The 70,737-nt window shown below is 43.5% G+C and overlaps 2 protein-coding genes and 1 long non-coding RNA gene across 5 annotated transcripts in view; 2 read left to right on the top strand and 1 right to left on the bottom strand.

Moving 5' to 3' along the window:
* GTSF1 (gametocyte specific factor 1) overlaps positions 1-1,716 on the bottom strand; it is a 16,365-nt gene extending 14,649 nt beyond the window's left edge. The window contains exon 1 of one of the 2 annotated variants that reach the window (XM_061415798.1): positions 1,627-1,716. The gene's annotated coding sequence lies outside the window, so the exon portion shown is untranslated. Of the gene's footprint in view, positions 1-751; positions 808-1,626 lie in introns of those variants that run through there. The other variant, XM_061415799.1, reaches the window with a different exon arrangement.
* Positions 1,717-1,753: 37 nt separating this feature from the next.
* On the top strand, positions 1,754-7,143 carry LOC133247260 (uncharacterized). Of its 2 annotated transcripts, XR_009736346.1 has the most exons (3): positions 1,822-1,972; positions 4,378-5,923; positions 6,511-7,143. It is a non-coding gene; the product is annotated as an uncharacterized LOC133247260 (long non-coding RNA). The 2 variants fall into 2 exon arrangements; XR_009736345.1 differs by lacking the exon at positions 6,511-7,143 and having other exon boundaries at positions 1,754-1,972; positions 4,378-4,642.
* Positions 7,144-21,395: 14,252 nt separating this feature from the next.
* NCKAP1L (NCK associated protein 1 like) lies at positions 21,396-66,722 on the top strand. The gene is made up of 31 exons (XM_061415791.1): positions 21,396-21,569; positions 22,639-22,749; positions 23,429-23,521; positions 28,284-28,340; positions 28,971-29,113; positions 30,030-30,120; positions 30,211-30,348; positions 31,126-31,174; positions 31,275-31,431; positions 37,324-37,380; positions 37,664-37,760; positions 38,295-38,404; positions 38,580-38,712; positions 39,089-39,170; positions 39,346-39,404; positions 39,934-40,079; positions 41,199-41,331; positions 41,645-41,764; positions 44,298-44,443; positions 44,751-44,882; positions 47,651-47,869; positions 49,315-49,445; positions 52,028-52,125; positions 52,254-52,347; positions 52,501-52,583; positions 52,883-52,963; positions 57,314-57,407; positions 58,270-58,386; positions 58,705-58,814; positions 60,754-60,843; positions 65,288-66,722. The coding sequence occupies exons 1-31, from the start codon at positions 21,468-21,470 to the stop codon at positions 65,417-65,419; spliced, it is 3,405 nt and encodes a 1,134-aa protein (XP_061271775.1). The 5' UTR covers positions 21,396-21,467; the 3' UTR covers positions 65,420-66,722.
* The last annotated feature ends 4,015 nt before the right edge of the window (positions 66,723-70,737 follow it).

The raw sequence follows: 70,737 nt of genomic DNA, 5'->3' as shown, positions 1-70,737 counted from the left end.
CACTCTTAGAATAGATTCTAGGGCTCACAGTTAAGAAAAACCAAACATGACTACTACTAAAACTGTATTCAGGTGAGAGGATGTCAGTCAATTCTAAGTGCCATTACAACACCTTATCACTTTACCATCCTTTAGGGTTTGATGCTATTTAACATTAGAAGGGGCAAGTCAAGCCCACAAGAATGTTATTTAAACTGCAGGATAAACAAAGGAATAGGGTACTATTTTAAAGTTCTCAAGTCCTTAAAAATACAGGATGATCGGGCTGCCAGTCTTGCTTCCCCCTGCCCCTGAGGACTTGGGAACGCTGGAAGCCTATGTCAGACTGTACAGTCAATCCATTCAGTATGCCCAGAGACACGCCAGTTTACTATTTCTATGATTTTTCTTAAACATGATTAGGAAGTATCACACTTTTCCCAGTGATGCTTTATTTCCTCCCCCGCCTCCACGCTAAACCAGACAGATCTGGTTATTTAAATTTCTCAAGGTAATACTCATTTCCTCTGTGCACTGAGGAAACATTTCTGAATGTCAGTACTCAAGAACTGTCCATTTTATAGCTGCAGAATCATAAAAGAATAAGTCTGTAACAGAAATATGGAAGATTAAAAGACAATTTTTAGTTTGAACCCTCTTCCACCTGACTCTCCCCTATTGAGCTCTGTGATTAAACAAACTTATCATTACAAAAAAGACTAAATTTATATAAAACCATCCCCATAGTAAACTTAAAACTGGCTAGATTTACAGTTATTGCCCCTAGAGCCAGCTCTCCTCATACAATTCCACACCCCTTCCCCCCATTCTATGACATAAGCAGTCTTGGAACCTATGATAGGAAATACAAGTGATCAGCTGGAACTTGTTTAGTAATTTGCTGCAGAGCCTATTTGTAAATGACAATCACTGGTGAAACTGCCATGAAAAAATAATTTTCATGTCTGAGTTAAGAAATTTTGACCTTCCTTTTGATATGTTATAGTTACTCTATACTTTTTCAACAAAAATAAAAAGAGAACTGGAAGAGCCAAACACTATGTTCCTTGATTTTAAGGCATTTAAAGGCACAATCAGTGCCAGATTCAGCAACTTGCAGGAAGCCCCCCTATCCTCTGGGGGCAAAAAGACTAAATTACAGTAGATTAAGGGCACTGGAAACTACAGCCTCATCATTCAGCCTTGTCCATGTAAGTGTCCTATCACTATCAAACTGTTACCAACTTTTCACGTTTTTCCTAGTACTAGACCGCGGTGAAATGCGCACTCAGCAGTCAAGCCTGGGAGCTGGTTGTAGCCTGAAGCAACGGGTTACACGTAACCGAGCTGGGGTCTCAGTAAAACCAACATTTTTCCTCCTTTAAACAAAAGTCAAGAGTCTATTTAAAAATGGGGCTAAATAGAAGAAGGTGGGGAAGGTGCCTAACTTAAAAAACTAAGACTAAGGAGCTAGGGAGGCCCTCGACGGGACGAAGCAGTGGCAGACCCACCGGTTGCCTAAACACCTTTGCTGAGGACCCACAAGGCGGGCAGAAGAGGGAATATACTAGAAGGTCAAAGTATCCTAGTCCACTAACGGTGAGATTTTTGGAGGTCCCCAAGCCAGGACCTGGGCTTCTTTCCTACCTCGGCGGAGACACGCTCTCCTCGCCCCACGGTCGCCTTCGCTCACACCCGTGCCCCAGCAACGCTCCCTTCCGGCCTCTGACGTTAGTGGGTGGGGCCCCCACTTCCTGTGACGCAGGGGGTGCGGGCCGCTCGGATGACTGCCTTCTTGGCACTCCCTTCTTGGTTTCCGCCCATCCTCCTCTCGGGAGGTGGTCCTCCGGCACCTGGAATGACAGTGGCTTTGCGTGCCTGAAACTTGCGCTGCCTTCCCGGCCTCTGTGGGGGCCATCTTAGAAACTAGAATGAGCGCTGAGACATAGCGCTCGAGGAGGGGATGGGACACCTTAGAGGTCAACTGATGCTGGTGAGAAGGAAGCCATGTTAGTGCAAGTTGTCCAGTTCAGTTCAGTAGCTCAGTCTTGTCTGACTCTTGGCGACCCCATGAATCGCAGCACGCCAGGCCTCCCTATCCATCACCAACTCCCGGAGTTCACTCAAACTCAACGTCCAACAAGTCGGTGATGCCATCCAGCCATCTCATCCTCTGTCGTCCCCTTCTCCTCTTGCCCCAAGTCGCTCCCAGCATCAGGGTCTTTTCCAATGAGTCAACTCTTCACATGAAGTAGCCAAAGTATTGGAGTTTCAGCTTTAGCATCAGTCCTTCCAAATGAACACCCAGGACTGATCTCCTTTAGAATGGATTGGTTGAATCTCCTTGCAGTTCAAGGGACTCTCAAGAGTCTTCTTCAACACCACAGTTCAAAAGCATCAATTCTTCAGTGCTCAGCTTTCTTCACAGTCCAACTCTCACATCCCTACATGACCACTGGAAAAACCATAGCCTTGACTAGACGGACCTTTGTTGGCAAAGTAATGTCTCTGCTTTTTAATATGCTAAGTTGGTCATAACTTTCCTTCCAAGGAGTAAGCGTCTTTTAATTTCATGGATGCAAGAGAAAGATAATTTAGGTTTTTGAGGGGAGGGAAGACGAAAATTGAAAAAGAGATAAACAGAAGAGGTCCCCTCCTCCCACCCCCCAGTTCCCCCCAAAACCAACCACTAAGGACAGGAATCTAGTTTTTGTTTAGCATGCCATGTAGGTAGAGTTTCAAAATTCAAAAATCGATAATGGTTTATCGGAGAATGTTTGGTAGGATGTATGCCCTAGTCCGGAGAAGGTGATGGCACCCCACTCCAGTACTCTTGCCTGGAAAATCCCATGGACAGAGGAGCCTGGTATGCTGCAGTCCATGGGGTCGAGAAGAGTTGGACATGACTGAGCAACTTCACTTTCCCTTTTCACTTTCATGCATTGGAGAAGGAAATGGCAACCCACTCCAGTGTTCTTGCCTGGAGAATCCCAGGGACTTTGGAGCCTGATGGGCTGCCGTCTATGGGCTCGCCCAGAGTCGGACACGACTGAAACGATTTAGCAGCAGCAGCAGCAGCATGCCCTAGTCATCTCCATTAAAGGAGATTTTTGAGGAGAGAGCTGGAGATAGAAGGGGCCAGAAAGTTATAAATTGATAGTAGAAAATGAAACATATATTGTGAGCCTTTGTTCTGGAAACCCTGATACCAAGAAGAAAAAAAAAAAGTGTAATTGGTGGTTCTTGTGTTAAAGTTGTTAGGAAAACAGGCCCCAGAGTGGGTGAAAGATTAGAAGAAAAACACTGGGGCCCAAAGTGACCTGGGGAGAACTTTGAGAAAAAGGACTTGTGGCATTTGTAGACAAAAAAGGGAAGGAATTGATACTACAGGTAGATCTGGTAATAATATTTTTTTAAAAGCAAGAAGTAAAAGGCGTGATACGACAAATTTTTGTATTGTTCAGAGTAGGAGGCAGACTGGATGGTCAGTTTGGGTGTTGAAGTATTGGGGGTTTTAGGCCATTTCAGTGGTTTATGTAGTCTAAATGTTATTTAGGAGAACTTATTCTAACAGCATAAACTAAATGTGGCCTTAGTGAAAAGGGTCATGTGATGTTTTTACATGAATAATATGTAAACATTATCGGATTTTTATTTTTGGCCATGCTGCTTGCTTTGTGGTATCTTAGTTCCCTGACCAGGGATAGGTCCTGTGCCCCATGCATTTGAAGCTGAAAGTCTTAACCACTGGACCTCCAGGGAAGTCCTGTTTTTTAAATTTTTAAAGTTATCATTCCTTGAGCTGAAGAGAGTATGCTTCACAGCCTTTGGTTCATGTTAAGACCCTAAAAATAAAAGTATTTGTGGAAGCAGGACCCAAGACTTCTTAATTGTGTCTGCACTTCAGAACCATTTGAGGAGATTTAAAACATATCATGTCATGTCTCCTTCCCAGGCAAATTAATCAGAAAGGGTTAGTTTTAAAAGCTACCCAGATGATTCTAATGTGCAGTCAGGATTTAGAACCACTGAGATAGGCACTGTTTTGAATTTACAAAAGCTATTCTTTCACCTGGGTGGCCTGGATGATTTCTATGAAAGAGGGGGCAAGCTGTTAAAGTGCTTCTTGAAAGATGATTGCTGAGAATGAAAGCTTCATTACAAGTTCAGCACAAACAATTTTAGAAAAGCTGTTGTTTTGCAAATCAGTTTCAGATTGTTAGGGATATCTTAAATAATCTACGAAATCCTAAACCTCTGGATTTACCAAATCATTCATGCAGAATTAGCAGGGCCAGTGTGATTTAAAGTGAAATGTGATTTTTCAGGGTTTAAACTTCAGTAATCTGATGAAATTGTTGACCCTGTTACTGTGACACATCTGTTCTTTTCATTCAGATACCTGCAGGTTGAAATTTCTGGAGAAGGAAGAGCTAAGAGCTTGAGAGGACGAGGAGTGGGTACCAAACCAGAATCCAAAGTCAGACTTCACTGCATTCAGTAATACCTTGTCAAGGTGACAGGATCCTCAACTGATAAAGCTGTTCCATTTAGCACCAGTGAATGAGCCCACCAACTTTTAAACAAACTAAAGAACCAAACATGTCTTTCAGTGGTGGAGATATTAAAATAAAAATGCACCCCATGTCTTTCTCTTCTTAAATGCTTTTTTTCATTCCTTTCCAACCCAGAAAGTTCCTGCTTTATCTGAGATCCCTGCTGAGTTTTCTTTCAGACTGATTTTCCAGCCAGGTTGAATATATTTGAAAAGGAAGAAAAAAAAAAGAGAGAGAGAGCCTAAGGCATTTACACAGGGTCATTCTGAGGGCTAGCTGGGATTAATACCCTAAACTGAATCTGATCCATGCTGGTTCTATCTCTGAATATGCTTGCATTTAACCCTAAATTATAAATTATATTTTTAGAGTTATTAGTTAAAAATAAAGACTCTGAACTAATGAGTAGACAGATCTGTATGCCAATGATTAAAAAAAAAACCAACTTTGTTCAAAGATGAGTTTTTCTCAGCTTTTAGGATTGGAGTCCCAGTTATTCCTTAAGATTCTTTAGAGATTTTCAGTTTTCATAAAGCCTGATAAAACTTAAACTTTTGCCCATCAGAAAGCTAAAACATTAAATTTCTTTGTTTTGGGCTTAGGTTTTATCCACTAAGTCTTATTTCTCTCATCTAATAATGATTTCTGATTGGTTGTAAAGTGTATAACTTAGAATAGGAAAATTATTGAAGAAGTGCAGTTGTAAAATATTTCAAAAAGATCTTTGGGGGAACATAATAGATGTTATTATTAGTGAGGGTAGATTTTGGGAAGTATTGCTGTTGAGAATGAAAAGTTGGGACTGGTTACAATTTTTCAGGCAAAGTAACAGGGCGAGGTGTTCTCACTAGGGAACCATTGAAAATATATTTATGTTTAAAAAAGTCATTAATGAGAGTTTGCAAAGAATAGCTAACACCCCTGTCTGCAAATACAGGATGATACAGGATAAATGAAAAACCAGTCGCGACTTTTTTTGGTCTTTAAATTCATTCTGTGTCCTAATACATAAATATTATATAATTGTGTAATCCACATTGCTGTAATAGTTGCTGAGTAGTCTGTTTTCTGTTTTTTTTCTTTGACTTCTAAATAATTTCTTTCACTAGGAGTCAGCAACAGTGCTTCCCTGGTGGTTCAGATTGTCGAGTCTGCCTGCAGTGCAGGAGACCTAGGTTTGATCTCTGGGTCAAGAAGATCTCCTGGAGAAGGAAATGGCAATCCACTCCAGTATCCTTGCCTGGAAAATTCCATGGATGGAGGAGCTTGGCAGGCTTCAGTCCATGGGGTTGCAAAGAATGGGACACGACTGAGCAACTTCACTTTTTTTCTTTCAGCAACAGTAGCCCGTTATGCCTTTTCTGATGCTGGCATCTGAGATGTAAATTGTAAGTCAAAGTTTGCAAACTGTTGTTAGCATTGCTTTTGGCGATGAATTTGTTACTGTGTAATGAATAGGTAGGCAAGAAAATGGAAACCTCTTAAAAGAAAAGATTGTTGAAAAGATGGTAGAAGGGCAAAATTATGCTGAAGAAATTTCACCTTCTAAAAATTGTGTAAAGGGCTAGTCTTGAGTGGAACAGTTCTATAATTCCAATTCTACTATTCTTCTGATGTTATTTTAAGGAATGTCCAATGCTTAAAACTGAGGGTCATTTTCTCTTTGAAGCCTTCTCCTAACCTCTGCCTGGAATTAAGCGCTAATGTTTTCTTATTCCCTGCTTTCCTCCCAGCACTTAAACTGTGTCATACCAGTTGTTCTCAGAGTGTGGTCTCTAGACCAGCATGATTAGCATCACTTAGGAACTTGAGAAAAACGCAAATTCTTGGGCTTTACTACAGACCTACTTACTGAATCAGAAGCTTAGGGGTGAGGTGCCCTACAATCTTTGTTTTAATAAGCCCGCCAAGAGGTTGAGAGGGAGGGGACATATGTATATTTATGGCTGATTATTGTTGATGTATGGCTCCCCAGGTGGCACAGTGGGGAAGAATCCACTTGTTAATGCAGGAGATACCCTGGGTCAGGAAGATCCCTGAAGAAGGAAGTGGCAACTCACTCCAGTATTCTTGCTTGAAAGATTCCATGGACAGAAGAGCCTGGCAGGGTCACAGAGCCATGGACTGGGGTCACAAGAGAGTCAAGACTCGACTGAACAGCAGCAGCATGGCAGAACCTAACACAAGGATAATTGTGAAGCAATTATCCTCCAATTAAAAGTAAATAAATAAAAAGGAAAGCCCTCCAATTGATTTTGATTTTGAAGATTGAGAACCGTTGCCATATATTAACTATAGTTCTCAACCTTGTTCCCTCATGGCCACTGTAATTCCTAACATAGTGTCCCAAACTTAGTAGATACTTGATTATTTGACTTGAGAGCACAGGTATACTTTGTCAGGGCCTGCAGCACCTGTAAGACATCATCCATCTGGTAAGAGACTACGTGGGAAGAAGAGACTAAAATGTTTGAGATTCTTTTCTTTCCCTCTTTTATAACACAGCTGCTTGGAAAGTCTGAACAAAAAGGCCCATAAAGAATGGGCCAACAAAAGAATAAAGATGTGGAACCAAGGAGATATGTTTTGGTACTTATCTAGGACATGAGTAATGGGCCTTAACAGTTTTTTCCCCATAGTTCATGCTGTGAATGTAAGAGTAGAAACCCTAAAACCAGATTTTAGGGAAGAAACTTTATAGCCAGAAAGTCTTCTTGCTGTTACATAAACATAATTTAAATTGACTTGATGGGACTTTTCTGTGAAGATGAGTGAACCTGATTACCAAGTTTTTTGAAAAGTTGATTTATTCAGTATAAATATTTGGCCCAGAGTATTGAATCTCTTTATTCCACCATGCGTATAAAGTATAGATTCTCCACATTCATCACCTTTGATTTTGTGTGGGCATATGACTAGTGCATAGTCAGATCATCCCTCTCCTAAAGCATATTATAGCTTAATAGTAATAAATCAGAATGAAAGGAGGTTAAATGGAGATGTAAGCCACCTGTTAGGGGAGCTTGAGAGAATAGTTAAGACTTTGGGGAATCTAGGCAAGCTTTGAGGCAATTATTTTTAAAACTTTGCTTTTTTTAAAGTATTTTTTCTTAATTTAGTTTGGTTTTTTTGGTTTGACCAAATGTTATGTTAGAAGCCAAACATGTGATGTATTTATCAGCTTATATTGTACCTTCTTCCAAGTGGCTCAAACTTCTTAAATGTGAGATTTGAGTAGATCTGGCACCCATGTTTTGAATGACACAACTGCCTAATAAGTGATGTTTTATCTTTTTAGATTAGTGTAGTCGACTTGATTTGTCTGGTTGTTATCTCAGGAGAATTATTGTTCCCTCTTTTAATTTCAAGAGTATACTATTTTGGAGGAAAAATTGTGTGGTCCCCCAGTTGAGACCACCTGATGTGAAGAGCCGACTCAGAAAAGACCCTGATGCTGGGAAAGATTGAAGGCAGGAGGAGAAGGGGACGACAGAGGACAAGATGGGTGGATGGCGTCTCTGACTCAATGCACATGAGTTTGAGCAAGCTCTGGGACATGGTGAAGGACAGGGAAGCCTGGTGTGCTACAGTCCATGGGGTCCCAAAGAGTCGGACACGACTGAGCGACTAAACAACAACCATTTAAGACTGCATGGTCTTTTAGGGGAAGATTTCATATACCTAAAATATGGTAAAGGAAAACAGTTTTATCTTTTAAGTCCATTTTCCTGGGGAACAGTCTTTTGTTTTTATATGGTCTGGTGTTAATATACCAAAATATAATTTAAAAAATTCAAAACATGTAGGGTCTTAGTCAAGAGACAAGAGTAAATCTTGCTTATATTGTGTAAAGCTCAGAGAGAAAGTCAGTAGCCCCCCCAACCCCTTCACTTTGTACAAAATATACTGGAATGTGCTAAATGCTAAAAGTGTCTACTTGTCCTCCTATTCTAACTGAAGGAAAAAAAAGATCATTTGAAAAAGATCTAGAAAATACGTAGGGATAAGACTCCTAAGGGCAGAAAATACTCATTTGACTAAAACTTCTTTTAATTGAAAGTCTAAATTTACCTGAACTAGTCAGTAAACTAGCAAAATCCCAAACTCATTGTTTTAAAAGGATTAGCTGGCTGCAATAAAAATTACATCTTAAGAGGAACTAATTCTGGCTTGTTTTAAATTGGGTGTTGGTTCAGTTTAAGCACCAAGTGAAGGGCTATAAACTGAAGGGCTCCAAAATCACTGCCGATAAAGTGACTGCAGCCATGAAATCAGAAAACATTTGCTTCTTGGCAGGAAAGCTGTGGCAAACCTAGACACTGTCTTGAAAAGCAGAGACATTACTCTGCTGACAAAGGTCTGTATGCTTGAGGCTATGGTCTTACTAGTGTTCACGTACCTGGACTGTAAAGAAGGTGGAGTACTGAAGAACTGATGCCTTCGAACTGTGGTGCTGGAGAAGACTCCTGAGAGTCCTTTGGACAGCAAGGAGATTAAACCAGTCAATCTTAAAGGAAATCAACCCTTCATACTTGTTGGAAGTACTGATGCTGAAACTGAAACTCCAGTATTTTGGTCATCCAGTGAGAATAGCTGACTCATTGGAAAAGTCCCTGATGCTGGGAAAGATTGAGGGTAGAAGAAGAGGGCATCAGAGGATGAGATGGCTGGATGGCATCACCAAAGCAATGGACATGAACTTGGGCAAACTTCGGGAGATGGTGAGGGATACGCAAAGGAGGCCTGGCATGCTGCAGTCCATGGGATCATGGAGTGTCAGACACGACTGGGCAACTGAACAACAGCAAAGCACCAAGTATTTGAGTGTCTTCTAGATAAAACAGCCCTAGACTAGTGGTATAGCCAGTATGTGATTCTGCCTTTCTTCATGAAGGTATGGTTTGGTTGAGGTAGGAGACAGGGAAGGTTTAAATGAGGTGAGGATTAAGAATTAGACTTTAAAAAAACTAGAACAGGGATTTGAATAGTTGAAGGGCAAGGGGTGACATTTTAATTTGTTAATTTTGTTACTTTTGGCTGTGCTGGGTCTTCATTGCTGAGCGTGGGCTTCCTCTATTGTGGTGAGTAGGGGCTATTCTTCATTGTGGTGCATGGGCTTCTCATTGCGATGGCTTCTCTTATTGTGGGGCATAGGCTCTAGGGTGTGCAGGCTCGGTAGTTATGGCGCATGCGCTTTGTTGTCCCGAGACATGTGGGATCTTCCCGGATGGGGGGATTGAACCTGCGTGCCCTGCATTCGCAGGTGGATTCTTAATCACTGGGCCACCAGGGAGGTCCAGGGAGTTACATTTTGAATTTAACAGAGTGCTGCTGCTGCTAAGTCACTTCAGTTGTGTCTGACTATGTGCAGCCCCATAGACGGCAGCCCACCAGGCTCCCCGGTCCCTGGGATTCTCCAGGCAAGAACACTGGAGTGGGTTGCCATTTCCTTCTCCAATGCATGAAAGGGAAAAGTGAAAGTGAAGTTGCTCAGTTGTGTCTGACTCTTAGCGACCCCGTGGACTGCAGTCTACCAGGCTCCTATGTCCATGGGATTTTCCAGGCAAGAGCACTGGAATGGGGTGCCATTGTCTTCTCCATTAACAGAGTGAGAAAGAATAAAACAGATTTAACATGGGAGTACACTGACTTCTGCAGAGTTAGAAAGGTGGCTTTGGAGGCAAGTTCCAAACTCAGCTTGTCATGAAAACTATCCTTTAAGTATGGAAGATTTATATGGAGAAGTGATTGAAGAGGGTCGATATGATGGTCATATAGTAAATGACTTGGAGATAGGAGAAAAAGCTGGGGATAAAGAATCCAACTGCGCAATAGCATTATGGACCACATGGTGACTATAGTTGCCCTACTAAGAGAAGTAGGCAAATGAGCCGTCCAGCCCTTTGGTTGAAAAATGAGGATATGAAAACAAGGAAGAATAAAAAACCAAATGAAGCTTGTCATAGGAAAAATACTCTTTATTTAAATAAATAAAAACATGTTAGTTCAGTTCAGTTGCTCAGTCATGGCATCTTGAAAACATATTAAGATGCCAGCAATGCCAGCAAGAGTTGTTACCTAAAACTTGACTGTTAAGATTTCCCCAAAGTTAAAAAAAAAAACAATAAATCTTCCATCTGCTGGCTCTTTTAATTTACAACTTCTCCATCAGTTTTTCTGACCTAAGGGTAGAAGGAAAACACTGAGATAGTGTCAGTTTGATAACAAGTGTTTTTATGGAAGATCTAAGCTTGATGTGTGTTAATAGCATTTCAAATAGAGTTCTAGATAGCTCTTTCAACAAAGTCTTATTAAAGCCATTAGGTCTTTCATTAGGGGAGGAGGATTTTGAAGAGAAAACACTTTTTTTTTTTTTTTTTCATGGCTGTGCTGCGAGGCACGTGGGCATCCTAGTTCCTGACCAGGGATTAAACCCATGCTTACTGCAGTGGAAGCTCAGAGTCTTAACCACTAGACTGCCTGGGAAGTCCCTGGTTTGTTTATTCTTAAAGAAGAAAAGCTTGTCTAAGAATCTTTGAAGATTTAGAATATAATGTTAGTAATATTAATTAAAAATTTTATTATTGTTTAGTTAATCAGTCATGTCTGACTCTTTTGAGATCACATGGGCTGTAGCCCACCGGACTCCCCTGTCCATGGGATTTCCCTGGCAAGAATACTGGAGTGAGTTGCCATTTCCTCCTTCAGGGGATCTTCCTGACCCAGGGGGTGAACCCCTGTCTTCTTGTTTCTCTGTTGCAGGCAGATTCTTTGCCGCTGAGCCACCAGGGAAGCCCACTAGTTAAAACTGTGTTAATGTATGTTAAAACTATGATGTTAAAAAACTTACTCTATGTTTTTTCCAAGACTTATGGTTGTTAGGATGTTTATCATCCAGTCTCCTTTTTTATGTTTCTTGAGTCATTGTAGAATATGACCAAAAGAGGAAAGTTAGCTGGAAATTAGAACTAGAGAATTAGTCTAAATAACCAGTTCTAGGAGATTAAAGTTACTTTAACAAAAATAGTTGATGCTACTATCCATGAGGGTAGGAATTACTGGTTTTGTGTTAGTTTCTGTTTTACATAATTCCTTTCCACCTTCCCTTCCCCATGTGTATCTAGTGAGTAACTCCATCGATAGCTCCTCTAACTCTGGGCTGTGCCCTTTGAGTTTGTGTGGCTGGCGATCCTGATCTGGTTCATGTATAGTATGCTAGTTCCTTCCCCTTCATAGCTTTAGGAACTGATTTTTCATACCTCGAAAATCTTACACAGAATTGAGAACCTTGTGTAATCAAGTCCTTGATGGATTAAAGTCCTAAGTGGAGCTTTAGGAAAGTAATGCTCAAAATTCTCCAAGTCAGGCTTCAACAGTACGTGAACTGTGAACTTCCAGATGTTCAAGCTGGATTTAGAAAAGGCAGAGGAACCAGAGATCACATTACCAACATCCACTGGAAGCAGGGGAGTTACAGAAAAACATCTACTTCTGCTATATTGACTACACCAAAGCCTTCGACTGTGTGGATCACAACAAACTGTGGGAAATTTCTAAAGAGATGGGGATACCAGACCACCTGACCTGCCTCCTGAGAAACCTATATGCAGGTCAGGAAGCAACAGTTAGAACTGGACATGGAACAACATACTGGTTCCAAATTGGGAAAGGAGTATGTCAAGGCTGTGTGTTGTCACCCTGCTTATTTAACTTCTATGCAGAGTACATCATTCTGCTGGGAGAAATATCAATAACCTCAGATATGCAGATGACACCACCCTTATGGCAGAAAATGAAGAAGAACTAAAGAGCCTCTTAATAAAAGTGAAAGAAGAGAGTGAAAAAGTTGGCTTAAAACTCAACATTCAGAAAATTAAGATTATGGCATCTGGTCCCATTATTTCATGGCAAATAGATGGAGAAACAGTGGAAACAGTGACAGACTTTATTTTTTGGGCTCCAAAATCACTGCAGATGGTGACTTCAGCCATGAAATTAAAAGACGATTGCTCCTTGGAAGAAAAGCTATGACCAACCTAGACAGCATATTGAAAAGCAGAGATATTACTTTGCCAACAAAGGTCTGTCTTAGTCAAAGTTAGGTTTTTCCAGTAGTCATGTATGGATGTTAGAGTTGGACTATAAAGAAAGCTGAGCACCAAAGAATTGATACTTTTGAACTGTGGTGCTGGTGAAGACTCTTGAGAGTCCCTTGGACTGCGAGGAGATCCAACCAGTCCATCCTAAAGGAAATCAGTCCTGAATATTCACTGGAAGGACTGATGCTGAAGCTGAAACTCCAATACTTTGGCCACCTGATGCGAAGAACAGACTTATTGGAAAAGACCCTGATGCTGGGAAAGATTGAAGGTGGGAGTAGAAGGAGATGTCAGAGGATGGGATGGTTGGATGGCAACACCGACTCAATGGACATGAGTTTGAGTAGGCTCCGGGAGTTGGTGATGGACAGGGAAGCCTGGCATGCTGCAGTCCATGGGGTTGCAAAGAGTTGGACACAACTGAGCAACTGAACTGAACTGGAGCCTTAGGAAAGGAATGGAAGTACTCAGAGCCCGTGACTCTGAGCTCTTTTAAAATTTGTAATTGAAGCTTAGGTATCTGCCATGATCTAGTGGCCATCTCATTCAAAGATATTCTATTAGAATAGAGCTATTCTATATTTCAATAGCTTCTATAAGATGATTTATCTTTTACAAACCAGCATTTTTGGAGTAAATGTCTTAAGGACAAATGAAGAAGAATGATGTGCGTTATCTAGAAAGAAGGAAAGCAGGAAGAAGTAACACAAGTACCAGGCATTTTTATATTATTGCAGAGAAGGCTAACTGGCAGGAGATTTGAGTCTCCCTTCCATAGTTGTTGCTGGAAAATGCTAGAGACTACATTGCTAACTCCCTGACATAGGTCTGGTCATGTGACTTGTTTTTGCCAATGGGATGTGAATAGAAATAGTCTCTTCTGGGCTGAGATGGTTAAGAGGCAGCTATACTTTCTCTGTTTTCTTTTTGTGGCAGCTTGGGAAGCCAGGTGTGAAAGGTGACAGTTAAAAGATGAAGAGCCTGTGTTCTTGAATCACCACTCCTACTGAATACTTGCACTGGATTGTACATAAGGAAATTTCTGTTGTGTTAAATCATGACATTAACACTATTTGGACTTTCTCTTAAAAGGGCTTGCATTGCTCTAACACACATCTTAATTTAATTTAATTTATTTAATAACACATCTTTATTTAATATTAGTCTATTGTACCTTATGGGGGCTTCCCAGGTGGCGCTAGTGGTAAAGAATTCACCTTCAATGCAGAAGACGCAGGAGATGTGTGTTTGATCCCTGGGTCAGGAAGATCCCTTGGAGGAGAGCATAGCAGCCCACTCCAGTATTCTTGCCTGGAGAATTCCATGGATAGAGGAGCTTGGCGGGCTGCAGTCCAAGAGTCGGACACGACTGAAGCGACTGAACAAGCACAAATTGTACCTTATGAGGTAGATATTATTCCTTTTATAGATGAGGAAGATGTGTTTGAGCAGCAACTTTCCTTAAGGTCAGAGCAGATAGATGAACCTAGGTCTGACTTGAAAAGCTAGTGAGTTCTCCAATATAACATGCTGCATCTTAGAGAAAAGATATCCTTCGAGTTAGGATAAATCCTAATCTTTTAGATTACAAGTTTCAGTTTTTACCAGTAATTTTTTTCTATGGAAAGTGACTTGGTATAGGTAAGAATCTGTTAATTCCTGTATGTGAATATAATTATTAGATTTAATTAGACTCCTTTTTACTGGGTTGCCTCTCTAGAGACAGATGAAATTCTCAAATTTACTCTTTTGATTGCTTTGGTGAAGGATTTTGTGGGAGGAGTATTAAGACTTAATTACTGCAAGGCTGCTGTACTTATTGGCTACAGAGGACTTAGAGTCCAAGCCTTTACTTTGTGCTCACTGTCTCACTTTGCTTACTTGTGTTCCAGACATCAGGGTCAGGAATCTGATTGGCAACTTTAGAAATTTTTCATTTGTTTCTGAACTTGGAGAAATAATAACCTTTGGAAGATTAAAAGGCTGTCTGAAATATAGCGGACAGAAGTTACAGAAGCAGAGTGGAAACTTCTGTTTTTCATTCCTCATTTGCCTAAGGTTTCCATAGCTATGAAATATGGAGGGTTGGGGGAAGGATAATAGAACTCAACTCCACCTCCACTTAAAAAATAGAAAACTCCACTCCAAATAGAAAATTTAACATCATCTGTAGCAGTCCTATTGACACAGTTAGCCTCATGTTCTTTGAGCCTTTTGGTTGGAACCACATGACAAGCATTATATTTTCAGTTAGCCATCTTTTTAGCTATCTTTGGATTTTTCTAAAAGGAAGAAGTTCTTATTAAATGGCATTAAGGTTTTGCCTGAATTCCACCCTCCATTCTTTTCTGAAAATGCTGAAGATGTATCATGTTCCAACGTTAAGAACTTTCAGGTAAGTTTGTTCTTTAAAAAAAAAACAACAAAGTCTTTAATCTTTTATATTCTGAGTTTATTTTTCTCCCTGCATTGACTTAATGGTTATCAGGGAAACTTACCTTTCTGCATGATGCCAGGTGCCACTGTAACCTGCTGGCTGACACCCTGTGGTTTGGGTCATAAGGACATACTTTCAAGGCTTCTGACTCCGTGACGCCTGAAGAGCAGGAAGCATGGGTTGGTAAAGAAAATACTGATATTTAAGATCAGGTAATCTTGACATAAGTCTATTTTCTGTTCTCAGAAAAAGAGTGGTGTAAATGAAATGAGTATCTCAAGTCTTACCTATGACAGTTTTGGATAACATAAGCCCTAGCCTAGCTAGTTAGATAACAGGATTACAGGACAAATTCACTTCTTATATGCCTTGAAAGGCCAAAATTTAATATTTGTACACATATTATATAACTTGTTTTAAATAATTTTTCTTTTTACCTTTCAATAGAGTATTAACTAAACTGGCAGGATTCTTAGAAAACTCACAGTATTGGGTAAAATGAAGTTTAACACCGTAAGCTAGAAAGTCCTGGAGAAAGCAGGGCTGGGGCAGCTGGTTCCTTTACCGTTCAGCACTGCTCTGTTCCATCTCTCCACCAAATCTGTCTGAATGAAGCTCTTTTCCAGACATAGATACTACTTGTCAGATAGGTTAGCCTAACCACTTTTGGGGAGCAGGATTTGGAAGAAAGAACATTACCATGTTTAGGTTCAGGCTACTTTATATGAGAAACGCCAGTGTGAAATCTCTAAAGTCGTAGGTATTAACACATGAAGACTCCTAGAAGCGAACTAAGAATACACTGTCTCAAATCTGGTGCATTTTACTGCCAATAGGAGGCCTACTTTCCCTTATGGCTAGCTGTCTTTAGCAACTCAGACATGCACTTCAAGGACTCCCAAGTTTCCAGGCAACAGCTACAGCTGAGATTTCTGCAAAGCAGAAACAGCATAGTCTGATTAGGGGGGCTGGTGCGGAGAAAGATCAAGGCAGACTGGTATAGGCAGTAGGGATAGAAAAGTGCCTAGAATAGCCCATTTCATTTCTACTTTGCATCATGCCTAGGGCATAGGTAAAGAGCACAGAGCTAGACTGTTAAATGTCAGATTTTCCTGAGAGCATTTAGGTGATTAAGTCTAGGGATTTAAACTCAGGTTAAACTCAGGTACCTTTCAGGAACCCAAGGCAAGGTTGTTTTTTTAATTTTTTTTTTAAAGCTTACAGTGCATATTAATGATTATATTAGAGCCATGAAAACTAACTGTGAGGTGCATTGGCTCCCTGAGTGTAAAGGCTGCAGTATATATAGTCCAGTATTATATAGCTGTCTTTAGATTCTTCAAGAATATGGAAAAGGAGCTTTAATACTTGAATGTAGTTGTCAGATAACCCAAACCCTTATTTTTTAAATTAATTTATTTTTAATAGAAGGATAACTTCTTTACAGAATTTTGTTGTTTTCTGTCAAACCTCAACATGACTCAGCCATAGGTATATATATATCCCCTCCCTTTTGAACCTCCCTCCCATCTCCGTCCCCATCCCACCCCTCTAGGTTGATACAGAGGCCCTGCCAAACCGTTATTTTTAGCAGCCGAGAAAAGTTTGAAGTTTAACTGGACTGATAAGGCTGGTCTTAATGAACAAAGAGTGCTTCAGAATGGGCCTGGAGAATTGGTGGCCTGGGAAAGGAAAGGAAAGTGAAGTTGCTCAGTCGTGTCTGACTCTTTGCAACCCCATGGACTGTAGCCTACCACGCTCCTCTGTCCATGGGATTCTCCAGGCAAGAATACTGAAGTGGGCTGCCATTTATGGCTCACCTAATTATTGATAGCTGAATATCCCACAGAGAGAGACCAACACTATGATGGAGGCCATTTGATTTAGCGCATGTCAGACTCAGCAAACATTCCAATCTTGATGCTAGCTTGACACTTAAACGTAGTCTAAAGGCTCTGTAGACCTACCTCATTCTTAAAACAGTGTCTCTCAAAAATCCAAAGGACAGCGTGACTTGAAGAGGAAAACCCTTCTGTAAGGCAAAACAAGGCAGATAGCTGAAGTTTGACAAGAGGGAAAGCACAGGCCCCTTCAGTCAGGTGATGTGAAGCAAATTTCTGTTCGAGCTGCCCAATTCCTCTTCTCCCTCTGAGAAACTCCCACTGTGGTTTCTCAGAGGTTTCAAAGTTTTTGATGTCATAGTTAAATCTTGAGAAGTGATTCTCCATCCCAGTCATGTGTGCATGAGAATCACTGAGTGGTTTTAAAGTGACAGAGCTTTTGACCCCACCCCAGAACTATTGGATTGGAATCTTCATGAATGGGATCTGGCTAACTGTGGCTTTAAAAGAGTTCCACGGGGAATTCTGATTTGTAACCAGGGTTACTAGGCTGTGCTCTGGGGTAATTAAACTACCCTTCAAAGTGTGCCACCAGTTTCCAGCAGAAACTGCCACATAATGTTTCCAGTGAGTTGCATTAAAGATTACCTGTTGGCATGATTAGTCTCACCTTTAAACCTGGCCTTTTTCTTTAGTGGGTGCAAAATAGAATTCTGAAGACAGCAACATAAGCTCACTCCATGTTAAAAACATTTATATTTGGTCTTCCTAATCCAGCTACCAGGTTTTGAGCCAAATATGCACATATGCCATGTTGTACAATTACTTGTGCAGTTGTATGAGGGGCTGCTGCCATTGTACAGATTAGGAAACCAACTCAGTGGTGACAGATAGCCCAAAGTTACAAAACCAGTGTTTGAGTATCATTATTAATATTATTTGATGTAATACTTGTCAAGCACTTGAAGGACCTGATACATAGTAAATAACCAAGTCATCACTTTACATGCACTAACTTATTTAATACACACAATACACCCAAGAAGTAGGAACTATTATCAATATCATCTCCATTTTGCACTCAGGGACCCTGGATCAGAGCTGCTAAGTGATAGAGTTGGAACGTGAACTCAAATTACCTGGCTCCAGAACCTGGGATCCTAGTCCTAAGGCTCGGTCCACTGTACTCAGTTACTTTGAGCTCAAATTTCTGTCTGATGCCACAGTGTAGACTCTTCCCATATGTCAAGTACAGTCATGTAAGTGTCTCCAGGGTCTAACAGTCTTACAGTTCATCCGAGGTGGCAGTATAATACAAAATAGGCAATTAAAAGGTGAAAACTAATTTAGGTGTAAAATATGTGATGTAGGCCAAGTGCTGTAGGAGTTCAACAAGGGCTGGACTTTGGATTGTTTGTGTTAGCTCCAGAAGACTGACTAGGAATTCAGTTTAGCAAGAGGGAAAGCATAGATAAACAGGAAAGGCAGAAATGAAAAATGAGCATAGGACACTGAAATAGACTGAGAACTCGGTCTCCATTAAGTTAGGACATACTAGGGGACAGCAGAATACAAGATTAGCTTGGCATGGAGGGTCTTCAATAACATTTTTAGATGAGGATAAGAAATGCAAGTGCGAGGACTTCCCCGGTGGTACAGTAAACGAGACTCTGCCTGCCAGTACAGGGGACACCCGATGGATCCCTGGTCTGGGAAGATTCCACACGCCGCAAAGCAGCTAAGCCCGTGCACCACAATTGAGCCTGTGCTCTAGATACCGAGTCACAACCACTGAGGCCCACACACCTAAAGCCTATATTTGGCAGCCAGAGGAACCACTGCCATGGGAAGTCTGTGCACTGCAGTAAAGAGTAGACTCCGCTCGCTGCAACTAGGGAAAGCCTGTGTGCAGCAGTGAAGACCCAGTGCAGCCAAAATGAATACATTAAAAAAAAAAAGAAATGCAAGTGAGAAAGATCCAATAGGAACTATATTAACCTATAGGGAGGCTGGGGCTGTTATACTGCTGTTCAGCTCCCTAGGTATTGGTGTCTTTCTGCCTGCCCTTTATTCTCCTCCATCAGGGTGAAAGACCAATAGAAACCTCACGGATCTCTTTAGAGAAACTGAGTTTCTTTGGTAACAGCAAGTGATTCAGATACCTGGGGCCACTATCACCTTCCTCTAGGCCCATAGCCTTCTAGGGACTCAATTGCAGTAAATAAACTAGAAGGCAGATTCTACATTCTGAAAATGCAAAGCCTACCTTAGAGATACTTGAAATTTTATTCCGTCTTCTTGTTTCTTTGAAAAGGTTTTGGAAAGGAGGTAGATATGAAGACAATTCTGTTTGATTTAGAATTTTCTGAGGACATTCTGCTTTCTGCTATGAAAGAAACTTGAAAGGGAGCTGATTTTCTTGATAAGGCCTAACTTGGAATGGCAAGAATATCTTAGTGCTAAAATTTATCTAGTCTTCTAAGATTTAAAGTCTGTCATTAATTTTCCCTCATTAATCTCAGTTAATTTCATTCTTCTTCAGGGGACCTGTTTCCCAGTTTAGTCTTTTTTCATGACATTTATTGCATTATTATTTTTTTAATAAAATAGATTTTATTTTTTGGCAGCACTGGGTCTTTGTTGCTGCGTGCGGGCGTTTCTAGTTGTGGCAAGTGGGGGCTACTACTTACTCTAGTTGCGGTGCTCAGGCTTCTGTGTCTTAGTGACTTCTCTTGTTGCGGAGCACTGGTTCTAGGCCCTTGGGCTCAGTAGTCGTGGCGCATGGGCTTAGTCGCTTTGCATCACACTGAATCTGGATCAGGGATCGAATGGGTGTCCCGTGCACTGCAAGGTGGATTCTCAACTGTGGAACTGCCAGGGAAGCCCCTAATTTAGTCTTAATAATTCAGCAAATAAATCAGCATATTTATTGAATGGCTACTGTGTCTAAGAGGTGGTCTAGATCAGTGTTTCTTAACATGTGTCCAATGGACCATTTGCACCAGAACCTCCTAGGGTACTTGTCAACTCAGACTTCTAGACCCCACTGTAGACCTACCAATCCTGAATCTCAGGAGACAGGGATTGATCTTTCTTAAGTACTCTTAAGAATCATTGTACTTAAGTGGTGATTCTCAAACCTGAGAGAGCATTGAAGTTAACCTGGAGGGCTTGTTAAAACAGAGTGCTGGACCCTACCCCTGCTTTGGATTTAGTAGGTCTGGGGTGGGTGTGTTAGTTGCTCAGTCGTGTCTGACTCTCTGTGACCCCCATAGACTGTAGTCTGCCAGGTTCCCCTGTCCATGGAATTCTCCAGGCAAGAATACTGGACTGGGTTGCCATTGCCTTCTCCAAGGTCTGGGTTAGGACCTGAGAATTTGCATGTCTGATAAGTTTTTAGGTGATGCTAATGTGACCACCCTTTGAGAATCACTATGCTAGAGCATTATGAGGGATGTGAAGGAGTATCAGATGGAATTCCTGTCATTAAGGAACTTATGATGTAGTTGGGGAGGTAAGACATACACTTAACAATAAAACAAGGAATACATGTTATATATAATGTTTGATATTGAATAGGGTAGTTTGGAGGAGTTGGGATTTAATCTGGGCCCTGACAGGTGGATAGTCCTAAGGTTCAGGAGAGAATAACAGGCATTCTTGCGTGTGTGTATGTGTGCTAAGTCACTTCAGTGGTGTCTGACTCTTTGCGACCCTGTAGACTGTAGCCCACCAGGTTCCTCTGTCCATGGGATTTCCCAGGCAAGAATACTAGAGCGGGTTGCCATTCCTTTCTCTGAGGGATCTTCCCAACCCAGGAATCGAAACTGCATTTCTTATGTCTCTTGCATTGGGATGCTGGGTCTTTACCACTAGTGCCGCTTGGGAAGCCCAGGCATTCTTGATGGGGATATAGAAGAGGGAAAGTATAAAGGTGGATGGGACTCGGGTAGTTGCTACTTGTCTGCTGCTGTTTATATAGGACATTGTTGTTGTGTAGTTGCTAAGTGATATCCGACTCTTTTTCGACCCCATGGACTATAGCTCACTGGGCTCCTCTGTCTGTGGGATGTCCCAGGCAAGAATACTGGAGTGGGTTGCCATTTCCTTCTCTAGGGGATCTTCCCAACCCAGGAATTGAATCCGAGTCTCCTGCATTGGCAGGCAGATTCTTTACCATTGAGCCACCTGGGAAGCCCCTTATAGGACACTAGTGGAAGGCTAAGGCCCAAAAGGTTGGTGCCAGACTATGAAGAGCCTTGAAAGCCTGCCCCTCTCCCCCACCCCACTCATTTCACAGTCTTACCAAAAATACTGCAGAGCTAGAAAGAGGAAGTCTCCCCTGCTGAGTGTGCAAGAGGAAGTACAGAAGATTCTGAGGGCCTATGAGGCGTAATGACTACTTTCAGCCCCGAGCCAATTGTAGAGGTAACAGGAAGACCAGCGCACCAACCAGGCTGGGTGCCTCCGCCCAGAGGGTGTCACCACCCTAGCTGAAAGTGTTTGGGGAGGTCAGGCATTGCTGTCTGGATGCTCCTGTCTCTCAGTGGCCATCATGTCTTTGACTTCTGCATACCAGCATAAATTAGCAGAGAAGCTCACTATCCTGAATGATCGAGGTCAGGGGGTCCTCATCCGGATGTATAACATCAAGAAGGTAAGTGTGGGCAACTGGACTAGCACTAACTATTCCAGCAGCAGTAGGGCGGGGACCCCTGAGACCGGCAGGTCCAGCTGTTAGACTCCCTTCTCTTTTCTCTGGCCTTCAGTCCCTCAGATTATATAGGACAGCTGGTGCTGGGAGGCAGAAGGGGAGGCTTGTCTTCAGGGCTTCCGCCTTTTTGAGTATGATTCTCACCCCAAAGAGAACGTCTGCCTTCTGCTGGGGGTAATGGTGGGATGGGAAATAATTGTGTTCCGAGTCGCCTGGATAAAAGTCTGGGTCTAGAATTCTGGGTCTTATTGTTTAGTGCTGGCCCCACACTCTGAAGAAATCGAGTTGGCTGTCTGGCAAAAGTTTTTAAATGGAAATACTTTCCCTGAAAGGAAAAAAATAGATAAGACATTTGGGTTAAAAAAAAAAGAGTAACTACCTTTGAGTTACTTCGAGTCTGAGACAGGTCTCACTGTGGTCTTATATATGTGTGTTTAGGATAGGAACTGTGGAATTGGGAGAAGCTGGTGACAGGAGGTGGGCTAGTGCTGGGCCTAGTGAAGTTAAGAAATAAAGATGGGTGGGAGTGGGGTTTCTGGGACAGAAATTGGGGGATTTGGGGGGGGACCTCGGTGCATTTCATAATCAAACAAATCACTGGGACACAGTTTCATCTCCATGCCTACTATAAATGCCCTTGGGATGAGATGCTTATATAATGGACATAATTATGACACTAATTCTCCCACGAAGTCTAACTCCTGAGCAGCTAGCTGCTTTTCTCACTCCTTCCGGCTTCGGCTGAGGGGTGGAGAGAGCTTCCTCTTTGTGTCAGGCCCAAGCAGACGTTAAGCTTTATCCAGCAAGATGAGATGCCCAGGTTATTTAGCTCTTCTGATGGTTGGCTTAATGTCCTGGAACTTTTTCCTGACCTACTCTTATTCTTTTATAATTAGTACTCAGATCCCCTTTCCCTAAGAGAGATTGTGTAAGAATGCACAATGTGGGAAGAGGTATGTTTCCGAGGAACAGAAGAAAGGATTGATAACCATAATGTTATTTATCTGTGCAGACTTGTTCAGACCCCAAATCCAAGCCCCCTTTCTTACTGGAAAAGTCCATGGAATCATCTCTCAAGTACATCAACAAGAAATTTCCCAACATAGATGTCCGAAACAGCACGGTAAGACGTGTCCCTCTTCTGTCCTTTCTCCAAAATAACTGTGCTTGAATGGTTCAAGCTGTCTTCTGATGGCCTCTCTTTGAACTTGCCAGAGGATGGAGTGGCCTTTTTTTTTAGTTTTCCTAAGCTAAACCACAGGGCTTCAGATTGTGGTAGTCTTGAGATTTCTGAGATAAGATGAGATTCCCCTAAGGGTAAGCTGGAGCAAAACACTGACCCTATTCACAAGAACACTTTGCTCTTACTGAGGACAGCTCTATTGATGCAGCAGTTGCATATATTTTATTGTTGCTCCCGTTTCCCACTCAGTGTTTTCTTGTTTATTGCCTTAGAGTTATGCATCTAGTGGCATATGCCTTACTTCTCCCTTATTACCTGTTACCCCTAGATTTCTTACCATCTTACTTACGACATCTTCTCATTCAGCTACTTTTGACTTAGATATGAATAGTAAACCATTTGGCTGAAAGAGACCTTGAAATTTCCTCTCATTTAGACTCTATATCTAGTCAGGATTACATGCAACCATCCTGCCTAGATAGGGAATATTCTCTCCGAAACTTCAGAATTTGGAGATTTTCCAACTTCCCCTGTCTGCATATTTTAACCCTCTTTAAGGGTGTTTTAACCCCTATTCTCTTGTGTTGCTTTGATCACTTGTCTTCTTTGTTTCTTTCAGCAACATTTAGGACCAGTGCATCGGGAAAAATCTGAGATAATTCGATACCTTACCAACTACTACCAGTCATTTGTGGATGTTATGGAATTTCGGGTGAGCTCTCTCTAGCCCAAGTACCCAGTGTTTGGATGTTCATGTATGTTCCTTATTATTGTTTCTTTAAAATATCAGATGTATTGATATGGAAGGATGTCTAAGTTGTATTGTTAAGCGAAAGTGAGTTATAGAATACTGTATGATACAGTTTTATTTTTGTTTTAAAAGATACATAAATTTATATACACATAGTGTTATTATATATGTAGGAGAGATTTGGGATATTATACACTAAGCTGTTAAAAATACCTGACTTTGGAGCTGGATTATTATGATTGGCTTTAATTTATTACATTATATATTTTTGTATTCTTTGAGTTAAAATTTTAAGTATTTTTTCCCCCAAATTTTATTACAAATCTACTAAAAAATTTCAAGAACAGTACAATGAATATTGTCTATATTCCCCCTGGATCGCCTGATTTTTAATATTTTGCCATGTTTGCTTATCTTTTTTTTTCCCTTGAACCATTTGAGTTGCAGGCACCATGACATTTCTCTCCATAAATACTTTAGCATACATCTGCTAAGAACAAGAATATTTTCTTACATAACCTTAATGCAGCTATTGTACTCAGGAAATGTAAAATTGCTACAATGTTATAGTTAGAGCCCATAATCACATTCCTCTACTTTTCTCAAGGATCATACATTGAATTCATGATGTTATATCTCAGTTGTCATGTCTCTTTAGTCTTTAATCTAGAATAATTCCCAGTCTTATTTTGTCTTTTCTGCCACTGACTTTTCTGAAGGGTTCAGACTAATTATTTTTCAGAATTTCTCTCAATTTGAGCTTATCTAATTATTAATAATGTTTGATAGCATAATATATGGATGATATTTTATTTGAGTTCTAAACAATGAATATGTACTATTTTGTAGCCATAAACTGTAAAAAAATATTTAGTGGTTTGTTTTTGAAGGGCAACCTGATATGATGTTTTAAAAGTCTTAGAAAATATATTAAAAAATATATATATATATTTTTAAATGTAATAATTCTAGTTCTAGAAATTTATCTCAAGGAGACAATCAGAAGTGCTAAGGTATATGTATAAGAATGTACTCTCTTGCATTTCTATTGCATTATTTATGATAATGACAACTTGATGATTGATATGTTCAATAACTAGAGGCTTAATTAAAAGCCCAGAGTATGTGTCTATAAGTGAATATTATACAGCTGCTAAAGATGATACATATTTATATTACTTAGCATGGGAAAAATGCTCTTCACATGTTCTTTAGTGTAAAAGCAAATTACAATGTAGCTTAACAGAGGAGATATCCCTAAAATGTATATTTACATAGACAAAAATGCATATGAAGAAGGTTAGAACTTCTTTGTATGGTGAGATTATGAGTGGTTTTAAAAATGAGTTAAAGTTATGTTTGTATTTTCTGATTTTTCTGCAATGAACACATTATTTATATATTCAAGAAATAATACAAATTTTAGTCATTTGAGCCATGTAAGTTTTTAATGGTATTACAGTATTTTTTCAGCTAGTACAAGAGTATGGAGCCCTGCCTTGGGTGTCCTAGGGAGCTAATCCAGGCTGGTCCTCAGATCATGCAATGAAGATAGAAGGGGGCACACAGAAGATCGTAAGTTCTGAAGAAGGGTCAGATCAGAGGTTATTCATTTGGAATTGAGAGTAATGGTTAGGAAGAAGGTAGGCACTGGTGGAGACAGTAGAAGAATGCTGGAAGCATATAAAAACATTTTTCACTAGGAGTCCAAAAGATACCTTCTGGTTGCTGCAGTGGTAAACTTCTGAGCCCAAGGAGTTTAGTACCGCTCATTCAGGGCTGGTAGGGAAATAGAGATACAGGTATTGTGTGTTGTGAAGTAGGTAGGCTCTGAATCAGACAGACCTGGTTTCAGCTCTCAGCTTTATCACTTATAAACTATATGACTTTGGTAAGAAACTTTTTGAATCCCAGTTTCTTTATCTGTAAAATGGGAAGTAAGATTTACTACATGGGGTATTTGTAAAAATTAAATTAGACAACACACTGAAAACACTTAACACAGTGTTTAGTGTATAATAGGGTAATAGGCCAACAGATGGTAAATCTATTCCTTTCTGATTCTATCTTTACAGTATAAAATCTGGGTAGTGACATTGGTTGTGTGAGTGGCTGGAAGCAAACCTCGGTTATATTATCCCTTGGGAATTTGGTTGCAGCAAGGAGTTGTAGACTGGCCCTCCCAGCAAAGGAGGCAGCATAGACCTGACAGAGGTCTTGAGGTCACGTAGTACAGACAGAATATCGTGGGCTCTGGATTCTAATTCTGGTCCTTACTAGCTTTGTGATCTGTGGTGAGTTTCTTAACTGCTCTCAGCCTCAGTTTCCCTGTATGTAAATTTAGATACAGCCTTTTGGGGAAGTTCTCATACATTTAATAAATTTGACAAATGTATACACCTGTGTAACAGCCAACATAAAATATGGATAATTTTCATCAACACAAAGCTTCCCTGCACCTTTTTATCCTTAGTCAATCCTAATTTATCCTGTCCCCAGGCAACCACTGATCTACATTCCAGATTAGATTTTTCTTTTTTAGAGGTTCATACATGTAATTAGGATCTATACACCATGTTTTCCTTTGTGTCTGGCTTCTTTCACTCAGCATAATATTTTTAAGATTTGTTTATGTTTTACATACCTCCAATTCATTTCCTATTTTTGCTGAGTACTATTTCATTGTATGGATACAATGTGTTTATCCATTTCCCTGTTGATGGACTTCTGGATTGTCTCCAGTTTTTGGCCAGTATGCATAAGTTGCCATAAACATTTGAGTACAAATAATTGTGGGGACATATTTTTCATTTCACTTGGATAAATAACCTAGAAGTTGAATTGCTAAATCACATGGTATGTTTATGTTTAGTTTTATAAGAAACTGCCAAACTCTTCTCCAAAGTCATTGTTCCATTTTCTCTTACCATCCACAATATATCGTGTTCCTGTTGCTCCACATTCTCATCAAACTTGCTTTCAGTTATTTATGTCATTCATGGCCATGTGCTGTGTGGCATGTAGGCTCTTAGTTCCCTGACCAGGAATTGAACTCATGCTCCTTGCATTAGGAGCGAAGTCTTAACCACTGAACTTCCAGCGAAGTCCCTAGTCATTCTTTGTTTCTTTGGCTGTGCTGAGTGGCTTTCAGAATCTCAGTTCCTTGACCAGGATTGAAGCTGGGGCACTGCAATTAAAGTTCCAAGTCCTAACCACTGGACCTCCAGGGGACTCCTGAATTTTAGTCATTCTAATGGGTGTGTGAATCTACCTGCCAATGCAGGAGATGCAGGTTCAATCCCTGGGCCAGGAAGATCCCCTGGAGGAGGAAATGGCAATCCACTCCAGTATTTCTTGCCTGGAAAATTCCATGGACAGAGGAGCCTGGCAGGTTGTAGTCCATGGGGTTGCAAAGAGTCAGACATGACTGAGCACTGCACTGCACTGGGTATGTAGTGGTATCTTCTTGTGATTTTAATTTGCATTTTCCTGATGATTAGTATTATTGGACATCTTTTCATGTTCTTATTGGTCATTTATATGTATATATTTAAACGTTTAATTTTGTGTTGGGGTATAGCAGGCTAACAATGTTATGAGTTTCAGGTAACAGTGAAGGGACTGAGCCATACCATTTTTATATTTTTAATTGTAAACAGCCTATCCAAATCTTTTGGCATTGTGTTTTAAAAATAAAAATATATATACTCTTTGATCTAGTAGTTCAACTTGAGTAGAATTGACAGTATCTATGTGCAGTGACTAGGGCATCAGTTGGGAAAAGACGGAATGAACTGGCCGTATCATGGACTACTATGCAGCCATTAAAAAGAAGTGCATTAGGGCTCTACCAGAGACTTGAGGACTTTTAGTAGGTATGATTGAATAAAAAAAGTAAAATGGTAATAAGAGTGTGACATTATCTCAAGTTTTTAACACAAATGATTTTCAAAAAAACCCTCTCTCTTGTTTCTCCTTGCCTGCACAGGATTATATAAATAGGGTGAAAATTAACAAAGGACACACTAGGTTGTTAAACTTGTCTACCTGAAGGTTGGACAGGATGTAGAGTGGGTGCTGATGTGAGGGAGGAGAGAAGTATCCATAGTAAAACTGCTTATTATTTAGGCAAAATTAGGTATGAAAAGAAAAGAATCCCTCTCACACTGGAATGAGGGTTAAATGAAGTATATGCAAATAACCTAGTAAGTACTTAGCACATATTGTGGTAGGTGATCAGTAAGTAGAAACATGTAGAAAGTTTGGTAGTATTCCCATTTGTTAAAGAGAATAGGAGATAGAATCAAAGAACAGACTGATTTTGAGATTGATCAATTAAAAAAAAGGGGGGGTCCTGATTTTCGGTATTTTAGAAACAAATGATCAGATAACCTGCATTTTGTAACCTTTTGTGCGTGCGCGCGCGCGTGTGTGTGTGTGTGTGTGTGGAGAAAGAGGGCACTGGGACAATAAGATGAGGGAAGGTGTGCACAGTGTAACAGGGACCTGTGCCTGTGGCGACATGAGCATCCGGTAGGGTAGCCTGCCAGGGGCCCACCAACAGCTTATGGAGGAGGAACTTCCCGAACTCAGGAAGCCTCCTGTATGTTATTCGGTGGCTCCTTAGGATCTCCAAGGAAGAGAGCCTTTCCCTCAGATTCCGATAGTACACGTCATCTTCTCTTTCTTCTTCACTGATTCTCATCTCCAATTCTACCCCCAGGATCATGTGTATGAACTTCTCAACACCATTGATGCCTGCCAGTGCCATTTTGATATCGTAAGATTCTTTGCAATTCTCTTCTATCCTAGAGCCATGGAAATGGTCTCTGTTGGAACAGTGTCGGGTGAGATGGGACTAGAGGAATGGCTGTTCTTCCAGGACTATAATATAATATATACTGTATAATGAATGAATGGCTGTTAATTCAGGACTATACTTCTGTAAAAATGTGGAAGTTAAAGTGCATTTACATGTTAAGCAGATCAGTATTGTGATTTTTTTAAATATAAAATTCACGTAAAAATCCAACACCTAATTAGGTCAGCTCTAATTTCCTGGCCTTCTTATATTTTGAGTTCATTTTTAGCCCCTGAACTTGTTCCCATTTTCTTCTGAATTTGCAGTCTTGTCCATTTCTTCTTTTTTTCCTAATACATATATATTTATTTATGTGACTATACCAGGTCTTAGTTGTGGCATGTGGGGTCTAGTTCTCTGACCAGGGATCGAACTCAGACCCCCTGCACTGGGAGCTCAGAGTCTTAGCCACTGGGCCGCAAGGGAAGTCCCCAATTTCTTCTTCTAAATAGACCTTTCCAGAGTCTGGTTAGCACTGTCTGGAATGATTGGGGAAATCGAGTTTAACAGGCCTTGCCGTTTTTGGGTTTCTATGTATTTTCCTTGTAGAATCTCAACTTTGACTTCACTCGGAGTTACCTGGACTTGATAGTGACTTACACCTCAGTTATTTTACTTCTGTCACGGATTGAGGATCGACGGGTACTCATTGGCATGTTCAACTGTGCCCATGAGATGCTGCATGGACACAGGTGAGTTAAGGAGATGTATACAAGATGATGAATCTCATACATGGTGCTATGACGTAGAAGTGGATACAAAGGAAGTAGATGGCATGCTTTTTCATGTGAGAATCTATAATCTACATGATGACACAGGCAAAATAAAACAAGTTAGAATACTTATAAGGGCATACACTAAGACGTGCACTTTTATATACAGTTAACTCTTGAATATCTGCTAGTGGGCTATCCAGTCTGCATTATCTCTAGTGAGTTTTTAATCCTGGGCTGGCTGCTGCCACTCTCCTTTTCAGGTTATTGCAGAAAGCAAAGAAAACATTTTTTAATATTAGTAGGAATAATATTAGTAAAGTTAAAGCCTTTAGAGGTAAGTAATGTATGATAATACATTTGAAGCCAAATATAAATGGATTTTGGATTATGTACAGTTCTTTGCCTTTCTGTTAGTGCAAATAAAAGCATTTAAAGGCTGAAAAAAGTGAAGACCAGAGAGATCAGAGTGGGCTGTTGAACATTGTGCTATGTATGATGTATATTCCTACGTGCCTGCATGAGTACCTAGGCACGTGACTTACATTTGCTTTGAATGTGTGTGTGCGTATAAATATACTTTTGGTCTGTATACAGATTTGGGTCCAGCAATAACTAATCAACACAAATTTGTAGAGTATCTATCGTGTGTTCAACCCTATTTCAGTTTCTTGTAAGGAAGAAACTTTCATGCACCAGCCCCAAATCATGTGATTCTGTCTTAGTATTCCAGGGCCTAGAGTGGGTTATCTTCATATGGAATTTACAGTTTAGTATCTTTGTAGGTGGTGGAGAGTACCAGCTTATGTACACACCTTTAACCTATATGCAAACATGAGAGTTTACATCATGCTTAGTGGAGGGCTGTAAGCATTTTCCCTGTGCTTTCTTCAAGTGACTCCAGTTTTGCCCGTCTGGGTCAGATGGTCTTGGAGTATGACCACCCTCTGAAGAAGCTGACAGAGGAGTTTGGGCCTCACACAAAGGCAAGTTTCTTGAGAGACTGGAGGATTTCTCAGGCAGAAGTAAGTTGTCCCCATCATTGACTTTAAGGATTCGTTTGTTTCCCCTCACAGGCTGTGAGTGAAGCCCTCCTCTCTTTGCATTGCCTCTTTGTCCGAAGGAACCAAGGAGCTGAGCAGTGGCGCAGTGTCCAGCTTCTGAGTCTTATTGGCACAGCCTCAGCCATGATTAACCCTGCTAATTCAGATACCGTGAGTTCTCTTTTCCTCTTGTCAGTGGAAGCGTGCTCTTTCCAAGGTCATTTCTGTAGAGACTTCTTCCTTTCAGGAAATATCAGCCCTAAGAGTGCTTTAGCCCTCTGCTAGGATATGCTTCTGTGTTGATCATCTTATGTGACTAAAAAAATCATGGTTAGGTTGAAGCTTTTCTTTGGATCAGGATTAGGATGTGCCTGCCCATAGAAGGAAGTTAATAAATATTCACAGAATGAATTAATGGATGAAACTGAGTCATTAGGCACCTATTTAGCCCAGTAGGCACTTTAACATAGATGTCAATTAATTAACAAATGTTTTTATTCAGTTACTATCGGCCCAACGTCCTTGCTGCAAAGAATTTCTCGTCTAGTAGGAAGATAGGCCATGTGGTCATAAAAATAGAACTGATGGCACAAGATGTATGAGAAGCACCAGACAAGTGATTTATATTTTACATGGTGAAAGAATCCAAGGGAGGGGGAAATCATAAGATTTTGAGTATTACTCTCCTGAACTGTTGAAGAGAAGTTATGTCAAACCATTTGTCCTGACTTCTAGCTTAAGTTCCTTTCCCCCTCTCAAATATATTTTCCCCTCAATCCACTTCTAGTTTTCCCAGGTATTGGCTTATCAAAGTATCCTGATCCAGTCTGGTAAGATAAGAGTTGTGTTTGATACTCAAATTCTCGCTTGATTGCCTTTGTCTTGACCGCCTTAGTCTTTAGACCAAGTTAAATAGCTGTTAAAGCATCTCTGCCTCCCTTCTCATAGATGGCCTGTGAGTACCTGTCCGTGGAAGTGATGGAGCGTTGGATTGTCAGTAAGTTTTTTGTGGATTGAGGTGGGACTAGACCCAGCAGCATGTCACATGGAGATCAAGCCCTAAAAGTCCTCCTTTGCACTGTTTTACACACCTGCAGTTGGGTTTCTTCTTTGTCATGGGTGCCTCAACTCCAATGCTGACTGCCAGAAGCTGTGGAAGCTGTGTCTGCAGGGCTCCCTGTACATCACCCTCATCCGGGAGGATGCGCTCCAGGTGCACAAAGTCACCGAGGACCTCTTTAGCAGTTTGAAAGGGTGAGACCTGAGAGCCAAGCTAATCTTTGGGGATTTTTAGCCCGTCCTAACATCCTTTTCTAGTCTCCATGAGTGTCCCGAGTATAGGTATTAAGACATAGTTCTAATTATCAAAGAAATATTTATTGAATACATACTATTTACTAAGTACTTCACTCGATAGAGTAACTAATAAGTTAGCATAGAGGTTAAGATCATGGACCCTGAAACAAGATTACCTGACTTTGAATTCCAGCTCTGCCCTGACTGACTATGTGATCTTGGGCAAGTTACTTAGCTTCTCTATGCCAGGGCTGTTTATCTATAAATGATAGTACTTCCCTATGACCTACCTCCTAGGGTTGTTAGGAGGAATGAAAGAGTAACTACTTATAAAGCATGTAGAAAAGTGCTTGGTATGTTGTAATGCAGTCTATGTGCTTTTTAAACAAAGACAGAATCTCTGCTCTCACAGAGCTTGCAAATTAGTGAAAAATAGATAAACTGTTGTGATATCATAAGGGATTAGGATGTATAAACACAAACTGCTTTAGACTGGCTTTGGAGGATCCAGCAAAACCTGGGGACAGACCTGAAGAGTTAAACAAGTGAATTGTGTATGTGTGTGTGTGTAGGAGTTGTGGGGGCATGGATGGAGAGGCAGGGAAGTTGCTTAAGGCAGAGAAAGATACTTTAGGCAGAGAAACTGTCAAGGTTTCAAGGCAAGAGGGAGCATAGCATTTTCTAAGAAATTCATGTAGCTCTGGTTACAGAAATGAAGAAGTTGTCAAGACAAACTTGGAGAGGTAAGTTGGGGCCTCGGATGCCCTGGCATCTATTCTATTTGAGCCTATTCTAAAAGGGATAGGGAGTCATTGAATGATTTTTAAACAGGGCAGTGACACAACCATATTTACATTTTAGAAAAAGTCACTCTGGCTGCAGGGAAGAAAAGAAGTCAGATGGAAAAAACTAGAGGCAGAGGTTAATGAAGTGAATTAGGAGAAACTGAGGATGAAGTCAAAGTTTCTGGAATGGATTCTTGGCATTCCTTAAGATAGAGAATACATGATAAAAGCTATTTTGTGGGAAAAGGTTGTGAATTCAGTTTTGAGCAGCTTGAATTTGAAGTATTTGTAGAACACTGAAGATAAATGTATGTTAGACCTTTTACCTTTTGGTTGTGGAATTTAGGAGAGATATTTGGATTCAGATTAAGTTTGGCAAAATGGTGATCAAAGCCTCGGGCGTAGGTGAGATTACTCACAGAGAATGTGTGAAGTGAGAAAACACTGGGATAGAACCTCTGAGACATTGAAATCTAAGGGCCAGCAGAGGCAGAGAAATCAATGAGAGGAATAACCGAGGCAAGGGAAGAAGACATGTCAAGAAGAAAGGACTGATTATCTATGTTTGAGAGGTCAAATGAGAACTGGAAAATGTTTATTTAATATATTTGTAAAGATGGTCTTAGTCCCCTTCTTGTTCAGTTCAGTTCAGTCCAGTCACTCAGTCATGTCTGACTCTTTGCAGCCTCATGGACTGCAGCACGCCAGGCCTCCCTGTACATTACCAACTCCCGGAGCCTACTCAAACTCATGTCCATCGCATTGGTGATGTCATCCAACCATCTCATCCTCTGTCATCCCCTTCTACTCCCACCTTCAATCTTTCCCAGCATCAGGGTGTTTTCCAGTGAGTTGGCTCTTCTCATCAGGTGGCCAAAATATTGGAGTTTCAGCTTCAGCATCAGTCCTTCCAATGAATATTCAGGGCTGATTTCCTTTAGGGTGGACTGGTTGGATCTCCTTGCAGTCCAAGGGACTCTCAAGAGTATCCTCCAACACCACAGTTCAAAAGCATCAATTCTTGGGTGCTCAGCTTTCTTTATAGTCCAACTCTCACATCCATACATGGCTACTAGAAAAACCATAGCTTTGACAAGGTGGACTTTTGCTGGCAAAGTAATGTCTCTGCTTTTTAATATGCTGTCTAGGTTGGTCATAACTTTCCTTCCAAGGAGCAAGTGTCTTTTAATTTCATGGCTGCAGTCACCATCTGCAGTGATTTTGGAGCCCCCCAAAATAAAGTCTGTCATTGTTTCCACCGTTTCTCCATCTATTTGCCATGAAGTGATGGGACCAGATGCCATGATCTTAGTTTTTGAATGTTGAGTTTTAAGCCAACTTTTTCACTCTCTTTTTTCACTTTCAAGAGGCTCCAGTTCTTCGCTTTCTGCCATAAAGGTCGTGTCATCTGCATATCTGAGGTTATTGATATTTCTCCCGGCAATCTGGATTCCAGCTTGTGCTTCATTCAGCCCAGCATTTCTTATGATGTACTCTGCATATAAGTTAAATAAGCAGGGTGACAACATACAGCCTTGACGTAGTCCTTTCCCGATTTGGAACCAATCTGTTGTTCCATGTCCAGTTCTCTGTTGCTTCCTGACCTGCATATGGATAACTTCAATTGAGTATTGAGATCAAAACCTGGATTGCAGTGAGTTTAAGACCAAATAGGAGATGAGCAATTTAGTAAGTAACTCTTTTAAGAAGTTTGACCTTGAAGGGAAGAATAGAGACAGGGTTATAATGAGAAGAAGGTAAGGGATTAAGGAAGGGGTCAAATACCTTTATTATCTTTGTAGTTGCAAAACTAACACCAGAAATGTAAAAAATACCAAGAGGGAGTTGACTACAATCTCATGTCCCCAAATATTTTGGTGCATGTCCTCTAGATGCTTGTGAATATATATGAACATATAGAGGGGTGTGTTTATTTTTAGCCTTATATAAGCAATTGATAAAAAGCAATGGATCCATATTCTACATTATATTGTGAAGTTTTTTAAAAAAACTTACTGTATTTTGTATATCTTTGCATATCAGTCTATAGACATTTATTCTTTTTAAGAGTCAAATAGTATTTCCTTATGTGGTTGTAACATAATTTATTAATCCAATCCACTATTGATGGACATTTGAACTATACCTCTCCCCCACTTTTGAAAAAGCCTTTACAGATACTGTTGTAATGCGTATCTTTAGACATGTATCTTTGTGAACATTTCTATAGGGTAAATTCTTAGAAGTGGATTTTCTTGGTTAAAGGATGTGCATATTTCAAATTTTAATACCTCTTGCCAAATTGTCCTCCAAATAGATGTATTATCAACAGTCTATGAGAATACTTATTCCTCATACTTTCAACAACTGAGTATTATCATTAAAACTCATTGCAAGGTTTGAGAGAGTAAATCTAAGATTAATAATTAGGAGTTACAGGAGGTAAATTGATACTGACATGCAGAAAAACTTTCTAATGATTCCTGCTTCTAGGGATTGGAAGGGATGTTTGAAGGGTATTTAGTTTCCCATCATTCAGAACAACAGTAACATGTAAGACTTATTGTTTAGGGAGTTCTTTGACATATATGATCTAATTTGATCTGCACATTACTTATACTCAGGCATATATATTAATATTGTCTTTCTTTTTTTCTGGCCATGGCACACAGCATACGGGATCTTAGTTCCCTGACCAGGTATTGAACCTGCATCTAGACTCTGCAGTAGAAGGGCGGAGTCTTAACCCCTAGACTGCCACGGAAGTCCCAATATCTTCTTTTACAAATGAGAAAATGGAGGCTCAGTCTCAAGGTCACTCGGTTAGTAGCAGATGGAATTAGGAAATCATTCCAGATTTTTTTGACTCTTAATCCTCTTGCTTTCCATCGTACCAGGTAGAGGATGAAATGACTACCCACCAGGAATGCTGTGGAGTTGAATCCTGATTTGATTACTATGATTTCCTACTCTACATTTCTTTGATTCTGTGCTAAGCTCAGTAATGAGGTGGTCTGGAGAAGAGAAATAAAAGATTATAATAAATTCGACTAACATGGTGGCAACAGATGCAGGACAAGAGAAAACAGATCTAAGGGACATAGGGAACACAGAGCCTACAGTGGTGTGGGATGTTTGAGCATGGGCCACTAGGAGAGAAAAAGAGATATGGTTAAGAGTCAGATATTGCAGATAAACAAAGAACAATGAAAAGGCCATTGAATGTGGTGATCCAGAAGTTGATGGTGACCTTAAAGAGAGCAATCTGTTTATTGTCTGAGGTCATATGGGCTTCAAGGGTCAGTGAAAGGTGAGGTGAAAAAGAATAAAGGTGTCTCTGGAGGAGATTGGTGGTATAAGGGGAATGGGCAGAGTTCAGTAGATGGTCAGGGTCAGTCGAGGGTCCTAATTCTTAGGGAGACGTGTTGGGAGAAGAGAATAAACCAGTGGGGAGAGTGGAGGATTACAGTGATCAAAGGACAATTGAGGAAGTTAAATTCTAAGAGGAGGTGGGAAGGGGACCCAGCTGGAATAACTACTTTTACTTGAGAGCAGGGCCTATGTCATATTGATGCACTGCTTCTTTGTATTGCCTTCAAACCTGGAAAAGTCCTTTAGCCTGAAGGTGTCAAAGCAGGAGTACAGGACAAGAAATCTATTCTCTACTTCCTCATTTAAACCCTATGTGACCTTGGGCAAGCCATTTTTCTTTCCTAGGTATTATTTTCTTCATCTGAAAAATAATGATGAGAACTAGATAATCTTTATCTTTAATTGGCATGATAATCTTTAAGTGGCATGACTATGCCAAAGCCTTTGACTGTGTGGATCACAATAAACTGTGGAAAATTCTGAAGGAGATGGGAATACCAGACCACCTGACCTCCCTCTTGAGAAACCTATATGCTGGTCAGGAAGCAACAGTTAGAACTGGACATGGAACAACAGACTGGTTCCAACTAGGAAAAGGAGTACGTCAAGGCTGTATATTGTCACCCTGCTTATTTAACTTATGTGCAGAGTACATCATGAGAAATGCTGGGCTGGATGAAGCACAAGCTGGAATCAAGATTGCCGGGAAAAATATCAGTAACCTCAGATATGCAGATGACATGACCTTTATGGCAGAAAGTGAAGAAGAACTAAAGAGCCTTTTGATGAAAGTGAAAGAGGAGAGTAAAAAGTTGGCTTAAAACTCAACATTCAGAAAACGAAGATCATGGCATCTGGTCCCATCACTTGATGCCAAATAGATGGAGAAACAATGAAAACAGTGACAGACTTTATTTTTTGGGGCTCCAAAACCACTGCAGATGGTGATTGCAACCATGAAATTAAAAGACACTTATTCCTTGGAAGGAAAGTTATGACCAACCTAGACAGCATATTTAAAAGCAGAGACATTAGTTTGCCAACAAAGGTCCGTCTAGTCAAGGCTATGGTTTTTCCAGTAGTCATGTATGGATGTGAGAGTTGGACTATAAAGAAAGCTGAGTGCCAAAGAATTGATGCTTTTGAAGTGTGGTGTTGGAGAAGACTCTTGAGAGTCCCTTGGACTGTAAGGAGATCCAACTAGTCCATACTAAAGGACATCAGTCCTGGGTGTTCATTGGAAGGACTGATGTTGAAGCTGAAACTCCAATATTTTGGCCACCTGATGTGAAGAGCTGACTCATTTGAAAAGACCCTGATGCTGGGAAATATTGAGGGCAGGAGGAGAAGGGGACGACAGAGGATGAGATGATTGGATGGCATCACCGACTTAATGGACATGGGTTTGGGTGGACTCCAGCAGTTGGTGATGGACAGGGAGGCCTGGTGTGCTGCAGTTCACGGGGTTGCAAAGACTTGGACGTGACTGAGCAACTGTACTGACTGAACTGAAGTGACATGAGTCTCTTAGTAGTAGGCTGGGGTTAAAAGTAGTGTTTAGAAAGATCCTGATGGTGAGCGCTGTCCATGCTTCCTGCAGACTGTAGTTTGGAATCTCCGAGGACTGGGAAGGTGGGACGAGGACTCTAACTGGAGGTGTGGCCAACCCTTCTGTGCTTGTGTCAATTCTCAGGTATGGCAAGCGAGTGGCCGACATAAAGGAAAGCAAGGAACATGCAATTGCAAACAGGTAAAGGCAAAGAATGAGCTCTTCCAGAAGGGATGGAATAGGCATCTCTCCTGACCTTTGCTGTTACCCAAGCTACCCCTATTTCTGTACAGATTTATTGTCTCAACCCAAGAACTCGCTGTTGCCCCACAGGGTCTTGTGTTTCCTTCCTTTCTAACTGTGGCCTTGAACCTTCCTCCTGGCTGACACCCCTTCCTAAAGGTAGATCTCGTCTGCTCTGCGTTTGGAGGATTTTTGAGGGTAGGAGAGGCAATATTCTCTAGTTTCTGCTTTCTTTCCTCAGTGGCCAGTTTCACTCTCAACGGCGCCAGTTTCTGCGAATAGCTGTGAAGGAGCTGGAGACTGTGTTAACCGATGAACCAGGACTACTGGGTCCCAAGGCAAGAGAAAGAGAGGAAGGGAAGCATGATTTGGCATTCCTGAGTTTCTGCATTTCTAAGTTTTTTGTTCTGTTTGAGTGTGTGGTTCCCTTGAATCTTCTTGGAGTACCCTAAAACTTGTTGTATCTCTCTTTTGGGCACTATCATACAGTATCATATGTTATAGTTATTTGCATACTTGCCTTATCCTCTATTTGAGTGTGAGCTAATTAAAGACAGAGCTTGCTTTTTTTTTTAAACCACATAAATACCTAGTAAATATTTTACAAATTTAATTTGATAAGGTGGTATTGACCTAGTAAATATTTCTAAAATTTAATTTGATAAGGTGGTATTGTGAACTCATGTCAATGTATATATAGGTCTGATTCTCGTAGGATGCTTTTTTTGTGGGTCTCTGTGTTTAATGTTGGACACTGTTGTTGGTATGGCTACACAGTTGTATCTATAAGCACATTTTCATGATGGTTTTCTCTGTGCTTTGAAATCCATTTCTAAAGTTGAAAATCCTCATAGTCTCTGTCCCCTCCATAGGCCCTTTTTGCTTTCATGGCCCTGTCCTTCATTCGTGATGAAGTCACTTGGCTAGTTCGCCACACAGAAAATGTCACCAAGACGAAGACGCCTGAGGACTACGTTGACTCGTTAGTTCTTGGCATAGTTAAGAATCTTGACTTTAGACAGACTGGGAAAAGGGACGGGGAGTGGTGCATCAGATGACCTCGGGAGGTCTCAGTTTCTGCCCTGTTGCCACTGTCTTTGTCTCAGGTCATATTTTCAGTCTCACACTGCCCTCTGTTCTCATCCTCGACTTTGCAGGAGCATTGCAGAACTGCTTTTCCTGTTGGAGGAGGTTAGGGCTCTGGTCCGAAGACATGTCAAGGTGATTCAGCAGTACCACCTTCAGTACCTGGCCAGATTTGATGCTCTTGTGCTCAGTGACATCATTCAAGTATGTTTAGTTGATGATACTTTGGAAATTTGGGGGTGATCCCTGGTCATTTTTCTCTGGGGGTCACCTTGACTGAATCTCATGCTCTGTAGATTGTGTGTCAAAAGCCCAATTTCCTCCTTTACGTTTGTTAAAATTTAAAAAAAGGACTAATAATCTTAGTAATTTTCCTCCCAAGTGATGCTAACAGGAGAGAAAATAAAGGGCAGTTGGATGTTAGCATTGAACTCAGGGAGTTTCTGCTGTGTTTTGCTTGGCTCTTTTTTGTTTGTGACACTTGGCAGTTCCTTCTACCTTCATATACTGGCCAAGCCCTGTGGTCCTCGTTTCTCTCCTGGTGAAACTTATGCCCCCTTGACTCCACCTTCTCTTTTAGAACCTGTCCGTGTGTCCTGAGGAGGAGTCCATCATAATGTCCTCATTCGTCAGTACCCTCTCCTCTCTGAATCTCAAACAAGGTAACTGGAGGGAAGAGGGGGAGAAAGAGTGAAGGCGAACATTTTTTTCTCTAGAAATATGGGTCTCTTGAGCCAGGGAGTAGCCGAGATGACTTTGAAGAGGACCTACCATTTCGTGCAATTGGATAGAGGTGCTGTTTTATTATTTCCTTTGAAACTTCTGTTTTTCTTGCAGTTGATAATGGAGAAAAATTTGAATTTTCTGGATTGAGACTAGACTGGTTCCGTCTACAGGTAGGTTTGCTTCTGAGAATGGTCCCCCATTCTTAAGGTTTTTCCTTACTTACAATCCCCCCCTCTCTTTTTTAGAATTTTATTTATTTTTTGGCCGTGTTGGATCTTCATTGCTGAATGGGTTTTTCTCTAGTTGTGGTGCGTGGGCTTCTCATTGCAGTGGCTTCTCTTGTTGCAGAGCATGGGTCCTTGGGCACGTGGGCTTCAGTAGTTGTGGGTCCCAGGCTCTAGAGCACAGGCTCAATAATTGTGGAGCATGGGCTTAGTTGTTCCGCGTGCAGCATGTGGGATCTTCCCAGACCAGGGGTCAAACCTGTGTCTCCTGTATTGGCAGATGGATTCGTTACCACTGAGTCACTGAACCACCAGGAAACTCCCCTTCCTCCTCTTTTTAACTCCAAAGTTCTGCTGTATGGATAAAAACTGCTGATTGGATGGGACAAATCTCAGTCAAACTGTAGTCCCAAGACTGGGGAGTCTTTTTCATTTGTCTTGTTCTTCTCCCCCCTTTCCCCACCTCCAACCATAGGCATATACCAGTGTGGCTAAGGCTCCCCTGCACTTGCATGAGAACCCAGACTTAGCCAAGGTGATGAACCTCATTGTCTTTCACTCCCGAATGCTGGACTCAGTAGAGAATATGCTGGTGGAAACTTCTGATTTATCTACTTTCTGGTATGTCCTGAGCTCTTTATCAATTAACCTAATCTCTTGCCTGGCCTCTGTGGAGCACTCTAATTCCCCCAGACACTGGGAAGACTTGTTTTCTTTGAGATCTCTTTAGAGGCAGATGCTATAACTCCACGGTTTCTTCATTCCAGTTCTCATCAAATGGTAGGAATTTGAAGCTGATTCCCTTTTGTGCTGGCTTTCTTTAGGGAAGCCAGTTGGACTTTACACAGTCTTGACTTCTCTGGGATAATTCATCAATTGTCTGTTCTTCACTGTTATCTTTGGAAACTTCTTTAGCATCTTTTTTTTTGGACCTTGTAATTTAAAAGAGACATGGAAAAGGTGGAAGTTTAGTGGAGATGACTGAAAATAATTGGAAGGGCTGGGGAACAGGGCCTTTAGAGAGTGCACATGATTGTCTTACTTAGGTATCATTTGGCCTTTACTCAGTGACCACTGTTGTGCATAACTCTACCCTTTGAGGAATCAAACATACAATACAATATGTTGGCTCTGCTGTCTGCATCCTGCATGGTTAGGAAGGTATAATACCCACATGTGAAAAGGACATAATAATGGCAAATATGCATGCCATTGAGAGGATACAGGATTGAGGAAAGATCAGTCTCATGGAATTACTGAGAAAGTTTTCTGGAGCCTAAGTGTCAAATTTTGGGATGGATGTAGATTAGTAGTATTGAGAGGCTTCTAAATCAGGGCTCAAATCATGCAGGGGTTCTGGGGAAAGAATAGCAATTTTGTACAAGAAAAGGGAAGGAGACATTACTAGCCTGCCCTGGGATCCAGTTAAAAAAAAGACTGAAAGGGTTGAGTTTCTTGGTTTTCTCTCTGCTTTAAGAGTAGGGGATTTAAAGAGGGAGGGATGAATATCAATAAATATTTGTTCAGGGAGGGGAGTTTGGGGGTGAATGGATACATGTATATGTATGGCTGAGTCTCTTTGCTGTCCACCTGAAAGTATCACAACATTGTTAATTGGCTATACTCCAATACAAAGTAAAAAGTTTTAAAAAAACTTTTGTTGAAAGAATCAATATTCTCTCCACCTCAGAGGAAGCAGCTCCTAAACCCTGGTCCTGAGTCTCCTTGTCTGTTCCATAGCTTTCATCTCCGTACCTTCGAGAAGATGTTTGCTGTGACCCTGGAGGAACCCGCCATGTTCCGTTACGCCATTGCTTTCCCCCTCATCTGTGCTCACTTTGTCCACTGCACGCATGAGATGTGCCCGGAGGAGGTGCGTGTCCTGAGCTCCAAACCCTGTCATCCCTCTAACCATGTCTCATTATTATTCCCTCAAAACGCAGTTTCAGGGGTTGATTTTGGCCCCAGGAAGGGTACCCATAGATACCTGGGTATCTTTTGGCCCCGTAGATATCTGGTGCAAGTCCCTGAATGTCTCAGCTTTATGTGCAGGGTGTCCTCTCTCTGGGTCTCATTTTCTTCTTCTGTAGAAGTGGGTGGCTCAGGCTGGGGTCAGAACAGTATTATGTGGAAGACACGGCTGTCTTGGTGATGACACTTTCTTGCTTGGGTCCTCTTTCCCACAGTACCCTCACCTGAAGAACCATGGCCTTCATCACTGCAACTCCTTCCTGGAAGAGCTGGCCAAGCAGACTAGCAACTTCGTCCTGGAGATCTGTGCTGAACAGCGAAACCTGAGTGAGCAGGTGGGTTCAGCCCTCTCTCTGTTTCAGTCTCCCCTCTGCTACTCCACCATGCCTTCTTGCTATCTACCTCTGTCTTCTTCTCAAATACCAAGTTCTCTAAGCCTTTCAGGTAGGGCTAGGGCTTTTGTATGCATGAGTTTATGGCAGGCTTCTTTTCTTAGTGTCATCCCTTTAATCTTTACTCCCTTGGGACTTGATAGAAGTGTCTAAAAATACCCTTATTTGAACAGTTGCACTTCAACAAAATCTGGTCTTTCATCTGAAGAGTTTCAAGAGATGAGTTAACTTTCTAATTTGCTTCTCCTCCTCTCTCTGCCCTGCATACACATACTTAGAACAACGGCCCCCAGATCACCTGTCTTGTCTCACTGTTCTGTCCATCTGCACCCTAATCTGCAGCTATCTGAACATTTTCAGGCACCTCCTCTGTGTTTATCTTCAGGGTTGCTTTTATGTCTTTGTTGTTTTCCCCTCCCCTCCCTTGACTGACTCATAGCACCTGGTCATGATTAGCTCAACCTAAATTTATAGAACATTTGAAAATGAGGGACTCGTTCTGCTGTTGCCCTGGAGTCCTTCAGGTTTCCTAGACTACCCAGGCTTCCTGGGTTTGAGTCAGGCTTTGTAGCAACTTTGGTAGGAGGGGAGTCAGGTTGTGTGTGTGAGCGTGTGCGTGTGTGTGTGTGTGTGTGTGTGTATACATATGCCCAGTTATATTATTACCGAACCTTCCCATTTTCTCATATGTAAAATGTGGATAAAAATAATTTATTAGTAGAAGTAGCATAAAGATGAAATGAAATAGAGTATGTTAAGTATTTGGTATGTAATTCTCAATAGATGTTAGCTGCTCTATTATTTGGTATTTTTTGGGCGCAAAGGCCTGTGCTGGGGTTTTGGGATGGAAAGGTACACAGTTCTGGCCCTTGGGGAATGTTCCAGTCTAAGGGAAAAAGAAGTACAAATACATGTTTGAAAGACATTTAAATAATTAATGCAAAGAAGATATGTAAACAATTATGGGTATATTCATCACTCAACTTGAATACCTACTATACACGCAAAAGCACACAGTTAAAGATACTTGCTCAGTGCTGGGTCAGGGGTGACTGAAACATAATGTGAGTATTATTTTCACACACAACAAAACTTTTGCAAATGGATATTGGCCCCTCCAAAGTTGTCATTTTGAATAAATAATTAATGATGTTGCATTACTAATGGAGCTACATTTTTTGGAATTACTTTCAGAATCTACCCACAGACCCTGTTGCATAATTTCAGGGTTGACACATCTTTGCCCATCATGGTAGACCTGATTTTTTTTGGAAATAGTAGGAACTTGAACTTAAAAAAAAACCAATTGTGACTATAAAGTAAGAAAACCAGCTTAATCATGGCTATTATCCTATTGTAAGAGTAATTCCAAATGAGGAGTTTCCAGTCTTGCTCGGCACATACTCAGTGTCATTGGACTAAATGGAGAGAATTCCAGAGTGATTACCTTGAAGGAGAGATCTGAATATATAATTCTATCTTATATTTTCTGTATGGCTAATGGGGGTATCTTGTTAAAGAGAAGAGATGCAGGATTGATGTTTAAGTAACAAGAAATGTAGTATCTTTTTTTTTTTTTTAAAAGAAGAAGTAGGGGCTTCCCTGGTAGCTCAGTGGCAAAGAATCCGCCTGCCAATGCAGGAGACATGGGTTCAATCCCTGGTCTGGCAAGATCCCACATGCCTCAGAGCTGCTAAGCTCATGCACCACAGCTATTGAGCCTGTGCTCTAGAGCCCGGGAGCCACAGTTACTGAGCCCATGCCCTACAACTACTGAAGCCTGAGTGCTCCAGAGCCTGTGCTCTGCAACAGGAAAAGCCACCACAATGAGAATCCTGAGCACCACAGCTAGAGAGTAGCCCTCACTCCCCGCAACTAGAGAAAAGCCCGTGCAGCAATGAAGATCCAGCACAGCCAAAAATAAATACATACAATTATAGAAAAAAAGAAGTGGAAAGAGTGCTGGCCACGTTGTGACCTCTGAGTCTTTGGAGGGTTGTGGTAGTGGGGGTGTCTGTCCATGTTCCATATCCATGTGACAGGCTATGAAGGAATATAGCAAGCGAGATGGTGGTTCCACACTAGCAAAAAACAGACCATCTTCCTAGGTTGGAAGACCCCTGAAAGCACAATTGAGTGGAGCTCTTAGATTCTTTCTACTAGAAATTTTCCACTAGGAAAGACTTTCTCTCAGGAAGTGGATGGGGGAATTGATGATCTGGTCCCTGAAGGAAGTTGCCATCTTGAAACTCTGAAGCTAAACATGGGTAGATATTTAATGAAAGCTAACAGAGGTGAGCATGTGCTAGGTAGGCCCCCAATAGAGAAAGAGATACATGGACAGAAAGAGAGAGAAAGGCAGAGCAAGCAAAGAACAGGCAATAGTGGAAGGACCTGCTTGTAACTGTCAGGTGGACTACTCGGCAGTTTGAGGAAGGAATCTCATTTTTCCATTCATGTGTGTTTGCTTCTAAAGCTTCTCCCGAAGCATTGTGCCACCACCATCAGCAAGGCCAAGAACAAGAAAACCATGAAGCAGAGGCAGGCTCCCAGAAAAGGAGAGCCTGAGAGGGACAAGCCAGGAGCGGAGAGCCACCGGAAAAACCGCAGCGTTGTCACCAAGTGAGGCCCTGCGCCCTGAAGGGCCAGCCAGCACTATCTCAAGGAAGGGAGGGCAGGGAAGAGAGAAAGTGATGCCAGCAAAGGGGAGCGGAAGTGGTGGTGGGGAATGGCAGATATGGAAAAGCAATTCAATGTGAATTTTCTCCTTTGCGTTTGAAGTCAGCATTAACGTGTACTGTTCTAGGATGAGTTTTTTGAGAAGATGAAAGGGATCCAGGAGTGATGGGCCTGACAGATCCTCCCCAGCTACTAGCAGGCAGGGCCAGACCTGTAATGAGGCTCATTTTGCTTTCTTAATTTTACCCAGCATGGACAAGCTACACCTGAACTTGACGGAGTTGGCACTGACAATGAATCATGTACAGAGCTTCTCTGTGTTTGAACACACCATCTTCCCTTCTGAGTATCTCAGCAGCCACCTGGAGGCCAGATTCAACAGGTATCACTCTTTCCTTGTCTTCTCTTTGCTTAGTATGGTAGTGCTCAAAGTTGGGTTGCATTGGCTCCATCTTGGTGGTCATTCTGAAGCAGCTAATCCGGCATAGGTCCTAGGCATCTCTATTTAAAACAAATAAATGAAGAGAACCCCAAACCTTTATAGGTTATTTTGATAGACAACCAGAAATGGTTTAGTAGAGTGAATGGGGCCTCTGCAGTCAGCAGAGCTGTGTTGATGCTCTTCACTAAGACGCCAGAGCAGGTTATCTATCTCTTGAGCCTCAATTTCCTACCCTATAAAGTAAAGATAATGATATTTACCTTGTTATGAGAATTACCTGTAATTGAGAATCGGTAGAGCGTTAAAGATAATCTTGAGTGACATATATAGGCCTCAACGAAATAAGTTCCCTTCCCCCCACTTTGCCTCTCATTCTGTTGCCCCCGAAATTCGCAGGAACATTCCTTGTATTGAAATTGGGCACTATAGTCAGCAAATTAGGGAATGAGGGGAAGACGTTTTTATGAGTAATCTGCTAGTCTTCTGTGTTTCTTTTTACAATATGTATACTAGTATATTCACCCATTCATTCAGCAAGTATTTATTGAACATCTACTGTCTGTTGGCAGTGTTCCCTAAGCTGCTGATACAGCAGTATACAAAAGGAATAAAGATTCCTGGCCACGTGAAGTTTCCTTCTAATGGGAGAGACAAAATGAGAACATCGAATATAGAGTATTAGATTAGAAAATGATAAGCGCTAGAAAGGCAGGAGAAGGAGATAGGAAGGGTATAGCGGTGGCGGCGGTGGTAGAATTTTACGTAGGGTGGCCAGGGAAGGCCTGCTTGAGAAAGTGACATTTGAACGAACTCCCTGAAGGAATTGAGAAAGCTAAGTGGGTGACTGTCTGCGCAAAGAACATTCTAGGCAGAGGAAGCAGCAAGTGTGAAGGGTCTGAGGTGGGAGCGTGCCTGGTATATTCAGTGAGCATGGAGGAGGCCAGTATGAGCGAGCAGGGGGGAAACTGGTAGGACGCGAGGTCAGAGAGGCTGGAGGAGGGGCAGACAGACGGCTCAGCTGCCTCTATGCCACCCTCAGGACTTTGGCTTTGATTCTGAGTGAGACAGGGAGGCTCGGCAGGCTTTGAGCAGGGGCAAGGATAGAAGTAGGGAGAATAGTCAGGAGTCCGTACCTGGATTGTAGGAGATGCAGGCTTGTTTTTTCAATTAGGTTTTTGCCTTGGTGACAGTAAAATTTGTTTTCATACCTTACACTTTAGCTACATGAAAGTAAGTGCCTCAGGCACATATAAAATGTCAAGATGACAATTTGATAATCACCCACGTGCGAACCTTCAGAAACTGGCAGTGGTTTCTAGGCCCTGGAGCAGCATAGGTGCGATATTTTAGTTTTTTTTTTTTTTTTATATTTTAGTTTTTCCTGAACATCTCTAATTCTTTCTTCATTGACACTCTTGCTCCTAAAGCCCCGAAGTTGGCCTAAAGGTTTGGCCTCAATGAGAACTCTAAAATAGATTAGGCTTGCATCTGTCCTTTCCATAGTATTTTCCCTCAAATGGTTTTCCTTCTCCTTTTCGTCTGGGAAGCAGGTGCTCCTCTTCCCCTCCTCCGCCCCATAAACATTTTCCCAAAAATGCAAAACAAACAAAACTCCCAAACACCTGTGGCTTTAGGGAGGACCTGATGGATTCATTCATATTAATGTGCTGATGACTGACAAAAGCAAGTGTTGACAAGGTCTGATGTTCCTTTTTCTCCTACTGTTTACATTTTTTATTATCGTTGTTTTTATAGTTGTTTATTTAATTTTTGGTCTCCATTGCCACGCGTGGGCTTTCTCTAGTTGGAGCAGGCGGGGGCTACTCTTTGTTCCGGTGTGAAGGCTTCTCTAGTTGCGGGGCACAGGCTCCAGGCATGCGGTCTTCAGTCGTTACGGCTAAAGAGTGAGAGCTCATTAGTTGTGGGACACGGGCTCTGTCGCTCTGCGGCATGTGGGATCTTCCCGGACCAGGGATTGAACTGGTGTTCCTTGCATTGCAAGGCAGGTTCTTAAACACGGGATCACCCTGTTTACATTTTAACAGGGAAGAAAGTCTGAAGGACGAGGACTGAGTCCAACTATGAATTCTCAGGTTCCCGGGGAAGGTATTTTGGAAGGGTCTGGGAGTCCAAGAGGGAGGCGGTGTTGCTGATGTGCCCCTGAAATAATACAGTGCTGACAGTTCTTCCTTCTCTAAGGTTGGCTGGAGCTGTGTGCCAGCCAGGCGCACTCTCTCCACCTGGCATCCCATGGCCACTCAGCATTGCACTGCACATCTAAGGATTTCTGGGTGTGGTTTTCCATTTCTGACAGTGACTGGAACTAATTCTTTCCAAAGAGAAAAGACAAACACTGGCCCTGAGAATACAGGAGGTTATGAGACAGCTCATACAGTTAGATGGATGGCATTTGGGACCCTAGATCTTTTACCACCTGATCTAAATTTCCCTAGAGGAGCCAGAAGAACATGGTGACTGAGAATCAAATGTTAGTGGAGTCAAGTCCTGGCTCCGTCACTTGAACTTCTCTGTGTCTCGGTTTCTTCACTGTAAAATGGGGATGATAAGTGTACCTACCTTTTTGGGTTGCTATGAGGTTTGCATGAGATAATGTGTGTAGTGAAATCGTAGTGCAGCACCTAGAACACAGTATACGTGTGATAACTATGTTTGACATTATGGCTGTGATTATGGTTTTTGTCACCCAGAGCCATTGTGTGGCTGGCTGGCTACAATGCTACAACCCAGGAGATTGCCAGGCCTTCTGAGCTGTTGGCAGGAGTCAAAGCCTACATCAGTTTCATACAGTCACTGGCCCAGTTTTTGGGTGCAGATGTGTCCAGAGTCATCCGCAACGCCCTCCTGCAGCAGACTCAGCCACTGGACTCAAGTGGGGAGCAGACTATCACCACTCTCTACACAAACTGGTCAGTGTTGCTTATCCTCGCTCTCTGCCTTACTCTTTTTGTTAGCACTTTTTGCTTTAAGGGCAGGACCTCAGGACCAGGCATTTCAGCTCCTAGGGTCACAGACCCCCAAACAGAGGCTTGTTTCTGCCAGAGGACTAGAGCTATAAGCTGGGGCAAACTCAGATGTCCTCTCTCCACCATGAGGGTTCTTTCCAAGCTTCCATGTGACACCCACTGACCCCCCTTTTCCTCTTCATCTGCAGTTCCTGACCTTTCTTTTCTGGATTCTTAACTGTTTTCATTTCAAATGATCTTTCTTCCTCTTTCTGAAGTTCTCTTATTTCTCTTTTCATCCAGCTTCTCCGTCTGAAGACCATTCTGTCTCATACCTTCTCTCCAGAGCACTGTCTCCTCATCTTCCAATGTGACCATATTACGTTTAGTAGAGTGTTTTTCATAGGGAAAGGGGCCTCCTCCCCCAAACTGGAGGGGGCAGGCATCAGCAAACCTCCTTTGAGGTTTTAAGGATGTAAAGGAGCTTGAGTCCTACCTCCCTAAGCCACTGGGTGGCGCTCTTAATCCAATATCAGCTTAGTATGAGTCAGGCTGCAAAGAACCCCCTGAGAAGGCGGGTAAGCCTGAGATGGGGTTTGCAATACATACATCAAGCTGGGCCTGGCAGGTAAGGGAAATGGGTCTTGTGGGCTGGGTGGGAACTTTGAGTAGTAAGGGCATGCCCTTCTAAAGGGGCAGCCACCACTTAGTACCATCTGATTGCTGATTATTTTTAATATAAAATCTCCGTTTAAAAAATTTGACAGCGAATTCAAATTAAAAGGAAAAAAACCGCACGTTGAGTGCTGGTTTTGACCTACCCGGGTTAGCTTGTGACTTCTGTAAGACCTAGCCCTAGAGCTAGTGCCTGGGTGAGTGACAGGGGTTACCCAGCCCTCTGCTGTCATTGGCTGGAAGCCTTCTTAGCTTGCCCAGAGGTCAGGAGGGGATATTTGGAGACTGGATGACAAGTGTTCACTGGGCTTCTCTCTGCCCAGTAGGTTTGACTTGAGACTTACTTCCAGGCTCCTAGGCTCTTAGTTTCTCAATGAGGAGGTTGAGGCTAAGTATATTTAGGAGGAGCCCAATTAGTAGGAATTTTTGTCTTGTCAGCTTAGGCTTGTCTTACCCGACAGAGAAGGGCCAAGAGTGCGGGTGTGCAGTAGCTGGAAAAGGTGCTGGGGCATGTCCACCATTACCTTTGACAGCACAGCCCGTGTCCAGCAGGTGAGAGGCAAAGCGGAGTCACATCACTGCCGGTTGTTTCTGAGCCAGCAGCCTGGGATGTTTATTAGAGCACTGTGCTGTCTCCTCCTCCCCGCCCCAGTCTCTCTTCCTGAGCCCAGTGGTGGTGGTAGGAGGGAGGGAGTGAACACTCATCTTCTGTGCTCTCTTGGCCAACCCTGCAGGTACCTAGAAAGTCTGCTTAGACAGGCAAGCAGCGGGACCATCATCCTCTCGCCAGCCATGCAGGCCTTCATCAGCCTCCCCAGAGAGGGGGAGCAGAACTTCAGCGCAGAGGAGTTCTCTGACGTCTCTGGTGAGCTCAGAGTCTGGTCTCCTGTCAAGGAGCCGAGCTTTCTCCTCGGTACAATATCCCAACTGATGGACCCCATCTTTGTTCTCCTGCCTTCCCAGAGCCTCATTCTATACTCTTCTAGATCTCTGCTAGACTCTACCTTAGGGACGATAGGAGAGATTTCAAGTGAGACCCAGAATTGGGAAGTGGCTTGGGGGTTGATGGTGGAGAGAGAGGATGAAGGGAGTTAAGAGCTAGGCAGGGGCACTCAAAGGGTAGTAAATGGTTATTTTCCATTTCCACAAAGAGTAGAGAGTAGGACATATGATGAAGGATAAAGGATAAATGTAAGGACGTTCTGATGTTTGGAATTATTAAATAGTGATCTCATGTTGTGGCATCTTCTTCCTGAGGGATACATTTTAGGTAACTGATATTTAATAATGATGATGACATAACCGATGACGTTTAGTGTGGGCTAGGTTCTGAATGTTCACATTTATTAACTCCTTCACTCCTCACAAGAGCCTTGAGGTTGTTATTATCCCCATTTTACAAATGAGGACACTGAGACACCAGAGGTGACGGAGCTTAAGTTTGCACTTTCATAAATGGTAGAACTGGAATTTCATCTCAAGGCAGTCAAATTCCAGAACCCAGGTGCTTAATCACTTTGTCATGCTGCTTCCCAGTGCACAGAAGTGCTTTAGTGTCTCAAGGCAGGCAGATGAGTGTGTCATGAATGAATTGGGAAGTTATTCTCTTTTTAAAGAGGGCTTGAAGCCGTGCAGATCCTTTTTAATAGATTTGTTTGACTGACTGATTCATGAACTATCCAGCTGCTTCCTCCTTCCTCTCATGGACCCCGCATGGGATCTGAGACAGGTAGATGCTTCCGTGATGCTGCCCTCTCCATTCTTCCCCTTCCTTGGAGGGGGTGTTATGGAGGGCAGAGCATGCAGCTCTATTCTCCAGCTCTGCCTTCTTCCTGCCCTCACACTGACTCCATCAGTGAGCTGACCCTACTCCCTACCTGCTGGAGGCTTCAGATGTCCCCTTCTCATCAACTCCTCCCACAAGCTGTAGGCAGCATCTAAAATCAGCTTTAGGTCTTGCTGACAACTGACGAGCAGCAGGAGGCAATGTTGATTTCCCCTTCTGCCACCCCCACCCCAATTTCCCAGGGTTACCATGGTGATGGGGCAATGCTGCTGCAAAAATAGCTAGATGGATAGAGAAGGAGGCCCTAGGGTTACTAGCCTAGAGAGGACTAGAGTAAGGTGGATCCAAACTGGTGGATCAGCGTGTCTTTTCTCCAGAAAGGGTAGTTCAGCCCCTCTGCCTCTCTGTCAGCATTTAGCATTATTTAAGGTGACCAGTTAGGAAATCCTTTCCTAGTTCTCAGCTCAGTTGTTCCTATTATAAATAGGTGACTCTAAAAATGTCTAGTATTTTATTCCACATGAGACTCCATGTCCGCTGCTGTGGCCAGCTCCACTGCTTTTGTCAGTGGTAGAGGTGGAGATCAACTGGTCCTGCCTTGAAACCCTTGAGTATGGGGGCCTCAACTTCCCTTTCCCTCTGAACTCTTATTAACTAGGTTAAACTCACCTTTCCTCTCCTCATCTCTTGTTACTTCTGGTCTTTATGGTTTTCTCTGCTGGGATAGTCCATAGCAAGAGATCAAAGCTGGAGCTCTTTCCTGTCTGAGTTTGTCCCTCAGGTTTGCAACATGGGATTTCCCCAGCCAGGCTTTATTTAATCCACAAAGTGTCAGAAGCAGGCTGGTTAGGGAGGGATAAGGTAATGGAGCAGACTGGAGGAAGGAAGGGTTTAGAGGGAAAACAGTTGGGACAATGGGGATGTGTGTTGATTATGCTCTCCTAGCAACTCTGTGTGGAGAAGGCAATGGCACCCCACTCCAGTACTCTTGCCTGGAAAATCCCATGGACGGAGGACCCTGGTGGGCTGCAGTCCATGGGGTCACTAGGAGTCAGACACGACTGAGTGACTTCACTTTCACTTTTCACTTTCACGCATTGGAGAAGGAAATGGCAACCCACTCCAGTGTTCTTGCCTGGAGAATCCCAGGGATGGGGGAGCCTGGTGGGCTGCCGTCTATGGGGTCGCACAGAGTTGGACACGACTGAAGTGATTTAGCAACAGCAGCAGCAGCAGCAACTCTGTGAGGTATTCAGGGTGGATTTTAATTTCTTCATTCTGCAGAGAAGGGAGCTGAGGCCCAGAGATGGTCTTACATCTTATAAAGCTAGTGCAGCTAGTACAGCAAGAGGAAAGCCCAGGTACCAGGTAAAGGGACTTGGCAAAGTCCAGATTCCTGTAAGAATGAAAAGTAAATAGGTATCACTTGTGGTACATCTTGGTGTGAGTGCCAGTGGGTAGAAGGTTAACTGTCCTACAGGCAGGCCAGACCTGTCACATGAATGCAGGATTTCAGGCCACATGTGCTCCCTACTTCCCTTCCTTGCCATTTCCTTTCCTTGCTGAAAAACATTAGACATGTTCAGACTATCCTATAGCTATTGTGCAAATGCACCAGTGCCCTCTGGGTCCTACCTGGGGCCTCTGCAACTCTATTCCAGAGATGCGGGCCTTGGCTGAACTCTTGGGCCCGTACGGCATGAAGTTCCTGAGTGAAAACCTGATGTGGCACGTGACTTCGCAAATTGTGGAGCTGAAGGTACTGTGGATGCAAGGCCCCGGGAAGAAGGTCCAGCCTCGGGGGAAGCGGGGTAGGCCTAGGAGACTGGGGAGAGATGTACCATGGGTCTCGTCTTTTCTTGCTTAATGTCTCTGTTCTGACTGCAGAAGCTGGTGGTAGAAAACATGGATGTACTTGTTCAGATCAGATCCAACTTCAACAAGGCGGACTTGATGGCTTCTCTGCTGCCCCAGCTGACAGGTGAGCACATCCCCTAAAGGGAGAAGGAACTGTGGAAAAGCATTGTGGACCACAAGGGGTTGTTGGAGCTAGGAGGCCTCGGCTGGGTCTGAAGAAGCAAAACCGTCGCCATTTTCCCACATTCTCTTCTCTCATGCTCTTCTTTCTCCTCAGGGGCTGATAATGTGCTGAAGCGCATGACCATCATTGGAGTTATCCTCAGTTTCAGGGCCATGGCCCAAGAGGGACTTCGAGAGGTGAGTGGGGGCGGGGGGGCTGCCACAGGATAAACAGAATAAAGCGCTGGGTGGGGCTTGTGTGAGAAGTTGTGGAGAGGGTTGTTGGCAAGCATTGTGGAGAAAGGAGCTTAATCCGGTAGAAGTCCTGGAAGATCTCTGAGGACAGATGAACTGGAGAAATCTGGACGTGTGACAAGGGAAGTAACACAGAAAGTTGGCTAAGTTCTAAGCTGAGGCCCTGTTTTGCTTTTTTTGTTTCCACCTATGTTTGAAGTGCTGGCCTCTGTCCTTGGACTCATTTGTCTTCTTTCCTCCAGGTTTTCTCCTCCCACTGCCCGTTTCTCATGGGTCCCATCGAATGCCTGAAGGAGTTTGTCACGCCAGACACAGATATCAAGGTATCGGGGAATGCAAAGTGGAATCCAACCAGGAGATTTCTGTTGTTGACAAAGGATAGAGCTAGGATCTTGGAAGGGAGGAGAGGGCTCTGAAGAATACCACAGGAAGAAGAGCCAGGTTTTCAATAGAAAAATATCTGGGGAGGTTTTGTGGAGGGAGGAATTTTGGTCAGAGAAGAGAGTTCAGAGTAGGGGAGCCCTGGGGAGATCCTGTGGGGGCTGGGGAACGTTACTGGAGGGAGAGCACTAAGGGCAAGGATCATAGTATCTCTAGGTTTTCTCCTAAGGTGTGCAAATTAGATGCTGAACGATGTGCAGACAAGTCCCCTCTTTAGTCAGGAGCCTGGGAACTTTCTGTAAAAGTTGGTTCTTCCATTCCCACCCACCCTGCCTGCCCTCAGATTGTCCTTTCCTTTTCTGGCCTGGTCTTCCTCCCAGCTCTGAAACGGTCTGGTTTGTGTGCGCGTCATTTCCTGTAGGCATGGGGAAAGGGGGATGGGCCTCTGTCAGCGCCCAACCTAAACATCCGTTTCCCCTCGCCCTCCTCAGGCTAGCTTGCCTTTTGAATCACCTGGAGCAAACAAGTATGTTTCGCAGGAAATACAGCTGCACAGCGCACAGGGCAGGGCACTTCTCTTATAACTGACTCCATTAATGGAGGGAGGTCTATGAGAGGAAGAAATTGGTTAACAGGAAGATGTTGTTCAGTCGCTCAGTCGTGTCTGACTCTTTGCGACTCCACGGGAAGTAGATGCTAAGAGAAAAAACCATTTCCCTTACCTTGAGGTCAGAAGAATCGTGAAAATTTCCCCTCTCTCTGCCTGAAATCAGATGAGGGCCAAGTGGTCACGGGCCATGAGGGGTGATTTTTCACTGGATGGCTGCTCCTTCAGGCCCTGGCTTGGATTTCACTGTGGGCCCGGGGCTTCTGGCAGCTGTTGATGTTGGGGCGGAATGCTCTGGTCTGTCAGGAGTGTGTCTAGCTGGTATCTTCCTGGCAGCTTTGAGCTTTAGGCTCTGCCTGCCTATGAGGATAAACAGGTGTGTGGAGATGGGGCTGGCCTTGTCCATCAGAGATTCTGTTACTACCTCCGAGGGGCAAGAAGATGAGGAGAAGAGAAGAAGGTTAAAAGGTGAAGACGTTTCCTTCAACCATCACCTTCTTTTTCCAGAAAACCACAGATTATGGACCAAATCCCCCATCTCCTAGGTCACAGTTGCCACTTGCAGGGTTATGTAGTTAGTAGGGAATTTAAACAGGGCAGAGCAGAATGCTGAGGTTTACCTTCTGTGTCTAGCATGGTAGGTGGTGTGTGTTTACTGTTATATCTGTGGGGTTTTTTGCATAAGATACTGTACTTATGCAAAGTACTTATGTATGTACTTAGTTATCTGCTATTGAAACAGTTATCCTTGTCCTCTCAGAACATTTTGAAGTCTTTTTCTCTTAACCGCAAAAGTCCAAGTACTTTTGTGGGTGTGGGTGTTTGGAGCTACATCTTGGGAACCTGATTCTAAGTACAATGAGGAATTCAGGAGTCAATCAATAAACATTAACTGAATGCCTTCTATGTGCTTAGCATTGCGTTCAAACCTAGAGAGGATGAAAGCAATGCAGAGCTCCTGGCTTTGAGGGAAAGGAAGCAGAGTGAAAGGGACAAGGTTTATTAGTCTCTCAGTGATGCTGGGAGTCATTAGAGTAATAAAGTGAAAGTTGCTTAGTCGTGTCTGACTCTTTGTGACCCCATGGACTATACAGTTCATGGAATTCTCCAGGCCAGAATAATGGAGTGGGTAGCCTTTTCGTTCTCCAGGGGATCTTCCCAACCCAGGGATCAAACCCAAGTCTTCCGCATCGCAGTCGAATTCTTCACCAGCTGAACCACCAGGGAAGCCCAATTAGGGGTAGATGCCTTATATGTAAAAAGTGAAAGTGGAAGTCAGTCAAGTCAGACTCTTTGCGACCTAATGGACTGTAGCCTGCCAGGCTCCTCTGTCCATGGAATTCTCCAGGCAAGAATACTGGAGTGGGTATAGCCTATCCCTTCTCCAGGGGATCTTCCTGACCCAGGAATTGAACCCAGGTCTCCTGCATTGCAGGCAGATTCTTTACCAGCTGAGCTACTAGAGAAGTCCTTTTACATATGTGATCTAAGTTAATCTTCACAGCAACTCTGTAAGGTGAGTATTTTTATTCCAGTTTTACAGATGAGAAAATGGAGGCTCCAAGAGGTTAAGTAACTTTTAGCCAAGGTCACGCAATCAGTAAGTGATGGTACTAGGATTTGAACCCAGATCCTCTCACTACAGGACTTTCTCTCCCCTCTCTATGCCATGAGGTTAAAAACATATTGTAATCTCGTTGGTGAGATACACCATAATGTCTTGCCTCCAATCTGAGAAGATAACTGATGATACCAGGTGCTGCCTGTGACCAGTGGCGAGTAAGTGGTGCCAAGTTAAGGAGGGAAAGATGAGCATGAGCTGCAGTCAACAGGGAGGGCTCTACAGAGAATGTGAGATTCAAGGTAGGCCTCAAGGGTGGGTGTCAGTTGGATATAAGCAGAGGAGAAGTAAATGGGAAAAACTTGTCTTTTTCCCTTCCTATGTAGGGAAAAACCCACTTCTCCCCTACTGTGTGATTCTCTGCTGAGAGTCTCCTTTACTCTCACACAGAACACATCACTTCTGACACTTCCGGTCACCAAGTGTTTTGGAGGATGTCCCCACACCAATTCCCTGTGACACCAGCTGGATGTCCTGCAGCTTAACTCAGTTCTGACACTATCAACCTGGAGTTGGTGTCAGATCACACATGTTTAGGGCTCACTTCCACAAGTCTGCACCTACCCCCGCCCCGTCTTCAGAAGCCAGTTGCAAACCTGTACTTCTGACAAACTGGCTATATGTCAGAGGTTCCAATATCTATCTCCTTGCTGCTGCTGCTGCTGCTAAGTTGCTTCAGTCGTGTCCGACTCTGTGTGACTCCATAGACGGCAGCCCACCAGGCTTCCCTGTCCCTGGGATTCTCCAGGCAAGAACACTGGAGTAGGTTGCCATTTCTTTCTCAAATGCATGAAAGTGAAAAGTGAAAGTGAAGTTGCTCAGTTGTGTCCAACCCTCAGCGACCCCATGGACTGCAGCCTTCCAGGCTCCTCCATCCATAGGATTTTCCAGGCAAGAGTACTGGAGTGCGGTGCCATTGCCTTCTCCATCTACCTCCTTAGGTTCCATTAATTTGCTAGAGTTGTTCACAGAACTCAGGGAAACACACTGACCAGTTTATTAAAGGATGTGATAAAGGATATAGAAGAACAGCCATATGGATTTCCCAGTGGCTCAGAGGTAAAGAATCTGCCTGCAATACAGGAGACCTGGGTTTGATTCCTGGGTTGGGAAGATCCCCTGGAGAAGGGAATGACCACCCACTCCAGTATTTTTGCCTGGAGAATTCCATGGACTGAGGAGATATGGTGGGCTACAGTGCATAGTGTCCCAAAGAGTCAGACACGACTGAGCGCCTAATACTCACTTCTACTTTCAGACCAGCCATATGGAAAATACACAGGGCGAGACCTGTGATGGTCCTGATGACATAAGCTTCTGACTTTCTGCATTTGGGCTGAACACCCTCCTGGTCCGTGGATGTGTTCCCTATCTGGAGGCTCTCTAAACCCTATACTGTTGGGATTTTATGGAGGCTTCCTCACATAGGCATGATTAACTCCATTTCTAGGCCCTCTCCTCTCTCTGTAGAAGTGGGTGTGTGTGTCGGGGGCGCAGGGTGGAGCTGAAAATTTCCAGCTTCTAATCAAGGCTTGGTCTCTAGGTGACCAGCCTCTATCTAGGAGCTGGCCAGGAGCCCAACCAGAGTTGCTGCATAGGAACAAAAAACGCTGTTTTTATTACTTAGGGAATTATAAGGGTTTTAGGAGCCTGTGTCAGGAACCAGGGGCAGGGACCAATATATTTCCTATGGTCTCTCAAGAAGAAAGGACACTCCAGAAGAGGGACGCACAGGAACCGGAGTATGAAAAGAAGAAAGTAAGTTGTAGTTTAGAGATGGTGAATATATCACTCTGGCTGCATTGCCTGTAGGAAGTGTTTGAGGAAATAAAGTTGGAAAAGTAAATTTGTGCTGTGGAGAATCTGAAGGCCAGGCCAAAGCCTTGGGCTTTTTTTTTTTTCCCCCCTGCAGGTTAGGGAGACTTATGAAAGGAATACCTAGAAAAGATGATAGTACACCAAAAGTTTAAAATCTGTGATCCAGGGATCTTGGCCACCTGTAGCTTCTGCCAAGTACTTCTCTCCAGGGAGTACTCTCCAGAATGTTGTTTTCTTCTCCACCAGGTGACCCTGAGCATCTTTGAGCTGGCATCTGCTGCGGGGGTGGACTGTGACATTGATCCAGCCCTGGTGGCTGCCATTGCCAATCTGAAAACTGGTACCATTGGGGAACGGGGCGACAGAGGGCTTGGGCCGTATTTTGGGGTGGGAAAATGTCAGTGTCAAAGAAGTCTTTATTTGGGATTATGAATTCAGAGGGTAGAAACTGGGAGCTAAGGAAGGACTTAAAGCACAGTCCCTAATCCCCAGAAAATACTTCCACAGGCAATTTCGATTTCTAGTCAGGTTCCAACCAGTTGATCTGTCAATCAGCTAAAAAGTATTAAGTGAGTCTGGTGCTCAGCAAGTGCTCCAAGGAACTTACAGTCTTGTTGGGGAAATAAGATTAATGCAGATGAAACAGTGAGGGAAACAGACATGATTTCATGCCTAGTTATATAGTATATAGTGTCCCAGTTCCCCAGAATGATCTTACTCTCCCTCCCCTCTAATCACCTTGACACCATTCACTTCTTCCCCTGGTCTCACACTTGTCTCTTATATTTCCATTACACATTTCCTCTGATTAGCACGTTCATACTTGCACACACTCTGAATAGGATGGAACCAGGGGGTTGGTATGAAGCCTTTTCGAATTGCCAGACTGGCTTTCCCTCTTCTCTCTCGGCTTTGATGAAAGTCTTTGCTCTCCCTCCTGCCTCTCCACTCCATCAGGCAGCTGACAGAGTGCCCTCAGCCTGCGTGTCAGCTGAGCCCTTTGCCAAAAGCTCTGCTCAGTCACTAGTGGAAGCCTCCAGGACTCAGGCCTCTCACTAGCAGCAGTAATGACTTGCCTATAATGCTCTACAAAGTCTTTTCACAGATATTTTCTCATGGGACCCTCCTAGGAATTCTGTGAAGTAGGACCCCATGGAAGAAAGCTCCTGTTTAATGACCTTACTCTCTTTTCCTTTTCCCAGATTTGTCATCCCCTGAGGAAGAATATAAGGTGGCCTGCCTGCTCTTGATCTTTCTGGCCGTTTCCCTCCCGCTGCTTGCCATGGATGCTGCCTCCTTCTACAGCATTGAGAAGGATGGTAAGTAAGGAGTAGGTTGAGGTTAGTGTCCTGGGATCGGGAGATGAGACCGAGACATCTATCTGGAAAATACAGACTTCGGACTCAGATGCAAAGTTCTGTTTCAGAAAGCTCTTGAGAATAAACAATCTGTAAAATTAAATTCAGGTGAAATTTCATCAGACTGTCTATCTTTCTCCTAATCCTCGAATGGCTCCTACTCCTTTGGTGTCACATAGGGCTGGCCCAGACTGAAAAAATGGCAAGTTACCAGCTGGGGTCACCTGGCATGGTTCAATTTCCTTTCCTTTCTCTCCCCCTCTGTCAATAATAATCTAGGTTACAGCAACAATATTCACTGCTTGACCAAAGCCATCATCCAGGTATCTGCTGCCCTCTTCACAGTCTACAACAAGAACATTGAAACTCACCTCAAGGAATTTCTCGTGGTGAGTGGGTCTAGGTTATAAGTAATGGACGGACGATTGTGAAGTCTGGGGGCAAGTGGTTTGACTTAAATCCATAGACAGTTATTATTGAGCATGCCTCAGAGTCTAACCTCCCATCTTGCTCATTAAGTAGTGAGAGATGGCTTTGTGAAAGGCAGGGGTTTCTTTTAAGCTCCCTAACAGCTGGTATTTCAACCTCTACCCAATACTTGGAAGGAGTGCTGGACTAGGAGTTAGCAAATCTGAGTTTAGTTTTGGATCTGCCACTGAGAAGTTGCGTGGTCTCTGAAAAGCCAAACTTTTGAGGCCACAGTTTTCCCATTTATTAAATAGAGATACTAAACCAAATCCATGATTTGGTCCTTGGTGTCCATTACAATATCCTGAGGAGTTTGTTAAAATACAGACTCGAGACACTGAGTTTTATCATCTATGAGGCCCCTTTCAACTCTAATACTGATAAAAAGTCAAACTTTTTTCAAATTCTCAGACTTCATTGTGAATCAGAATCACGTGGAGAATTTCTGATTCAGTAGATTAATGGTGGGGCTGGAAAATCTTGCATTTCTAGCAAGTTCCTGGGTAATGTTGGTGCTGCCCATCCTGGGATCTTATTTTGAGAGCCCCCTGGTCGAGGTTTCTAGGGACTGGAACTTACAGTCAGGAAGCTGATTTTACTATAGGTTATGTTCAATTTGTTTGAAAGAAGTTGTTAAAAAAATTTTTAGCCGAAGTTTGACTCCCTGCAACTCTCACTATTGATCTAAGCTTTGCCTCTGGAAAAACACAGAATAAGTAATCTCTTTCCATTGTTCAGAGAGGTCCCAGAGCTTTCCATTCTAAATCCTCCGTGGAGGAATCTCTTTCATACTCTTTGATATGTAGTCCAGTGCCCGCTGACTGCTTGAGCATTCTCAGCAATAGGGAGCTTATTCTTTTTTTTTTTTAAAGTTAATTTATTTTTAATTGGAGGATAATTACTTTACGATATTGTGTTGGCTTCTGCCATACATCAACATGATTTAGCCATAGACGTACATATGTCCCCTCCCTCTTGAACCTCCTTCTCACCTTCCCACTCCATCCTACTCCTCTAGGTTTTAACAGAGCACCAGTTTGAAGGGAGCTTATTCTTTTGCAAAGCATGGTTCTGATTTAAAAACTAGAGCCTCATCTGTCTCCTTTTAGGAGGAAACAGTAGATCATATTCTCTAGGGAGTCACACCCTGGTCCCAAGAAGTACATGTCAGGGACTTGGAAGCTTAGTGAGAGGGTCTCTCTTTAAACTGGGACAGCAGACCAGACAGAATGGGCTCCGAGCATCTGAGATATAAAGAGGATTCACACCAGATCTCTAAGATGGGGTGAGAAGGGAGTCACCCCCACCCCCAGAAGAAGGTAGAGCCTCTTCTACCCTCTCATTTGCTAAATACAGGTAATCTGGGTCTGGGATGCAATTATTCACATTTCTTTCTTTCTCTTTGATCTACTGGGGACCTGAAGGTGAATGGAGAGGACAGCCATTCGGGAGCTGACAGAAGGAGAATACCAAAAGCACTGTCTGAGTCAGCGGCCCAGCTCTGTCTCTAGTCGGGTGGAGAGTCAGCTGTAAACAGTCTGATGACAGTGGTGTCTGGAGGCCGCCTCAGAAAAGAGATTAATCTCCTGGCATACAGTATTACCTGCCTCTGTTGCAGTTTCTTTCTTCGCCTCTTTCTACCTCTCCTCCAGCATCCCTGGCAACCGGCTGTTGCCTGCACTGGCTAGTTTGGAGGCAGAGTGTGTCTCTGAAGCCTGGGGGAGTCACCGCTTTTCCACCCCAAGCCTCCCAGCACTTCTTAACTCACCTCCTTGATCTTCTCATGACTTCCTGTAGCCTGAGGCTGTCCTACTCTGACCTTCATAAAAATCTGCTTCCTTACAAATCTTTCCCTTACAGGTGGCTTCTGTCAGCCTCCTGCAGCTGGGCCAAGAGACTGACAAGCTTAAAACCAGAAACCGGGAGTCCATTTCTCTGCTCATGCGCTTGGTATGTATCTGCTCTAAGTTGGTCGTAGAGATAGGGCCAGAGGGAGGATCCTCTATAGGGTCCTTGGCTCCCTACAGTGGTTATCACCCAAAAACATTAACCAAGAATTTAATTCTGCCTGAAGGGGTCCAATCCTCACATTCTGGTTAACATTCTAGATTTGTCCTGTCATCCCAAGGTAGAGTCTTTGAGGATTTCTCTGCAGGACAGTGTCTTCCTGGCCCCTAGCTGACTGGGCCCCTTTCCCTGCAGTGCTCTTGAGTGTGATAAGATGGAACAGCTCACCCCTACCATGGGGATGAGCTCATGGATGGGGATGTCCCTCATCTATAACTACCTGTCCAATGCATCTTTGATTTTACTTGGCCACTTTCTACTGCTGTATTTCTTGTCCTTAAGAGAACCATGAAGAAGGTTCAACTGGGGGGGTTCCACTGGGGGAGGAAGAGGGGAGCCCAGAAGAGGGAAGGGATTTTTAGCTGAAAAGCTGTAAGGCAGGGAACCTGGTGGGACACGAATCAGGCAGCTCCTGCTATCTCTTCTGTTTCCCAAGCTCTGGCCTTTCCCCTTCTTTGGTAGAAAGTTCTGGGAACTCTGACTCAGTTAACTTTTAAAAAATCTTTTACTCTTGATCCTGTTTCCCTCTTCAACGTGCTTACTCACTCTTGTTCTAAAGTTTGATTCCCCAGGTTAGCTCTGCACTTAAAGGTGGGCAGGAGGGGCTCCTGCTCTGGACCCTGGGTTTAGGTGACCCTTCCTCTGGCCTGTGGGAGAGGACAGGCCCACCTGGAGCCTGTGCCCCTCCTCAGAGCCCCCGCTAAAGACTTCTCGGGCCTCAGAATTCTTTCCTGAGCAGCTCCAGCCCACATGTAGAGCTTGTACTGCATGCGAGTCCATCCTACTGAGGCAGACTGTGCTCTAGAGCCCATAGAATGTGTGGCTGGAGTTTAGATGTGCAGACAGGAAGATTATGTGTGTCTACAAACCCCCCAAACTGGGGTGGGAGGAGAAGGGGTGCCAGGCTGGAGGCTGATTCCCTCCCTTCTCCCTTCTCTGGTACAGAACTCTGAGGGGTCTAACAATTCTTAATTCAAACCTGTCTTCCATGAAATTGTAAAGGTACACTCAGCCCTCCATATCCACAGGTTCTCAGCTATGGATTCAACCAACCATGGATTGAAACTATTTTAAAAAAACATTCCAGAAAGGTCCATAAAGCAAAACTTCAAATTGCCCACAACAGCAACTATTTACATAGCCTTTACATGGTATTTATAACTGTTTACATAACGTTTATGTTGTATTAGGTGTTATAAGTAATCTAGAGATGATTTAAAGAATATGGGAGGATATCATATGTATATGCAGGTACTATGCTTTTTTATAAAAATTACTTGGGCATCTACAGATTCTGGTATCTCCCCTGAATTGGTTCCACAGGTGGTCTGGGAACCAATTCCCTGCCAGTACCCCATGATATTGAGGGATGAATACACGTTGCAAGAAAGAATATAATATTTTATCATGTGGTGTATGGGCTTCCATTTGCACGCTCGGCCAGGCCCACGAGAATTAGGGGTGAGCGTGCCTGGGACCCACTATGGGTCTCCTTCTTTGAATACACAGGCCCTGAGTGCTGTGTCTCAGTTTCTCTAGCTCGAAAAGGCCTAGGTTGGGCTGATGAAGGGTCATGATGAGGCAGAGAAGAGAATGTGGACATGAGGCTGTGGGGGTGTGGTGAGGAGGTGAGAGGGCAGGGGAGGCTGAGGAGGGCCGAAGGAGGGCGACAGAGCACAGTCTCAGAGCAGCATGACCTCTGCGTGCGTGTGTGTGTGTGTGTGTGTGTGTGTGTGTGTGTGTGCGGCGCGCTAAGTTGCTTCAGTCGTGTCTGACTCTTTGCCACCCCGTGGACTATAGCCTGCCAGGCTCCTCTGTCTATGGAATTCTCCAGGCAAGAATACTGGAGTGGGTTGCCATGCCTTCCTCCAGAGTATCCTCCCTACCCAGGGATCGAACCCAAGTCTCCTGTGGCTCCTGCGTGGCAGGCAGATTCTTTACTGCTGAGCCACCTGGGAAACCCAACATACCTGGGGCAAGTTAATTAACCTTTCTGAGACTCTGATTCTTTAGCCTTAAAAGCATGCAGTTATCCTTATGATGCGCTTCCCTGATAGCTCAGGGATTCTTGGTTAAGAATACGCCTGCAATGCAGGAGACCCTGGTTCGATTCCTGGGTCAGGAAGATCTGCTGGAGAAGGAATAGGCTACCCACTCCAGCATTCTTGGGCTTCCCTTGTGATTCAGCTGGTAAAAAAGTCCGCCTGCAACGTGGGAGACCTGGGTTCGATCCCTGGGTTGGGAAGATCCCCTGGAGAAGGGAAAGGCTATCCACTCCAGTATTCTGGCCTGGAGAATTCCGTGGACTGTATAGTCCATGGGGTCGCCAAGAGTTGGACAGGACTGAGTGACTTTCACTTTCACATCCTTATGCTAGAGGGGTGAGGGTTCATGAGACAGTTTATATAATAGTGCCTGGTACATAATAGATGCTAAACAAATGCTCCCTCTCTCTGCTGCTCAGTTTAGTTTCTGGATGATTTAGGCATGCCTGTTCCATGTCCTTGGACAGTTCCCACCTCTGTGGGGTTGGAGGGGATTCTGTACAGCTGCTCAGCCCTGCCTCCTCCCTCTGCTTTGCGTTTCCCCCCACCCCCCCAAGTGTGGCAAGGTGTCTGCCCCTTGTGGCGTCACTGGCCTGCAGAGTGGCTGGAACAGCCCTAGGACCCGGCACTTTTTTTTATAGGAGGGAAGAGACAGAGGGACTAGCTGCTGCAAAGCAATTTAAATGCAAATGTTTCCACAGAGAAATTGGAAATGACTGAAGGGAAGGAGCTGTATTCTGCGTAAAGAGGCTACTCATGTAGCCCCAAATCCTGTTCAGGCACTTCTCTCCCTGGGGTCTGTCTTGGCTGTCAAGCCTGGGCAGTGCCCACCCCCACTATTGGCAGACTTCCTGGTGTGGGTTTCACGGGGCAAGGAATGACTCTCATAGACTCATGGAATCCTAAGTGTCAGAAACAGATCAGACGCTGGTGGTCAGTCCAGTCCTCACCATTCCTAGGCGAGGACACTGAGGAGAGGGAGGCAAAGATAACATCCACGGTCTCCCCGAAATACATGGGCAGATTTGGGACTAGAACCCGTTTCTTGGCTTTCACTCCCGAGCTGTTTCCACTGCCATGAATTTCCTCCAGTTGGGAGCCCTGTGATTTTCTGTGCTTAACAGAGCAGAGAATAGAAGTCTTGGACCAGCGGATCCTTCTTGAAGCCATCACTCATTTCCCCGTACCCGAGGGTCATATCCTGGAAAAGAGATCTTATCTCTTTACTGGCTTAAGGTTTTGAAAATCTTGCTTACCAAGAAATCCTTTCTGCCATCCAACCTGAGATCAGAGCTGCAGTTTTACGGGCGGATTTTCTCTCCTTCAGCCTGTGATGTCTGCTCTTCTGAGGCTGTCGTGTGTACTGAGTGTGCATGGTTTGAGTATTGCAGTACCTTACAAATTTTAAAAATTGAAAAGGGCTTCAGAGAGAGAAAAACATTAGAATAGAGATGGTAGATCTCTTTCCTGAGTGAATTTTCAGGACTTGAAACCCCAGACATATTTGGGGTGGCCCATCTGTGTGAAATACCAGAGGATATGGGATACTTCTCTCCAGAGTGTTTTTTAGTCCCACAACCTCTTGGATGAGGAGAGTGTGGAAGGAAAGACACCCCGTTCCTTCTTCAGGGAAGGAAACCCTCTGGCCCAAGGCTAGGCTGTACTGCTCTACAGTAATATCCCCCTGCCCCCTGCCCTCCGTCTTACCCAGGCATCTTGATCTGTCTTTCTGCTTGGCTGTGGGGGCTGCAGGGATTTCCACAGCACACAGGCCTTCTAATTAAACTAATTAATCATGCCTGCTCCTTTATACAGCATCCATACTGCTCCCCAAGCACTGTACTAAGGGAGGGAGGAGCCTAAACCATGTGGGTTCCGGGCCCCTCTTGCTTGGCCTGCAGTGGTAATTGTTTTTTTCTCCGCAGAGCTTTGTCATTAGCACGTTTATGCATTCTTACCTGCAGCTGTGCTGCCCACTCACATCTCATTTAGCATCCAGAATGAGAGAGAAGAGAGTTTTTCTGCCCTAGAGAAGTGATTCTTTCCTGCCTTCTGCTTCTGAGCCCTGCATATAACCCCGAGGAGGGGCTCAGGGGTCGTTATAATGGAGCTGAAGGGAACAGTGCTTTCTGAGAGTGAATCGAGTGGCAGTGCCTTGTTACCCCGTTTACTTGTAACTCTGAGGGCCTCAGAGGGCCCAGGGAACCCAATGAGGAGGAACGGCGTGTCACAGTGGATGCCCTACCTGGGGTCCTCATCTCTCTTGGCCCTTTCTTTTCCAGGTGGTGGAGGAGTCCTCTTTCCTGACCCTGGACATGCTGGAGTCCTGTTTCCCATACGTGCTGCTTCGAAATGCCTATCGGGAGGTCTCCCGGGCCTTCCACCTGAACCGAGTGTCGGCCAGTACCCACTGAAAGGTCTTTGGACCTACCTAAACCCGTGCTGCACTGTAGGTGTGGCTATTTTCTCAGAGGGTGGGAATGAGGTGGGGTCACCAGGGAGAGGATCAGCTAGACTGGTGAAGAGGGAGATGGAGAAACAGCCCAGGGCTGAGAAATCATAGAGAACTGGGGCCAACTGGGGCAGGGGGTGGAGGGCTTTTTTCATGGAAAGAGTTATGGTGTTGGGGCCAGGTGTATGAATTTTTACAATGAAAAAAAAAAAAAAAGTGACCCTCAAGTATGTTTTCTATCTCCTGGGGACTAGAGCTTGAGTTCTGACTGGCATGGGTCTCTCCGACCTTCATCACTATTCTAGGATAATGTTGGCGGGCAGAGATGATCAATCATCATATTAAACCATAATGAGCTTATAACCCTCCCACTGGAGCTGCTATTGTCTCCTGCACATTCATTAGGACGATTATCTCTCTTCCTTTTCCAAATGTGTTCAGCAAGCATTCAGCCCGCTCCTACTGCACTGCCAAGTAGTAGCAGAGGAACCCTTTTTTCCTTTGTGGGGGCTCTTTTAGGAGTCGTGGGTCTGTTTGTCTGCCTCCAGCTCTCCAGCCTGCAGGGGCAATGAGGAAGTGCTGTTGGGATCCCGATTTTCACTGCCCCAACTCTCCCCCCTCAACCTCACCTGCCCTACTGTAAGTTCTCACATCTCTAACTCAAACCCCTCCTTCTTTCCCTTGACATTGCCACAAACCAGAGCAGAGGGTCAGTCCGGAGTAATTCTAGGACAACCAATTGGACCAGTGTCACGCGAGTTTCCGTCACATACCATTTGGGGGTATTCTCCCTCCTAACTGGAGGGACTAACTTAACCCAAATCCCCTTGTCATCCTGGGTACAGCTGTTGCTCCAGGCAGGGATTTCTCTTCTGGATCTTAAATTTCACAGACCTCATTAGGTTACAGGGCCCTGAGAGCGGGTATACTTGAGGGAGTACAAGCTGTTTCAACCTAGCCCTTTCCTGCACTAATTAGAATTTCAAGTGTCACAAAGCCCCAGGCATTTAAGATAGCATTAAGCGAGGTTTAGTTAACTCCCTGGCAGGAAACAGTGGCCCCCCCCACCCATCACTTCTGTGCCAGGGAGGACTGGAGCAACAGATCATATATATCACAGGTCTGGAGTGGTTGGAATGGGCAAATATAAGTAACCAATTGATTAATTAGGGTCATGTCTATACTTCCAGGATAAAAGGGAAGCAATTTTTGGTTTTCAGCAAATCCATCCGGAGTTCATTAAAGCTATTTGTTAGCTGTTTTTAGATGTGTGTGTGTTTGATCATTATTTCTTGAGGCCCAGGCTTAGTCAATACTTATTAAACTTGGCACCCATAATTAATACACAAGTTTTTCTTAGCAACGATTATCTACTCTTTAGGATAGAGGCATCGGAGGGTCCTGCTCCATGCATCAGCTAATTGTCCTTCCTCACTATGGAAAGAATGTTAGGTTCTAAGGAGTGATGGGGGTCAGACCTCCTGAGACTGAGGGAAGTGTTGATGAAGAAGAGAAAGCTCAGAAGTATCTGAGCAGCTCCCCTTGCACTCACTCATATCTCTGCTGGGATCCTCTGTTTGAGGAGCCAAGAGATCCTTTTTCCATATGCATGAGGAATGCTTAAGAGGAACGTCCCAGAGGACAGCAAGACAAGTTGCTGCAGGGGAATAGAGAGTAGACATATAATACCTTTTTTTTAAATTACAGTTTTTATTGAGAAATAATATTGGGTGATCCTGTGTGCCTTTACGTTTTCCTCAAAGGTAGCATCTTGCAAAACTATCCTATGCCACTGTAAAAACTCCTATGCCAGGAGTTTTTTTTCATGTTTATATATATATACATATATTTTTATCACAAGTTGCCAACAGCACTTTATCAACCCCAATCTCCAAATCTCCTTGTCCCTATTGCCAGGATATTGGCATTGGCATAATTCATTGATCTTATTTAGATTTCTCCAGTTTTATTTATACTCATTTCACTGTGTGTATTTAGTTCTGTACAGCTTTATCATGTGTAGGTTCAGGCATCTGCCACCATGGTCAGGATATAGGATGGTTTTATCACTACAGGGCCTTCCTCATATTGTTTCGTTATGTCCCTCCCACAATCCCCTTTCCCTTCCCTAGCCCTTGGCAACGCAAATCTGTTCTCCTTTTATAAAATTTTGTCATGTGATATAATGTCTTTTTATAAACATATCATCACACACACACACACACACACTTCTCTATCACATATACTTTTTCAAAGTGCTCTCACAACCTTAAGACAATTCTGCAGGATAGCCAGGGAAGGCTTTCCTATTTCAGGCCAGAAAGCAGATTCAGAGATGTTAAATGACTTAAGGTCACATGCATATCAGTACATTCGGAACTGGGACTCAAAGATGACATTCAGTCCTGGACCTTTGCTACCTGCCCTGACTGCCTCTTTATCTGGGAAGAGTTAGTTGTTAGAATCCAGAGACCCTAGATGGAGAAAAATAGAAGAGGGTGAGGACATGTGGCCTTGACCGCCTTTACAAAAGGTGACTGTCTAGAGGTGAAGGATGGCTGAGTTAACAGGACCCATCAGCATTTAATGGCACCCCACTCCAGTACTCTTGCCTGGAAAATCTCATGGGCGGAGGAGCCTGGTGGGCTGCAGTCCATGGAGTCGCTAAGAGTCGGACACAGCTGAGCGACTTCACTTTCACTTTTCACTTTCATGCATTGGAGAAGGAAGTGGCAACCCACTCCAGTACTCTTGCCTGGAGAATCCCAGGGATGGGGGAGCCTGGTGGGCTGCCGTCTCTGGGGTTACACAGAGTCGGACACGACTGAAGTGACTTAGCAGCAGCAGCAGCATTTTAGGCAGTTTCCTTCCTCAGCCAGGAGGGTCTCTGACCTCTTACAATCTGGGACACAGTCCATGATGAATCGCTTTCTATGCTCAGATCCCCAGCTCACTTTAGGCCTAAAAGGAACTGCGGAATGAATATCAAGAAGAAATTCTGACCCCTATTGTTTTGTCTTGCAGGCAGAGAGTAGGTTCTAGCCTCAGCATTTTCATTAGTGCAGTGTTTTCATTAAAAACTCCATTAACTTGTTTGCGGCAATGAGACAGAATTAGCCCTCCCACCAGACCTGGGGGTAAGATGCCTGCAGGGGAGCCCCTGTTCCTCTGGGCAGTAGAGACAGTGTTTCCCTCACCACGCTGTTCTGTCGGCTGAGTGGGTGAGGGTAGCCTTCATGTGCAGGGGGTAGGGGTGGGGGGACATCCCTGGGCCTGGCCAAGGGGGCCTCACCCTTTGGCACTTGGCCTGGGAGGAAAAGAACACCCGTGGTTTAAGCATGGACACCCAGAGGGGAAGGAGGTCCCCGCTAGGGACAAGAGTTCTGGAACTTTAGATCCTCTTGCCTAGATCAATTCTCTTCCAACAAAGTTCGACTTTGAGAAGAAGCTGGCACATGGTTGAAGTCACTCACGTGGTTGGGGGAAGAGTGTTCTTCCAGTCCTCCGCCCCACAGGGCCTCCTGCTCCTCCTAAGTACCTGTCATCAAAGGAGACGAAGATGAGTCTCCCCTCAGCCCCCACACCTCAGTTGTCAAGTCCTCTCCCTCCCACCTGAATAGGAAAAAGGAGCAGCAGGCCAGGGTGCAGGTTGAGGAAGTCAGAAGTTAACTTGAGCTGAGTTTGCAGCTCTGGAGAGATTGAGGAGCAGGCTTTTCTCTTGTCACTTTGGAGGGAGAGGATTGTGAGGCCGCCCCTTTAAATAGCATTCCTGTAGGAGGCAGATCACATCCAGCCTTCACCCGCTGCCAAAGCATCGGGTTTTTTTTTTTTTTTGGTCTCTATCAAACTCAGAGATTGTCGGAAGGGGTTGTGGGGTTAGGGGAGTGAGGAGGAAGGGTCTCCAAGAGGCAGGGGCAGTTTGGAAGCTGAAGAGAGAGGGATGAGGTTGGGAGAAGCCTGGGAAAGCTGGGGGTGGGGAACAAGGGGAAAGACAGGGAGAGAAGAATGGTGGTCTTTTGAGACAATGAATGGAGCAGACATATCCTGTTCTTACCTCTCTAGGGGTAGAGTAAGGCAGAAATGAGATTGGATTAAAACAAGACGGATGAGATTGAGAAGAAAAGCCAGGACTGGTGATTAAAGAAAGCAACACAGAATGGGAAAGGGTTAGGAGACTTGGCCCTGGCTTTGTTACTCTCTGTGTGTTAATTTCCGTGGGACCACATAATTTTTCTAGGCTTAGTTTTCCCACTTAAAGAAAATTATTTATTTTATTTTTGCGCTGGGTCTTCGTTGCTATGCGTGGACCCTTCTCTAGTTGCCGCAAGCCAGGGCTACCCTCTGGGTGTGGTGCACGGGCCTCTCATTGTGGTGGCTTCTCTCGTTGTGGAGCAGACTCCAGGCGCATGGGCTTCAGCAGTCGTGGCACACGGACTTAGTCGTCAGGAGGCATGTGGAATCTTCCTGCACCAGGGATCAAACCTATATCCCCTTCATTGCCAGGTGGATTCTTAACCACTTGACCACCAGGGAAGTTCCTTCCCATTTGTTAAATAAATGGGATTAGACTAGATGAATAGTGTGTGTGTGTGTGTGTGTGTCTGTGAATTTTCCTTTTCTTAAAATAGGTTAGAAGTTGGGGGCCTGGGAAGGCAGAGGTGAAATATGTCACCGTGTTGACAAGAAACAGTGAGGGAAAAAAAGAAGAAACATTGAGAGATCCCTCTCTTAATGGAAGCCTCTTTCCCACCTCTTCTGGTTGAAACATCTGCCCAATTTGGGAAGTTCCTTAGCTTTAACCCTAATTTCCTAATTAGAGCTCTTTAGCTCTAATTTTATTTCACAATTCTTTTTCAGCCCATTCTTTCTCAGTTGATAAGAAAGAAGGTGATTGCCCTCCAATTTTGAGGGCCGAATTGTGAAGGAATCTGGTTCACATCTCAGAGGCACGCATGTTTTGGTTAGGACAGTTTCTCTGGCCAGGACAGAAAATGGTGTGTGCTAAAGTTATATGGACAGGGCAGCTGAAGTCCAGTGTTCTCTCTGATTTTGTCTCCATCTCTGGCTTGCTGTCACCTTCAGCCCCTGTACTTCCAGGAAGCTGATTCTGCTGATACTTCTCTGTCCTGTCAGATCTGAAGGCCTGACCTAACTTAACTGCCTAAAAGGCAATCCTTCTATGTTGAGAATCTTCACCCTGTCACGTCACTTCTGTGCTTTTCTCTTCCATTGCTTGGGAAGGAGGGAGCTGCCACTTGATATTTAGAATGGAGTCCATAC

This window comes from Bos javanicus, chromosome 5 (assembly GCF_032452875.1).
Source record: "Bos javanicus breed banteng chromosome 5, ARS-OSU_banteng_1.0, whole genome shotgun sequence".
Taxonomy (NCBI): domain Eukaryota; kingdom Metazoa; phylum Chordata; class Mammalia; order Artiodactyla; family Bovidae; genus Bos; species Bos javanicus.
This window is presented reverse-complemented; position numbering and strand designations above follow the sequence as displayed.

Coding starts and splice junctions, on each gene's coding strand:
- NCKAP1L (XM_061415791.1), top strand. CDS start 21,468: ATGTCTTTGACTTCTGCATACCAGCATAAATTAGCAGAGAAGCTCACT. Junction 38,405..38,579: donor CCTGAGGACTACGTTGACTC/GTTAGTTCTTGG, acceptor TCGACTTTGCAG/GAGCATTGCAGAACTGCTTT. Junction 52,348..52,500: donor TCTGCTGCCCCAGCTGACAG/GTGAGCACATCC, acceptor CTTTCTCCTCAG/GGGCTGATAATGTGCTGAAG.